At 40.3% G+C, this 67,998-nt stretch overlaps 1 pseudogene; it reads left to right on the top strand.

Moving 5' to 3' along the window:
• The first annotated feature begins 13,849 nt into the window (after positions 1-13,849).
• Positions 13,850-54,388, top strand: LOC128490402 (phospholipid-transporting ATPase IK-like; annotated as a pseudogene).
• Positions 54,389-67,998: the final 13,610 nt, after the last annotated feature.

Raw genomic sequence — 67,998 nt, 5'->3', positions numbered from 1 at the left:
TATCAAGAACGTGACATTCCCACCATATATGAGAATGTGTCCCTCTGGTTTTTAAAAAGCGCCAGAATATATCATTTTGGTTTCTAGATGGAACAAGATGGAACAAGATACCAAGATACAAGATACCAACGATGTGCCAGTTTGTCATATTGCTCCTGAAAGTTTATGCAATGCACCACTCTCCTTGTATCATGCCACGCTTTGTACCAGGTTTGTAACTGTGCCTCAAACTGGAAATCTATTTCCCAGTTTTGGATAGTTTTTGATTTTTTGGGGGGCTGAACAGCTGGTGAGGAGTTTTTTCACTTTAGATATTATGTTAAATTGAGGAATAGCTATAAAAGCTTATACCATATGTCTAATGTCCTTATTGGATTTGCTAATAAAAATGTTTTATCCGTAAATATGACAACAAGTCCTGTGTTAAGTTGAACCGTGTAAGGATATCAGCAAATGGGACGATTTGTTCTTCTTCAATTTAGTCTGTGAGAGTATTAATCCCAGAAGCTATGTAAAAGCTATCCCAGAAGCCAGTGTAAAATATTCAGATCTTGTATATAAAAAGGAAGTACTTCAATTGGTGTCAGTTTGGGTAAGTATGTTAAAGGTCCCTGAGTTTCCAAATTCAATGCACCGATTTTTTTCTTGAAGCCTATGCAACTGCATGTGTCACTTGGCAAGCATCATATAGTTTATAAAGATCGGGATAGCCTATTCCATCCTGTGAGATGTCCTTCAAATTAGGTCTTCCATTTGGGATATTCGTTTAAAAAGTGCTTCGCCCAAGCATTTATAATGATCTTTTTACTTTTAAAAAGTTTTAATCTCCTTTAAATTAACAATCAAATTATCTATATTTCATAGCCCATTTTTAGTTTTAGACTGAGTGACAGTTAAATACATAGTTTTTAAAGGTTTATTGTCTGTGAATAAGTTATCCTCTAAAATACCCATCATGAAGATTAAAAACAGTTGAGGAGAACATAAAATTAATGGAGGGCTCCACTGGCCATTAGCCAGGATAAAAGTTTTGAACTGCGTTCATACATCCTTTTAAAATGAGTGGCATGAATAAACTTGGGGTACTTTGACATAGTGATGAGAGGACCTATCTGCTTTCTAGTTCCCATCTTCTCCTTTTCTACCTTTGCCAAGCACCACAAAATTAGACCCTCATGCCAGGCTCAGCCCAGTTACCCAATAAAAAAAACACCTACACACAATATGTGTTTGAAAAGTCCAGAACCATTTTTATTTAACAGAGTCATTGTCTCGTGAAATAATAAACATAGATATGTTAACATAAGACAATGAGACAATGGCTTCACCAAAAACCAATCTAGATTGTCAAGTTATCCAGGTCCAATACCACACACCAATTTTGGGAAGGGACATACCTGGAATGCCCCATCCAAAACCTAAGGTTAAAAGCACCACTTCTGCAAGGAAGTTCTCAACAGTTATGCTGACTAATAATCGTACCACCAAAAACTCAACAACAAAAGGGAAGAGAGAGTAAACAAACAACAACAGGTAAGGTTAAACAAAATTGCTCCTTATCCATGTGACCACAAACCTTAAATATCCTCCTACCAAAAACTCCTCCACTATATTCCAATTTCTGCCCTAGCCTTGCTCACCACGCTGTCAGGGCCCACTCTAGTCCATTCTAGCCACTGTGTGCTTAAATCACCTCCTACTATTACAACGATTTTTTGGGGGAAAAAGAGATACTTTTAAAAAATTCCACTCTTCTGTCTAGTGAAGAATAAATATTCATGAAAAGAACATTAAAACCTGTAACCCTTTCAGGACCAAGGGTTTTTCATACCCTAATGACAGAAGTTGGTTAGGAGCCCCATAACAGAGCACAGCTTAAGTGGAGGGGCACATGACAGGGGAAGTGTTTTGGAATTAGATTTCCATAAAAAGGGGTTAGGCTTATGTGCATATAAGCCGGTAAAGGAATGGCTGATATGTAGCATAGTAGCATGGCGAGGAGTGGATCCGGACGGATAGGCGGCTAGTTTCATTTGCCCTGCTATCGGATATATTTTCTGCTTTGCATTCCGATTGTTCCTCCCCTTACGAGATTCTACTGTTTCAATTAACTTTTGCTCTGGCTTTTTATGGGCCAATGCGTATTGGGGAACTAGTTTGCCCAAATAGGTTTACAGCGGGAGGTCTTTTTATGGTAGATATTAACCTACAGAGGCATTCACTGTATTTCATTATCCACATGTCAAAAACTGATCAATCTGGTAAGGGTTTCCCCGTTACTCTTTACGCCATGCCCTGGCCTTAGGGGTGTGCGACCTGTGCGGCCACACAGGGCGCCATGGCATGCCTGACCGGGACTTAAATTAAAACATCGGGGTTTTTTTGTTTGTTTGTTTTTTTAACTTTATTTAACATCCTCCATGTTAAATAAAGTTTTTTTAACTTTATTTAAAGTCCCGGGCAGGAGCGTCGATCGGTCGCTCGTAAAGTTTTCAGCAATCACTCCGCGCCCCTCACTCTTCGTGACTCCGTTGCAGTGCAGCGTTTCATGCTGAGCGCCGCGGCAGAGCGGGAAGACGGATGCCTCCCGCTCCCACCGCAGGTAAGGATAATGAGAAGTAGGGAGAGGGGGTAGATAGTGAGAAGGGGCAGAGGGGGTAGATAGTGAGAAGGGGCAGAGGGGGGAAGGCAGTGAGAAGGGGCAGAGGTGATAGTGAGAAGGGGCAGAGGGGGTAGATAGTGAGAAGAGGCAGAGGGGGAAAGGCAGTGAGAAGGGGCAGAGGTGATAGACAGTGAGAAGGGGCAGAGGGGGGAGATTTTTTCCTTTCTATTTTTTGGGATGGGGCGCCAGAGGAGTAGTCCGCACAGGTCACCACAACGGCCGGCTCTGGCCATGCCCAGTGTGGTTACCTGCCGTGTGGCATTCTATCGTAATTTTCTGAATTCCCATGCCAATTCGTTTGTGTCTCCGTTGCTAATACATAGTGATTCTATGATTTTGGGTTTGCCTTTCCATTCCTATGGCACTCATTCATTCAGAATCAGTGCCGCAACTGAAGCTTCCTGCTGCGGTATATCGATCGAAACGCATTGGCCGCTGTGAATCTTGTCGTTACAAGCCTTACGTTCGCCCTGTCTGGTATTGTAAGTCTTGTCCTTAGGTGGGATACTGACAGAAGTGTTGTCAAAAACAAACAGGAAAAAAAACAAAAAATACATTGTTACATAGTTATATAGGCTGAAAAAAGTCCATCAAGTTCAGCCTTTCCCATATCTGTTAATTTCTTGCTGTTGATCCAAAAATAATAACAACAAAAAAATATACTATAACTAACGTTCTGTTCTATTTTCCACTGTTTTCATGACTCTGTTCTCGTTTTCATAGTAATGATTACTGGCATGTATTTTCTTCTAGGTGCTACGAAATGTGTGGTTTTCATTATGGGACACTCCTATGTGCACTGGGCGGCTAATAGAGCAAGCACCCTCCCCTATGGACACAGCCTGGTTATGTTATTTCTCTAAGGACATGGTTCTTGGGAAATGTGTTTGATGTTTTAACAGGTATCCCCAACGCACTCCTCGAGTCGGGTTGGTTTTTAAGTGTCTGAGGTGGATGCGGGTCCTGTTGGTATATACAATGGCAGTCACTGTCATTGTGTATATACAATTTGTGTTATTTATATAATAAAGCTGTGCTTCCCCCCCAGACTTTCCAAATAGAAATAGGTGGGGTGTTTATATCATCGTACCAAATACACTATCCTAAGGTCATGTCTTTTTTTCCCCATATGTTTCTTACACCATCCTGTTTTTCATAGAGGGGGTAGATAGTGAGAAGGGGGAAGAAGGGGTAAGATAGTGAGAAGGGAAGGAGAGGGGGTAGATAGTGAGAAGGGAGGGAGAGGGGGCAGATAGTGAGAAGGGAGGGAGAGGGGGCAGATAGTGAGAAGGGAGGGGGTAGATAGTGAGAAGGGGGTAGTAAGAATATTGAAATAAAGAATGAGAATGAATGAATGTGTGGATGAATTGTCTGAATGAGTGAGAGTATGAATTAATGTGTGGATGTATTGTGTATATGAGTGAGAGAATTAATGAATTTGTGAGAATGCATTAATGAATATGTGTAAATGATTTGTGTGAATGAGTGAGACAATAAATGATTGTGTGAATGAATTACTGTATTTGCTTGATTATAAGAAGACCCTGATATAAGACGACCCCCCCCAAATTTAATTTTAATTTAGGAAAAAAAGAAAAAGCCGGAATATAAGACTACCCTATAGGAAAAAGGTTTTACTAGTAAATATTAATTCACCAGTAAACTATTTTTTCATATTTAATAAAAACTATGAGTGAGAAAAATGAAGTTATGCACATCTGAGTGCAAAGGAAGTGTATATGTGTGTAAGGGCAGTGTATGTGTATATGTGTGTGTGTAAGGGCAGGTGTGTGTGTGTAAGGGCAGGTGTGTGTAAGGGCAGTATATGTGTGTGTAAGGGCAGTGTACATGTATATATGAGTGTGTAAGGACAGTGTATGTGTATATGTATGTGTGTAAGGGCAGTGTATATGTGTGTGTATAAGGGCAGTGTACGTGTATATATGTGTGTGTAAGGGCAGTGCACGTGCATATGTGTAAGGGCAGTGCACGTGCATATGTGTAAGGGCAGTGCACGTACATATGTGTAAGGGCAGTGTATGTGTATGTGTGTTTATGGGCAGGTGTGTGTAAAGGCAGTGTGTAAGGGTCCTGTTGACTACTCTTCCAACGATACTCAGCCAGCATTATGGTGGACACCTGGCTGGCTGAGCATCATGGAAATTGTAATTCACAGCTAACATCTGCAGCTTTATCTACTGTTAAATGCACTTCCCATGATGCTCAGCCAGCATCATAGAAGTAGTATGTCTGGCTGAGCCTCATAGGAATTCAATTCAATGTGTTGGTTATTTTTAATATGCATGACTGTGCTGACAAAAATGAAGCGTGTTTTAAGTGGCAATGCAAGTGCCACATTGTAAAGTGCAATTGCTTGTTTGTCTCTTCAACCCTATTTTTCATTTTATCTTCAAATATTAACTTTAACAAAAGAGATCTAGAAAACAAATATACAGTGCAGCTGTTTGTTTCCCATAGGATGCAAAAGGTACGTTTGAATTACAAAGTAAAACACAAATAATGTCCTTTTTGACTTTTTGAGACTAAGGAACTGTAGCAATAGCAGTTCCTATTAGCCATATTGTCTTTGTAAAAGTCTGTATATAAAAGTTTGTAAAAGACTTTGTTAAAGTCTGTAAGTATGTCATCTCAAAATACAGGCCCAGTACTAGTTTAAATTTATTTGAAATGGACTATACTAATCATTAGGTTGGACTAATGTACAAAGTCCCTGTAATAAATATGTTTGCTAATGCCTCCTATACTATAATAAACAAATAAGGAAAATATGGCCAACAGAGGCATTTATGGTGCACCAAATGGCAAAGGATGCCCTCACTAGGAACCTGGGCTGGACAGAGCATGAATTCCAGAAGGCACGAGAGTAGGGGTAGTGGAGTTGCAGTGAATGGGTATTAGTTTGGAGGCATGGTAGTTGTTTAGTTTGTTTGAGAATATGCCAGGGTGGGAGCAGGTAAGAACACCAGGGTTGCGTACAGTGTTGCTACAAGACTGCAACTCATCATTCAAATCAGCATTATAGACACATTCAAAAACACAAATAAAAAATGTTTTTTTTTGTACTGACACCATCCCTAAAAAAAAATACAGAGCCACCTGGTGGACAAATGGTAAATTAAAACACAAAGAACCAATGTTTACAAAAAGTCCTTATCTGATATCAAGAGATATACAGAGATATATAACGAATAATGGATAAAGAGAACTCATTTTAATTGAGGAAACCATTGTATAGGTATCGTTTGCTAACCTAGCCTGATTGTATGAACCCACCACATGTGCTGTATACTTCTAACTAAAAAAAAATTAATTCTCTAGGAAGAGTAAAATTTAAGATTGTTGTTCCCTTCATGCTTACAAAGAATGACTAACATTTTTTTTTGTTAGTACATCTTTGCCGAAGGACTAGGTAAGCTCACCAAGAAGAACCTCCCGCAAGGATGACCAACAAACCTGTGAAACACCAGTGTGCTAATAAAAAAAAGTGTGAACTTACTTGGGTATGAAAATATATACCTTAAGGCAGATCCAAAAAATAATAAAACGATCTGCAAAGCAAAATAAAAGACAATAGTGGAGTGGGTACTAATCAGTAGTCCTAATAAAGTGAGATAAGATTGCATTCACGAAATCAGCTTTGCCGTGCCAGAACCGGCAATTGTCATTACGGGGTTAATAACAGCAGGTAATCCCGTATTTGCTCTATAATAAGACGACCCTGATTATGAGACAACCCCCCAAAATCTGAATATTAATTTAGGAAAAAAAGAAAGCCTGAATATACCCTATAGCAGTGATGGCGAATGTTTTTGGGCCTGAGTGCCCATTTTTGTGCATCAAAACAAGTTGCAGACCTCAAAGTGCCAACACTGCATATTAAACATGGAGAGGATGTTTTTTCAGTACAAAACAACTATACACAACAGTATGTATCAATATAACATATTAATAGAAAGAGATTATTTTAGGAAAGGCAGTGGGACCCAGGGGACATTTCGGAGGACTGTGGGAAACAAGAGATGCAAACTATTGAGCTTAAATAATAACAACAGAGAATTAAGCATTAGCTCTTTCCAATATCTGCGGTGGGAGCGGGAGGCGTCCGTCTTCCCGTGGTGCGCGCTTCACAGCTGAGCGCCGGAACAGCAATCACATTCCTATCATGCCCAGGCATATCCAGATTCCAGGATGTACTCACAGACTTGGCATGATAGGAGTATGATTGCCCTATCTACCCCTTCTCACTCCCTTCTGCCCTATCTACCCCTTCTCCCTCCCTTCTCCCCTATCTACCCCTTCTCACTCCCTTCTCCCTATCTACCCCCTTTCCCCTGTCTCTCTCCCTTCTCCCTATCTACCCCCTCCTAACTATCTACCCTCTCCCTCTTTGAAGTTCACTTACCTTTCAGGAGTCCTGCGGTGGGGGTGCAAGGCCTCTGCCTCCCAGATCTGCCACTGTATGGAACAGTATAGAGTGATGGGAGTTATGATGTACTTTTAGAGCATAATTAGATCATGAAAAAGACATTGGAAATTGTACAGCATAACACCCATCACTCTCACACACTTACCAATCCACACACATACTCATCCACATACATACTCATCCACACACATACTCATCTACACACATACTCATCCACACACATACTCATCCACACATATACACCAATCCACACATATATACTAATCCACACATATATACCAATCCACACATATATACCAATCCACACATATATACCAAACCACACATATATACTAATCCACACATATATACCAATCCACACATATATACTAATCCACACATATACACCAATCCACACATATACACCAATCCACACATATATACTAATACACACATATATACTAATCCACACATATATACCAAACCACACATATATACCAAACCACACATATATACCAATCCACACATATATACTAATCCACACATATACACCAATCCACACATATACACCAATCCACACTTATATACTAATCCACACATATACACCAAACCACACCTATATACCAATCCACACATATACACCAAACCACACATATATACTAATCCACACATATACCAATCCACACATATATACTAATCCACACATATACCCATCCACACATATATACTAATCCACACACATACCAATCCACTCTCACTTAATGCTTTCCTACCTTTCCTTTCTTCTTTCAGCTTCTTTTCCTCCTCTTCGCTCCTCTTCTTCAGTTCTTCTGTCTTCTTCCGGGTCAGAGGGCACGGACAGCGGTGGGCGCGGCTTCAGTGCTGTGCGCCGGGTTCTGACAACAAACCCCGGCGCACAGCAGCTGTGGGATCACAAGGGAGCGGTATCGGAGGTCTTTAACAGGTCTTTAAAATCACTCAAGGGAGCCGGAGATCTGTTAAAGACCTTCGATACCGCTCCCTTGCGAGCCTGCTCCTCCAGCGGCGGACATTACTGTCCGTCTCTGGAGGGGTGCCGGGTGCCGCAAGTTGGCACCCCCCTGATGAGCGGCGGCGTCGGACCCCGCAGCGGCGCCCCCTGGAGTGTGGTGCCCTGTGCGGTCGCACAGGTCGCACACCCCAAAGGCCGGCCCTGCGCAGGAGCCGACTGTACACTGTAGTCACGGCGTGCCCACAGAGGCGGCACGCGTGCCACACGTTCGCCATCACTGCCCTATAGGAAATTTTTTTTTACTAGTAAATATTAATTCATGTAAACTATTTTTTCATATTTAATAAAAGCTATGAATAAGAAAAATATTTTTTGTTTTTATTTCATTTTATTTGCCAACCTGCCCCCCCCCCGTTATGCACATCTGCCCCCAGGCTTGCCACTTTGCCCTCCTGTACTTTTTGATACTTTAAAGCTGAAGCTGCCCTTCATTGGTTTCAGCATCAGGAGTTAAAGGTCCACATCAGCTACTCTATTGGTCACCAGCACTGAGCTCCTCTGGGATCAACCACTGAAGGGAAGCTGCCCTTCATTGGTTGATGCCAGTGGAGGCCCCTTTCGGCCTTTGTCCTTTGTACAGACCTTTTTAACTGCTGATGCGAAACTTAGCCTGGGGATCAGCTCCTGGAACATCCCCAGGCCAAGTTTCTGCATCAGGAGTTAAAGGTCTGTAAGGTCAGATCAGTCTGATTCAAACTAATATTTTTCTTTAATCTTAATCTTTAATCATTTCTTCTTTGCAGGAGGATTTAGACAGAGTTGGGGACTGGGCGTGCAAGTGGCAGTTGAGATTCAACACAGATAAATGCAAAGTAATAAGTTATGGTAAAAATAATAGAAATGCAACCTATACTATGAATGGAATATCCTTGGGGAAAACTTCCAGTGAGAACAATGGTAGACAACAGACTTGACAACAGTGTGGAATTCCAGCAAGCAGCTGCGAGGGCCAATAAGGTTTTGGCAAGAATAAAACTAGGTATTGATTCAAGGGAGGAGGATATTATTTTGCCTCTTTACAGGTCAACTGTAAGACCTTACCTTGAATATGCGGTACAATTCTGGGCACCGGTCCTTAAAAAGGACATTATGGAACTAGAAAAAGTGCAAAGAAGGGCTACAAAATTAATAAGGGGATTGGAAGATACTAGTTATTAAAAATATATACACTGGAAAAACGGCGTCTTAGAGGGGATATGATAACATTATATAACTTTATGCAGGGCCAATATAAAGAGCTCTTCAGTGACCTGTTCATTAACAGAAATGTACAAAGAACAAGAGGTCACCCTCTGAGACTAGAAGAGCGGAGATTTCATAGACGTCAAAGGAAGGGATTCTTTATAGTAAGGACAATAAAGGTATGGGATTTACTGCCAACGGAGTTGGAGGAAGGTGTGACTCCATTGGTTGCTGACAGATAGCTCTTCTGGCATTAATCAGTGCCGGCGACCAACTGGGTCGTTCGCATGGACCTTAAACATCTGGAGCCAGGAGACCAATGGTCTCCCCAGGCCAAGTTGCTCAATGGTGTACCTTTTCCTGTTCTTTGCCACAGAGACATAAATCCCCGTTCCTCCCGAGCCAAGTTGCTCAAAGCGGTTGTTTGAGTCTAAGACTTGGCCTCGGAGGAATGGGGATTTGATTCCCCTGGCAAAGTGCAGGGCAAGGTACACCTTGGAGCAATTTGGCCTGGGTAGACTAATGGCTTTGGCGTCATTAGTTAAAGGTCCGTAAGAGCAACTGGCATCAACCAATGAAGAGTTGCTCTTACGGACCTTTAAAATCCTGGCGCTAAAGCTGCTGCGTACTGTTACTGCGTTAACCCCGTATTAACCCCTGCTAGAAAAAAAAAACAGAAAAAAGAAAAAAAAATGAACACTAAGAACATACACAAATATTTGCCCGAAAAGAACACGGTAATGGCGAATATTCATGTAATATAAAGGTTTTTTTCACAAAGACGAACACAAAGACTTGGCCGGGCCAAGTCACATGTAGAGCAGGGTTGGAGCACGAGAATACGCTGATTGCATAGTAAATGGTAGGTGCAGGTAGTGATCACATGCAAACTCAGCCTTGCAGGTATTGATCAAATTAATCATGAATGGAATCTATTACAGGCATAGACCACAGGTTGCGAGCCTTGGCACACAGATTGCACATATAGCACTTGGCCAGCACCCAGATTCCACACACATAACTTGCCCAGCACCCAGTTGCATTCACAGGACTTGCCCAGCAACCATTTCCTCTATTTAGTCACAGATGAGTGAATTAAAATTGGCAGAAGAGTTAATATTAACATTGTGACTGTTTCGCTTAAGAAAACAAAATGGCAGCTAATTTATATAATAATAACAATACATTTGAACTTAAGTCCACGGGTTGAGCTTTGGCAAAAGCATTATAGATTATGGTCATAAAAATAATGAACAGTCAGTGAACAGTTATTGCAACACAACTCATAAAAATTATATTTATGCAACACACACCTGAACCCGTTTTTCGAGTTTGCATATTGCTTGCCAGCCTAGAATATGATTAATATATAATAATAGTGTATATGCTTTTTTTATTCCAAAAAAGATTAACCATAGTAAGCAGGAAATTGAAGCTGATAATTGCTAGTGGACAGGATGAGAGCAAACAGGGCTACCATTAAATTAGACTTGGGCACCAGGGGGCTCTTCATGTTTGTCTTCGTGCTCGTCTTCGGGAAAAAAAAATCTTCATATTCCGCGAATATTTGCCTGTTCCTGTCTTCTCTTCTGCTGCAGAGGGATCTAGCTAGACTGGGGGACTGGGCACACAAATGGTAGATGAAATTCAATGTAGATAAATGTAAAGTTATGCACTTCGGGGTAGGGAGTGCACAAGCAACCTACACCCTAAACGGTAGTGAATTAGGGGTAACGACAAATGAGAAGGATTTGGGAATTGTTATAGACCGCAAACTAGGCAACAATGTGCAATGTCAGTCAGCAGTTGCTAAGGCCAGTAAGGTATTGTCGTGTATAAAAAGGTGCATCAATTCGCGGGATAAAAGTAATGGAGCACTATAGTTATGAAGAAAGGTTAACAAATTTCAATTTGTTTAGTTTAGAAAAACGGCGCGGGCGATATGATAACATTATATAAATATATTCGGGGCCAATACAAACCATTGTGTGGAAATCTGTTCATAAACAGGACTATGCATAGGACACGTGGTCAGGCGTTTGGACTGAAAGAAAGGAGATTTAGGATTTTTTTCCCTGGTTAGTGCAAAATTGGAAAGAGCCAAACTGGGGGTTTTTGCCTTCTTTTGGATCAACAGCAACAAATTAACAGATATAGGAAAGGCTGAACTTGATGGGCGCATGTCTTTTTTCAGCCTATATAACTATGTAACTAACAGACTATACAAATTGTCATCATCAGAATAAACCTTCAAAGGTATTGCTTAAGCGTCTGTCTGCTCAGTCTGCTCAGTCTGTCTATTAGATTGTGGCTGATAGGCTGAGGAGAAATGTAACTGCATCCCCATGGTCATTTATAATGATTTCCAAAAATGTGAGACAAGCTATGCTCCCCTATTCAACAGCAAATGATCTGGCATCCATGATGTCTCACAATCTCATTCATAAAAGACTGTAGCAAGACCTTGAGCAGTAGGTAATTTGGGCATACTTATGAAATGAGAGAGAAGTACCAATATTGGCAGTGCAGCCCCACTGAGCACCGGGCACAGGTCTCTCAACCTGTCTGTTAAACGGAGAACCACGCTAGAAATCAGCCAGTGGATCAGCCGTAGTGTAGCTGATCCACTGGTAAACAGTAGACCAAGGCCAGGCACCTGTAACTTATGCCGTTATCTAGATGCTAATTCCTCATTTAAAGCTGCCATATCCTTATGCAGCGGCCTTAGAGTGTAACAGTGATTGTAAGGCTTTTATTTCTTGAGATAAAGTATTTATCCCCAATTGGCAAGTTATTAGCCTAAAAAGGTTATGAAGTACTGAATGTCTATACCAAAAACAGAGATCGTATTGAAAGACTCAGAGAGGGGGGTATCACGCGATTCTCTTCTGGGAGACGTCACTGCTGAAGTCAGCCAGAAGGTCATCGGATGACAGGATATCCCCTGCAGGGTATGTCTAGGGTCTGTCTACAGTCTCAGGGGAATAGTGCTAGTCATGCTGTCAAGGGGATGCAGCGCCCCTAGAACTGCCATCCTTGGCGAGAATACACCATTGGCTCGATCCCATAGGTGTTCGATGGTGTTGAGGTCAGGGCTCTATGCAGGCTAGTCAAGTTCTACACCAAACTCATCCAACCATGTCTTTATGGACCTTGCTTTGTGCACTGGACACAGTTATGCTGGAACAGAAAAGGGCCTTCCCTAAACTGTCCCCACAAAGTTGGAAGTATGGCATCGTTCAAAATGTCTTGGACGATGCATACCAAGAAATTTTGGACAATCCTATGCTAAGCTTTAGAAATTGCATTAATATTAAAAACTGACCTTTTGTATCTATTATGTTGTACTCGCTTTAGTGTAATCATTCATTTTATTTTATGGAAGGGATCAGCATTATATTTTCTCACTTCTATACCAGTTAGAAAAACCACAAGTAAGGAAATCCAGATGAAATAAAATGATTATAGATGATAACATAGTCAGTACTAGACTTTGTGACCCTAAGAATCTGCCTATTCACCGTGAGACACTGAGACTGTACTAAAAACCCCCAAACACTGAGTAAAAGTCCAAAGGTTCCTAGGCATGAATATACTGAGATATAATAAAAATAATATGGAAAACTGTAGTATGTTTTCACTCTTTTTATAATTTTGATTAGTTACATAAAAGTAGTAGGAAACCTCACTCAATACATCTTAATTATTATTATTATTATTAATTCCAGTATTGTTAGTATTATTACAACTTGCTTTCCTTTTTCTACCTGTACTTGTTTCATTCTTAATTCTGTCTCTTACTCTTCTCTTGTCAATACAGAAATCTGGCTCAAGACATTCTATTGGAATTTAGGGAGGAGATTCACAGGACTATCCTTTTTGTAACACACTCAAATCCAAAACCTTCTTCTCTGGGATAGACTCAAGAGAAAGCGAGCTTCCAGGCAAAAAGGTAATAACTTGCTTGCACACGCCAAGAAGATATACTTTGTATGCCCTAATTATTGGGATTTAAAAACAGAAGGAGTGTAGTAAATATTTGATGCCTAGTGACTATTCTGTGTTATTATTTGTATTTAACTCTAAAGTAAAGGACTCAATATTTCTTAGCATGAAAGACGTCATAAATTGAGGTATGTTTACAAAGTGGTTAAAGATTCAGCAGACCAATAACCAGCTAATACGATGCAACATAAGCAACCTGATAAGCAACACTGTCAAAGTCAAATATTAGTGCTTGTTTTGCAGGTTAAATATGATCCAAGAAAAAAAGGGAAAGGCATTGCAACAGTAAAATACATGGTTGTTAGACTAAAATCGTTTATGTTTCAAAAAATCTGGATTATGTATTTTTACAGAAAAAGGTATATAAGAAACTTTACTCCCATTCATTATGTTCAAAATTCTCAGAAATTGTAGAACTTTATGCATAGATTCACTATAACACACATTACTCTATAGTTTATCTGTGCTACCTTCATGAACATCTAGACATGAGACTAAATAGTAATGTTATATCTTTGCTAGGATGAGTACAAAAGGAAAAACATCAGGTGATTCGGTAAATTGTTTAGGTAAGTTTTTGTCATTTCTATGACACTATATTTTCCCTTTGGACATCAGATATGTGTCAGTAATATTAAAAAAGAAATATAGACTCTCAATATTCCTGGTATTTTAATGCAAGCTTCAAAATCTAAACAATATTGAATATTAGTATAAAATGTTTTGGAAGTATTTAATTAAAAGGTCTGCTTTTTAGAATACAATTGGAAGGTGCAGGCTAATAACAAAGGTTTCAATGACTTGCTCAATAAGAAAGGGATCCCTTGTTGGCGGAGGAAAGGGCATGAGGTAAGATGCCAAAATATTCATTTCTTCATTTGTTTTCACATCTTTCATTTTTAATCCAAAAAGTAATCTTTCAGAATAATTCTGCATACACTTGATAAAGGTTGATATGTTGAATGCATATTAAAAAGTTACCCCCCTTCATAAGCACTCTTAGTTGCAGCCACCAAAAAAAGAGTACTTTTATGTAAACCAAAAGGAAACATTATTTTTAGTAATAAAAAATATTGAGTAATTCTACGGCTATCTGTTTCTTATTATCTATAAGAATGTTTTTTTTATTTCCCAAGGCAAACAACTTGCCATGTTTCCCAGCATTTATTTTCTGTATATATTTTGTGCATATCTTCCCGTAATACACATTATTCATTTGTTTCTCATATAAGTAACTGTAGCTATAATAGCTTTGTCTGCTTTATCCATTTAGTTTAACTTCATTTAGTCTATAACTACAGTACATTATTGTCACTATCTTTTCTGTTCACTCTATTTTAAGCTCATATTCATTTTTTATTTTATGGCTCTATGTTGTGCAACATTATTCTTTTGCATTTGATATTTCAACCCAAATATACTGTATTTTTCCCTTAAACGCTTCCCAAACATTCTGTTTTTGACATCAAACTGTCTTTTTAAGAGGGTCTTAATTGTGACCAATTACTTTATTTAGGTTGACATCTCGGATTTAGCAGTGAATAATATTTTTGTTCATGTTCTTTTCATTCATTCTCCTCTTTAGGATAATATAATTAAAACTTCAAGGTACAGCATACTGACTTTCTTACCCATGAACCTGTATGAGCAGTTCCAAAGGGGTGAAGTGATTTACTTTGCAGTAATATTCATTTTGCAGGTAAGCTTAACATCTGGTCAGATCAATCACAGAAACAGCTTTGTTATAAAATGATGACAAATTTATTTTATATACTAGACATGTGCACAAGGTTTGTTGCAAAGTCTCTCACAGTCCTCACCTGATACATTCATCAGCAGCTCTAGAAAGAACCAAGCACTTTCCCTAATGTTTGCATTCACTATTAAAAACCTGGCTGCATCACAATCCTCTCCAAAGTCCCCAACACGCGGAACTCTTCTCCACCAATCTCACATCTACTTTCAAACATTTCAGCTCCCACATCTCCCACACCTCAACTAGGGCAAGGATTGGCATCCATAGCAATTCCCCACCAACGACTAGTCCACCAGAACTACCAAGTATGTCACACCAATAACACACATGGGGAGTGGCACACACAACCTCACATGGGACATACCCTCTACCTTCCTTTCATTTTGCCGCCCCATGTTTCCTATATTGATTTTTTATACGGTGCTTCTTTGCAATCTCTGCCACGCAACCATTCCCAGTCAATTAACATGGTACTCTCCGCCTCACAGTTTTTGACGCCAGATAAGCTCAAATTTTTTTCTACACGTCTCTATCCAATACTCTTCATCATCACAATTGCACCACACTTTACAGAGTTAACATACAACAAACAACACATTTCAAGAGAATATTCCCATTTTTTCCATTCTGATTTGTTTTGTTTGGGTTCCCTCATTTTTTGGGACATTCGCATGAATTACACAAAATGTGTTAAAATTCATACAATAAAGGATTTTATTTTATTGTTCAGTGTTAGTGGTATAACCCACTGTCAGTTAATGGGATTGTGTTTTACTTAACTAATTACAAGATGTATAATAGTTTGCTTAATATTTTGAAGTAGGTATATTAGTTCTATACCTAGGAAAGAGACACACGTTATTCTTTGTGTACCATGGCTATTTTGCAGTAAACTCAACAACATTACTGGCTGAATTAAATGACCCTGAATTTAAATTGGTGTCAACTCTGGTTTATGTCACATGCCTACCAATTATTGAAGATTAGTTTACAGCCAACTGCAGAGAGCTGCAGTTCTGCAATGGCCACTGCTAAGGGTGAGATCCAAATATCACGGATGTGGTGGTATCCGGTATCTTGATATACAAGCAGTTTTGTGAGTATTTTGTAAACGATCATCTCCAAGAACACTACCATCCAGACAGGAAATTCCTGTGATTGTAGGTTCACTAAACTCCCCCTTGGTAGAACCAGAACCTTGGACCTGGTGCTGTTTCACTGCTGCCTTTATGTCCTCTGCCGTATGGGATCCTGTTTTCATTATCAGTTCATGCATGATCTGCCTCTTGGAATTCCTACTTTTATACTGACAACCTGGTGGCCTCACCTGCAGGCTAGCTTGCATTACAGCTAATTACAAACCCTATTTAAACTGGCATATGTAGTCTTGCTATGCCCATTGAAACAGTTTGGTTCTTCCACTCTGCATGTGTACCAACATATGGCTTTGCCTAATGTTGAGTCTTAAAGAAAAAAAGAAGAGGTAGAAAGATTAGAGATGGGGAGAAAGCGGCAGATGATAGAGAAAAGGGGAAGAGATAAAGAGAAATGAGAGAAAAATTGAGGAGGAGAGATAAAGAGAAAGGGGAGAGACAATGAGAGAGGGAAAAGATAACGAGAAAGAAGAGAGATGAAGAGAAAGAGTGAGATAATGAGAAAGAAGAGCGATAATGAAAAATAAGAGAGATAGGGATGAATAAAGAATAGGAGAGATAAGGAGAAAGAAGAGAGATAAACAAAAAGGGGAGGAGTAATGTGAAAGTGTGTATATGCTAGGGCAAGTGTGTCTAAGGGCAAGTAAGTGTGTGGCTGCAAGGCCAAGTGTGAGCCAGTATGTTTGTGTGTAAGGGCAAGCATGAATAGGCATGTATGTGTGTATGGGCAAGCATTTGTAAGGGGTAGCGTATATGTATACGTATATGTATATGTGTATTTTGACATTCATCTATTCATTCATACTATTTTGAGCCAAAAGGGCCACTTTTAACAAATGCAATGACTGAAGGATAATATACATTCTATCAAGAAAGTTATCTGAATCAATGTAATCCCTACCTTTGATTGTCAATATTTTGTTTATAGGTATTCATATGTATTCATTTATATATTCTGAGCTCGGCATTAGCTAATTTTTATTTTACCTTTTGTTTTCCTTTGATCTATATACACATTGTGGGATGTGTGTTATATGCCTGGTAGCTCTTTACTTTTAGTTATATTGCTTTATCACATTATATAATAATTGATGTGTGCTTCACATCATCTCTATTATTTCTCTATGGTAAGACTGTGGTTAGATATGAGAAAGACAGTATGCTTCACCTATTGTAGTAGTAAGAAAAAAGAAAGGGACCGTTAGGCTAGGTGTTGACTATTAAAAATGAATAAAGAGGGTTGTTCCTGACCATTTTACACTGCCGATGATAGAAGATCTACTGAATGCCGGGGCAGATACAAGGCAAAGGGAGAGGGCAAAAGCACAGACAGAGAAAGGATGGTAGAAAATACTTTGGGGAAGGGGAAGAGAAAGGACTAGAGGGAAAAGGGCAGGGGGCACAGAGAGAGACATAGGGGATGTTGGGGGCACAGATAGGACCGTGGAGAGGGCAAGGTACACACAGGGAGAGACTTATTTTCTGAACTTTCTCCAAAACTAAATGAATAAGCCAAAATCGAAATGGCCTTGTGCAGAATTCTAGTTATTTGTGGGGAAAAGTAACAATGTAATGCGGTTGAATGCAAATAAGGTACTCGCATATCTCAGTAAGACATCCTAAGGTTAGAAATATTACTTATATAAAATGACATAATAATAATTGATGAAAAGCCCTAAATATCCTAGGTGAGAAGGAAACTGAACTAACACCAATCCACATAAATGTAATAAATGGTAGCACATAAAGGATCGATAACCACAGACCTGACGTGTGTTTCACAGTTTCATCAGGGGCAACCAGAACCGCAGGGAAAAAAGGAGAGAACACTACAACTTCCAACACATTACCACATAAAATTACCATACACTGTGTGGTAACGCAGCAAGTATATCTTTATGGGCTATTCTTATAGGATGTCAATGACCCTTTGTAGGCTAGCGAAACATATGTGGTGGCTAGTTGCATATGGAATTCTTGGAGTTAATTTCAAATCTACGCAGCGATGCATCAGGATGGATGTTTATCCTGCACTTACCCTATGCTATAACTCCATTATAACAATGATTTATAAACTCACGAGAACCTTTACTCATGACATAACAGGTAAATGACACATTTAGTGTAAAAAGTATGTTATGGCGTTGCAAATAAGCAATAACCCTGCTCTAAGTAATAATGAAGTTCTCTTTATGTTTCTGTTATAGTGCATCCCTGGGGTCTCAACAGCACCATTCTACGCGATGCTAGTGCCACTGTTATGCATCTTGGTACCAAGATGCATCAGAGACTTGATAAACGATATTGTGAGTATCTAAATTCATCCCTTTCTATCGAACGTAAGGTGCATTTCCCAGTGTGCTTCTTGACATAATTAGTTGAACTCCTCTTCTGCATAATGGGAGCTGAGCAGCTAGTGTCTTGCTAGCATTAATGCAAATGGCTGCTGCTTTAGTGACTTTAATATGCAAGATGAAGTGCTTCCTGTTTTCAGTAGGCAGCCAGTGAAGCAAGAAAATGCAACATTGTTAAAGAATGCATGGATTCCAACAAGCAGGGGGGAAAAAATTAGGAACTAGACTATTCCTTCAAATGATTACTGGCAGCAAAACAATTTTCCATGTTTGCTCTATAAGTAAATATCCAAGGGATTTTGGTACCTTAAGTGCCAAAGCAATTTGTTTGACATATGTTGGTTCAGCCATTATTCTCTTTTCCTATGAATAGTGCACCCATGTAAACTATATAATGTTTTTCTTTTGATACCATAGTTTTATGATTAGCTGAAAAATTAGGAGAAATTTTGCAAAAACGATATAAAAATAGAGAAAAACACTTTTTTTCATATATACATTCTCACAAAATTTATTAAATTGACAGAAAATATCCTCAAAATGTATCAAGTAAGGTCTCTTGATTTCAGAAATAACTGATTTATATAGAATTTCCAGCAGTTATAGGGCACATATTATAAGGTGTACATTATGGTTTCAAAACTGTTGAATTTTTACATTTGGTATGCAATTAAGAAAGAAGCCAAAAAATACCCCAAGTATATATTCCCTTACGAAAAATTACTGCAGTTTTTTCATGAAAAAACTGCAATACTGCACTTTTACTGCAGTATTACTGCACATTTACTGCACTTTAACTGCACTTGTTTTTTATACTGCAAACCTACAGTTGTACTTCAAAGTACTGTAGCTTTATTGCATTTGTACTTCCGTACAAAAATAACTGCAGTACAACTGCAGTACAGTGAAGTACAAATGCAGTAAAACTGCAGTAAATCTGCAGTAATACTGCAGTAAAAGTGCAGTATTGCAGTTTTTTCATGTCCAAAAAACTGCAGTATTACTTCAGAAAAACTGCAGTATTTTTTTTGTAAGGGTTTCTTTAAAGCAGACAACCCAGAGTATCTTATCAGGAGCATTGGGACAATTTTCATGCAGTTATTTGGCCACTGCCTAGGTAATTTTGTGCACTTCTTTCACCAGATTACAGAAATACCCGACGTGCATTTTTATGGTTTTCTTAAAAAGTTGGAGTGTGTATTTTACAAATTCCAAATACGAAATATTAACATTTTGCTTTAGTGGCCATATGTCGCATTTGGACCTGTTTACCACTCCCTGTGATTCAAAATAACCCCATAAAATTATATATTTATTTGGTTTTGAAGTCTTATCTGCTACTGTTATGTTTGACGCTGGCTATATCGAATTATGCTACATTCTACCGCTACCTAAACTGTGTTTCTGTACCACCTGTCTGTGTAACAGTTACAGTCACAGTGTCAGGTGCCACCCTACTCAGCCTGAAGTATTCAATACTTTCTTATGCTCATGTTGTTCTACAACCACTAGTGGCCTCCCTTCTCTCTCTGGAGCACCCAGACCTCATTATTGCAAACAGCTGAACCTTGTTACCTAGATTACCCTGCCTATATAAACCTGCTCTGCCCATCAGGCAGAGCCTTTGCATTGATGTTATGGGGTCTTTGCATTCTGTCACGAACAGGTCGGTTAGGAACCCAGGGTACACAGGACCAAATAGGACTAGCCTAGGACTATAAGATAACAATTGGAGATTCCGTCACATCATATGAACACAGTATGCTACGCCAAAGTAATCCAATATACAGTGGGTCCTAACGCTAAACCCTGCCTACAGAAGTACTAGACAAACTAAACATTGAATCTAAACACATATCAGAGAGACATACCTGTAGACTGCAGACTGAGACAAACATAATGGGTGGGGCACAACTTATAAAGGAAACAGAAGCTGAAACAAAGAGCAGGACTAGAATCAAAGAATCAGAAGATCAGTACTCCGCAGCCTTGATGGGGCATGACAGATATGCATCTTGGGGTATAGACAGAACCCCTTGTATCCCCTGCGTCTGGGCTCCTACTCGACCTGTTTACCCTCAAACTTATGTAGCTTGTTTGTGGAAGCAGTGTTTGTCAAAACTGTCTGATTCATCGTTCCATAATAAAGTGCACCCGGTAATGAGTGAACTTTTGTTAAAAAACGAAGAATATTTATATAGGAAGAGAGTGTGCAGCTTACATAGCAGTAATATGCAAGCTCTACAGTTAAACATCTTCTCAAACCTTTCATACCTTTATCTGAAAAGGGTTGGGCTTTATTTGTACAAGCTGGCTGTTTCAAGCACCTTGGGGCTATTTTCATACATTTAAAGAATATGAAGGTTTGTTACATTTCTGTAACAAACAACATCCTTATCTCTCTTCATACAAGACAGAGCCTTAGACAAGGTCTCCTTTTAATTTGGTATCTGCTGAAAGACCCTATTTCTACTACAGCAGCAAAGTCCCAGAGGTAAGTGACTGCCAGGAGGCTCAGCCAAAGGGGAAAGGTGGCTGTTGTAGGTGAATACCTTACCATTAACAGAGACTCAGTCCAAGGGCCCTCTTCTCTCCTGGATAATTCAGGCTCTTTTTCATCATCCAAGTGTTTTACATCACAGGTCAGCTGAAGCTTTGTTGTTGGAGCTGAGACAAGCGAACCGTATAGCTGACCAGTACGCCTTAGACTTTTGCATTCTTGCCTACAAGACTAATTGGAATCAGAAGGCTCTTGGAAGAGACTTCAGGACTACATCAAAGATGCCTTAACATTTCATAAACTCCCAAGGAAAATGGAATAATTTATTGCATCGCAAAGTAGATTCCATGAACATCAAGCAGCAAGAGAGAGATCAAGATACTTTCGTTCCTGGGAGCCACCAACTTCTACAGGTCCTATATTTAATCCTACCCCTTCTTAACAAGGAACCCATGGAGATGGGAAGATCACTGGGTCTCTGTATGTATTGTGACCAAAAGGGACACTTGTTTAAACAGTGCCCCTTGTTAATTAAAATGCAGAGAAACTACAGCACTTAGGAGAAGTCTGTCACAGCTTGGCCAGGTCTGGGGCACCTCCTGTGTCCCAGCTGACCGTGGCAGGGGGTCGGCATACTCTTCCTGACATGCACATTAAGCGGGAACCAGGAGGCCACGCCATAGATCCAGATCACACTGCTGGGGCTGGTGAGAAGCCTCCTTTGTTAATCTGGCAACAGGGGCAAGGCCCCAGAGCACCTACAGCTCAGTGCCAGATTATTTTGCAGTCCAGCTTTTGCTTCTGCTATCCTGTTTCATGTCCCTGTATTCCTGTTTCATGTCCCTGTATTCCTGTACCCCCTTTTGGACTCCAGGCTTATTGACCCTTAGCTTGTTGTCTGATCCATTGCTACTCTGCTGCCTGCCCCGAATTCGGACTGTCTGACTACGGCTTTTATTGTTCCCTTTGGATTTGACACTCTTGGACTTTTTCGTTTGTCGCTCCTTTTAATTGGGTTCCAGACCAGCCTTTCGGGATGTACCGTTACAAAGCCAGAGAAGTTTCTCTAAGTGTATTTATACCTATGCCTTTTTCCTCTTTGTCTCCAGAGGAATAACAAGACATATCATACCAAGGCGAGTGTGGACTCTGGTGCTGCCAGTCTCTTCACCAATGAAAATTGGACGCGAGAGAGGACGCCCCCTCCTAAAATAATCTGTTCCTTTTCATAATGCTTCAGTGGATAGCTTCTCGCTTGGGTGCTGGGTTAGAGGTTTATATAAAGAAAGGACTACAACTACATTCAACATAATCAAATCAGTCTTGTATCCTATTACCTTGTTGCTTGTATGTTTGAGATTCCTTCTGTAGATCCTCACAAACTGATACCCTCTCATTAATGGGAATGTTTGGATTTCGTTTTTTTGTTTTTAAATGTCAAACCTTTACCCCCTCGCACACCATCATGGACTTTATACCCAGTACCTTGCCCCCCTCCCCAAGGTGTTTGTTCATCCCTTGTAGGTTCCTGAAGACCAGACCTTGGAGTAATATATCCAGGAAAGACTAGGAAGAGGTTTTATTTGTTCATCCCTTGTAGGTTCCTGAAGACCAGACCTTGGAGTAATATATCCAAGGAAGTCTAGGAAGGGGTTTTATTCTTCATCTCTGGCTGGTGTTGACATCTTCTTTGTCAGTAAGAAGGAGGGCTCCCTTTTTCCCTGCAATGATTATAGGTGGTTAAACAAGACTACTTTGAATAATATATATACTCTACATATAATCACCAAACTGTGTGATCAACTAAATGGAGCTACAGTCTTTACTAAATTACACTTGAATTACAATTTCAAATAAAAAATGCAACAAATGGAAAAAGCATTTAACATCTGATCATACCATTTAGTGTATGCTTTGCCCTGGCTGTCTTCATGAGTTATGTTTTCAGGGATATGTTAATGTCACCATGGTCTACCTGGATGACATAACTTATTTAAGATCCATGGAGAAGCATCCTTATTTCTCATCTTCAATAGTTTACATGAGAATGGCTTAGTTGCAAAGGTAGACAATTGTGGGTTTGAAAAGGAGGACAGATCAATCGTCCTGTTTGTTTGTTTATACACTGTATATACATTTTATATATATATATATATATATATATATATATATATATATATATATCTTTAGTAGATATGTGTAATTGGGCCAAAAACAATTCATAAGAATGATATGGTTCATTTTTTACCCATTCCTTTTCTGGCAACAAATTGCGTTTCCTGCCCATTTGGTAGGGCCAAAAATTCACAGGCATTTTTAATATGGGAATGAAATTTGTTGCCCAGTGCCAACATACACTCTCACCCACCCTCTCACATTCTTGTCCACTTCCCGCTTCCGCATCATCTTCGTCATCTTCTAATGTTTATCTTCTGTGTTCAATCTTCTATCTTTGTCAAGATCTCCGCAGACATAATGCCATGGGAACTTCTGCCAAAATGACAGCGCTTCCGGTGACGTCCTATCAGTAGTCCTCCAGTCTGGGTAGAGGGCATCACCGTAAGCGCTGTTATTTTGCCGTAAGGTGAACTTAGGGCAATATGGTGACACTTGCAGTGACGTCCTCTCCCTGATCCTCCAATCCTCCTCCAACGATAGAAGATAAAAGATAGAATATAAAGAAGAAGGTGTGAAAGTGATAGGCAGAAGTGGTGAGCAGAGAAGGGAGGTAAACATTTAGAGAGCGTGTGAGAATGAGAATGAGGGAGTTAGCATAAATGTGAGTGAGCTCCACGTATTTCGGACGAAAAATTTGAGCTTTTTGCTTTATTTCCATCGTATTAGTGGGGGTCTGGCCTCATTTTCGTGGTTTCGTACAAATCACTGAATTTACCAAAATTGTACATACAATTTATACAAACTACAAGTATATACACTCACTGGTCACTTATATATTAGGAACACCTTGCTAGTACCGGGTTGGACCCTTTTTTGCCTTAAGAACTGCCTCTATTCTTTGTGGCATATTTTCTACAAGGTGCTGGAAACATTTCTCAGAGATTTTGGTCCATAAAGGGATGGACATAATAAGCAACAATACTCAGTCAGGCTGTCAATTGGTACTAAGGGGCCTAAAGTGTGCCAAGAAAATGTCCCCCACACCACTAAACTACCACCACTAGCCACTAGTCAGGAACCACAGGGATTCAAACCTGCAACCTTGTGGAACCCAGGTGAATCATTTATCCACTACTCCACCATGTGTATCTTTTCTCTCTCTTTGGCCATGGTATTCCTGTTCTCTCTTGACACACCTGCCCCTTGTTCCATGAATTAAGGCCCAATGTAAACCGGGCATTACCCTAACCTCAGGGCTAGAGCATTGTGTTACTGGCCTTGTATACCAAGCTGTGCTCCTGCCGTGTGCCCTGCCATGTGCCCTCCCAGTGGGCTTCCTGCCGTGTGCCCTGCCAGAGGGCTCCCAACTGTGCTCCTACCTTTTCCCTGGGCGGTGCGCTTCCAGTTTCCTACCTGTACTGAGCTTGTCACCCCAAGGTTATATCCTGCTCGTGCTCAGAACACCTAGAGATGGTGCCGAAGAGAAAGCCTAGGGCTAAAGTGGAGCAAAGCCCTGCACTTGGTACAGCAGCCTGCCTACAACCCCTGCACCAAGACTCCTACCTGATTCAGCACCCGGTACCCTGACAACCGTTGATACAAGGCAGCATTAATCCATGCTTTCTTGTTGGTAACGCCAAAGTCTGACCCTGTCATCTGAATTTCACAGCTGGAATTGAGCCTTATCAAACCAGGCACTATTCTTCCAGTCTTCCATTGTCCAATTTTGGTGAGCCTGTGTGAATGGTAGCCACATTTCCTATTCTTAGCTGAAAGGAGTGGTACCCGGTGTGGTCTTCTGCTGCTGTAGTCCATCTGCTTCAAGGTTCGACGTGTTGTGCATTCAGAGATGGTATTCTGCATTGGTGTAACAAGTGGTTTTTTTGAGTTACTGTTGCCTCTCTGTCATCTCGAACCAGTCTGCCCATTCTCCACTGACCTCTGACATCAACAAGGCATTTTCATCCACACAACTGCCACTCACCAGATATCTTCTCTTTTGCGTACCATTTTGTGTAAACCCTAAAGATGGTTGTGTGTGAAAGGAGTTTAGAGTGTTTCCATGGGAATGTTTGCCCATTCACCCAGTAGAGCATTTGTGTAGTCAGGAACTGATGTTGGACAAGAAGGTTTAGCTCACAATCCCTGTTCCAGATCATTCCAAAGGTGTTCAACAGGGTTGAGGTCAAGGCTCTGTGCGAGCCAGACAAGTTCTTCCACACCCAACTCATCCAACCATGTCAGTATGTACCTTTGCGCACTGGGGCACAGTCATACTGGAATAGAAAAATGCCTTCCCCAAATTGTTCCCACAAAGTTGGAAGCATGGCATTGTCCAAAATATCCTGGTATGTCCCCTATTTGGATTCATATATATGAATTATATTAATTTATTAATTTCATAAAGAAACAAACAGTCGGATGAAAGCAGACAGCGACGTCAAAGGAGACAGAGAGGGTCCAAAAATTATGAGCTCTGTGTAGCTTAAAAATGTATTACTCGTTCCCTGCCTTTGCTGTCTCCTCCCTCGTGGTGTTGTGGCTTTAAGCAATTAATATAGTTATTCGCAGTACCCTCGTTGTGGGTCTTTGTGGTCTTTTATATTTATTCTTGTGGGGCAGATCTAAACTGCCTGTGTGTTAAGTGATTGGCAGGGTAATGCTAATAAATATAATTCTGAGTGATGGTGGTGGAATGAAAAAGCATTAGAAACCCATTAGAAAGCATCAAATGCCCAACCCCTTCCCAGAAATAATTCCTTCATTAGGTAAATATTTTCCCCATACAGAATTTGTGGCAGGAAAACTTAAATGTCGTACGACATAAAGGCACTGAAAATGCTTCTCAAAATATCTGTGTTGATTGTATGAAATTTGTTCATTTGATGTTAGAGAGGGAAGTTGATCCTTTGCAAAGAATGGAATGGCAACTTTAAGTCTCCATTGTCTTCATCAGATGCTGGGTACTTTAAACTTTATTTGGAAATTGTGAGCAATGTTCCTGAATTAGTGTCTGTGTTTCTATATAGAAGAAAGCCTTTACTATTTTACCATTATTTTACAGGCTCATTATCGAAATGATAGCTTGATTAACAATAAGCCTTGCATGGTACTAAAGGGACAGAGGTAAGCTTCTATAGAGGATTTAAGGCTTTGCACTAGATCCATTGAAAATGTTAGTCATTTTTCAAGTATAACAAGTTTGCTTTTACATTTTTGAAATCCATTTTAGTATCCTTTTAAATATTATGTTCTACTATTGTTATAAGATGATGTAGTTAAAATGATGCATACTTTATTTTTGCACGTGTGCAGGGCTGTCTACTTAAACTTCCTAGATACAGTCTCCATGAAGCCAGACATTACCCATAACCAGGAAAAACATGTCAAGAAACCCCTTTCCACAGTTTTATACGTACAAGTAGACTCCTGCATACTGTATAATTAAAAATCCAATCTCCCGATGATTATAATTGCTTCAATAATTTATTATTTTATACGTATCAGCATTTAATCAAAAACAATTATTATTGTTGGGAGTTTGGATTTTTAATTTAACGCTTTTATGTTTTGTTCTTTGCTGTTTACCGTGAGAATCTGTGGCATGTACCGTGAAATAGGTGAAGGCTTGCCTGGCGTGGTCCTCGTTGTTTTAGACTTCTGCATATCCCTACGACTTTCATTTCTCAGCTTACTAACAGCAACTTTGGACCCTGCCATTTACCCACCTGGGAGGATCAACAGCTGGACTAAAGAACATCATGACCCCAATGTACAGTGCTGCAAAATAGAATGTAGTGATATAAAGCAATACATACTAACAGACCCGGACTGGGACAAAAAATAGGCCCGGGCATTTAAGACTGAGCAGCCCATTTTTATTTATTTATTTATTTTTTTGTTAAACCAAATGCTGACAAATTTAATATACCATTTCTTGTTGTCTATTAGTTATATTTCAGCATGCTTTTGTCACTGTAATCAATTAGCATTACATAAATAGGACAGGCTCTGCCACAACCAGAGCCGGCCTTAGGCGTTGTGGCGCCCTGTGCGGACTACTCCTCTGGCGCCCTTCCTCACTACCCCCCTCTCTGCCCCTTCAAACTACCCCCCCTCTGCCCCTTCAAACTACCCCCCCTCAAACTACCCCTCCCCTCTGCCCCTTCAAACTACCCCCCCTCTGCCCCTTCAAACTACACCCCCCCTCTGCCCCTTCTCTGCCGCGGTGCTGGCATTTCATGTTGAGCGCCGGAATAGTCCGGCGCTCAACATGAGATGGCGGCACCGCGACGGAGTCACGGAGAGTAAGGGGCGCCGAGCGGTTGCTGAGAACTTCACGAGCAACCGCTCGCCGCCCCTGCCCGGGACTTAGATTAAAGCATCATTTTAAAAGAAAAAAAAACTTTATTTAACATGAATGATGTTAAATAAAGTTTAAAAAACAAACAAAAAAAAACGATGTTTTAAGTTAAGTCCCGGGCAGGCGCCCCTGCAACCTTGGCGCCCTGTGCGGTTGCACAGGTCGCACACCCCTAAGGCCGGCCCTGGCCACACCGACACCCAAACACACACACCAGGACAGGCTCTGCCACACCGACATTTCCTTGGGCCCTGCTCCACTCTCCCTACCATGTAATCACTCCCTCCGCTACCACACCAAAAAAAAATTGCCACACTGACTGCAGATTAGGGGAAGACTGTGAGAGTCAGTGCAGTCTTCCCCCCCTTCTCACCCTGACCATGACTTTGAGAGGTCCTCTCCCCTGAAACATTCCCAGTCCCTTTGTCCTTCATTCACTAAGCCATACCTCTCCTTTCCTTCCTCCCTGTGAACTATAGATCAAACACATATAAACAGCACTTGCATGTAGAGATCACATACAAACCCTATATTTGCAGGTATAGATCAATTGAAAATCACATGTTAACTCAGCGTTGAAGGTATAGATCAAATAAACAGAATGAGACATACAAACCCTCTATTTGTAAGTATACAATAATAATGTATGGAAACAGAGCGTACCAAATACAGATCAACAGAATATTACACACCCAGCTTTGCATGTATAAATCAATTGGAATTCACTAATAAACTCAGCATTAAAAGGTATAGATAACCCCCTAAATTACAGCATAGATCACAGGTTGCACACCCCAAAGCCAGCCCTGGCGTCCACATCGCCCACATAGAACCTGATTAGCACCCAAATTACACACATATTACAGCCCAGCCTGAGCCAACTTTGTCCCCTAACAGCCCAGTGTAAGACATCTTTGTCGGCAAACAGCTCACCCTTCATGTACCATCTTTGCATTTTCCCAAATCATTCAAGCAATTCATCCACACATTAATTAATTCTCGTACGCATTCACACAATTCATCCACACATTAATTCATTCATTCTCAAACGCATTCACACTACCCCCTCTCCCCATCTACCCTTCTTATCTGCCCCTTCTCACTATGTTCCCCCTTATCACCATGTACCCCCTCCTCACTGCCTTCCCCCTTTCTCACTATGTACCCACTTCTCAATATGTACCCTCTCTCACTATCTATCCCCTCTCCCCCATTTTCACTGTCTAACCCCTCTCCCCCTTTCTCACTATCTAACCCCTCCCCCCCTCACTATCTACCACCTCTGCCACTTTTCACTGCACCCCCCTCACCCTACTTACCTTGTTGCCGGAGTCCTGCGGTGGGGGCGCGAGGCGTCCATCTTCCCGCTCTGCCGCGGTGCGCACTTCACAGCTGAGCGCCGGGATATATTCCGGCGCTCAGCATGAAATGCCGGCACCGCAACGGAGTCACAGAGAGTGAGGGGCTGAAAACTTCACGAGCGACCGCTCGGCGCCCCTGCCCGGGACTTAAATTAAAACATTGGGGGTTTTTTCACTTTATTTAACATCCTCCGTGTTAAATAAAGTTAAAAAACTTTATTTAACATGGAGGATGTTAAATAAAGTTGAAACAACTTTATTTAACATGGAGGATGTTAAATAAAGTTGAAAAAAACAAACAAAAAAAATCCCGATGTTTTAATTTAAGCCCTGTGCGGTCGCACACCCCTAAGGCCGTATAAGGCCCAGTCAGTCCGGTCCTGATTGAGCCTATTTTAAGGTAGGGGCCTGGAGCTGCAGCTCCATCAGCCCCTACGTCAATCCGGCCCTGGGCAGCCCGGCCCACCGGGAAAATGCCCGGTGTGCCTGATGGTCAGTCCGGGCCTGCATACTAATCATTCTGTTGAGACAACGTGGTATTTTTAACTTATATTTAAAACAGCTAATTTGGTACTGAATTATTACAATTTCTTCCTTTAATTCAGCAATATGAACCTCAGCATTTGTTGAAAAGCCTTTACCAATCATGCTTCGTGGTTATATAACACATGTATCCTTGTGTTGGTGTCAGCATATGATACTAAAAATATAAAGGGTATAGAAGAAGCTATAGAAGATAGCTATGATTTTTCTTACAGGTGGAGACTTGTTTGATGTGATGTTTGGATGTTCATGTGTAATAGAGGGATTCTGAATATATATATATATATTGATCTGATGTTTTATATAATAAAACCTGACAAGCAGAGTAACAGCCACACCTTGCTCTTAAGAGAACAGTCACGTAATTTATTTTCAATTATTCAATTTATTAAATCCTCAGTAATTTGTTAGAAGTCTGTTAAAGTGTGTGTTTGTAAAGAACATACATATTGTTTGTGTAAAATTTCATAATAAGATTATTTCACTAAACAGTTCAGGTTATGTTATTTGAGGTCAGATGTAATGGTTTAACTCCGCATTAAGCATGGCCAGTTTGCCCCTTCTTGCATTAGGAACTTCATAAGGCATATTTATATCAGTAGAGTGAAACAATTACATTGATGAAAAAAGCCAGTTCAAGCTATTTGTAGATGCAAATCAATGAATTTAAAGTACACAACTTTCTTTCCTCCTCAGTTTAAAGAACAAGAAGTGGAAAGATATTCGGTTGGGTGAAATAGTATGCTTGCAGAAAGATGACTTTGTGCCAGTAAGTACTGGATACCAGTGATATTCAATTCTTTCATTTACATGGCTGCATATCATTCAGAAGAATATATGAAGAGTCTGGATAGAGTTAATTGGTGTACAAATCTTGAATTCATGAAATTTCCATGTAGCAATCTGACCAGGTAAAAGCCTTTAATGTTAATTGAGTCACTGACCTTTACCTTGCATTCTCAAAATTCAGGGAGGTGTGGGGTCGTAATAATTAAGTGTCTGCCTTTTTTAACAGGCAGACATGGTCCTTTTATCCAGTACAGAGCCAAACAGCTATTGTTATGTGGAAACCACAGGCATTGATGGGTAAGGTTTATTGATAACATGGGTTATGGTTAAGTCTACTGTTTTATAGGGTGGCCACTGAAGCCAATTTTTCAAGGACACATACAGGGCCGTAGGAAGGGTGAGGCGAGAGAGGCATGTGTGTGTTTGTGGGGAGTCGTGTGTAAGGGCAGTGTATGTGTATATGCGTATTAATGGGCAGGTGTGTGTAAGGGCAGTGTATGTGTATATGTGTGTGTTTGTGGGCAGTCGTGTGTAAGGGCAGTGTATGCATATATATATATGCGTGTTAATGGGCAAGTGTGTGTAAGGGCAGTGTAAATAAAATAACCTCTGTAAAAATAGCTGGGGGGGCACAGTTTTCCATTCTTGCCTTGGACGCAAAAGGAGCTAGCTACTGCTCTGGACACATATACTTTACATTTCACATGCTTTTGAGTGGGAAACATTTAAAATGCAGTATGTGGGATGTATGAACCCATAGAAAGGACTTGGTTACTGAGTTATACATCTCATGTAAAGCAAAGCAGCACATTACCTCTTTGGGTCCGCAATATGTGAAATATGGTATGTATCTTGAAATAAAAAGATGATGTGTTCATTCAATTGTCTTTGCAAGCTACTCTTTGCAGTTATGTTGTTTTTGCCTGCAATGCTCTTCCTCATCTAAATTATTAACAATCTTCTCATCATTAAACCTTTCAGTGCCAAGCATGTACTGTATGTAATGCATGGCTGGAAACATGGCCCACATGAGCCAACCATGTATGCAGTTGCACTTTCCCCCTTCCTGCCCCCACAAGAATTGATTAAATCCATTAAAATCGTGCCCTGCGTGTAGGGAAGGGTTTTCACCACACTTCTAACTTGTTTTTTTTATAACTTGCCTTACTGTTTTTCTGGAATCATGTCATGGCAAGACTGAGCTTCTGGTAATTCATCCATCGTCCACAATTCTTGATATGTCAAGCAATCTTCGGAATTCCTCAATTAACTCAACAGATCAAGTTTGTTGCCTTGGTGGTACACTTGATTCTCTCTCTGTCATGAGATATACTGATAAAGAAGGGGAAGAAAGATGTTATAGTCTAATGGGAGATTGAGAGGGATTGTAACAGAAAGGGTATCAATGGCAGATTATCCATTTGGCACATGCCTAGGGGCCCTTGAATTCTGAGGTGGCTCAGCTCACAAATTGATAATCTGCACTGCCAGAAGCTGTGTAGCAGTAGCTACATTGTACAGGCTACTATAGCTGGGATGCAGGAGCACACTCCTAAAGCGCCCTGGGGGTCCTAATCTGGCACCAGTGACTGCTGAGGATGGTTTGATTGTTGCCAAGTCACTTACAGGTGTCTGTGAAATAGAGAACACAAAGGTGGAAGTGCAGGCGTATTGCTGTTTTCCAAAATGTTCTGGGGCCCTAGGGTCTATTAATTACCAGGATTTTGTCTCATTGTGACAGCTGTGGGGATACAAAACAATTCACTAAAACTAGAAAAAAATAATACTTGGTATTTAAATTTTAACTCTTATTTAATTCCAAAATGTAAAACATTCCAGTCTACAGTTTTCATGTCAAACTATTTTTGAATGTTAATCAATTATTGTTCATATATATGATTTCAAACACAAAATATCTCCATATCAATAAAACAAAAAAAAACATGAAATCTTAATTTAAAGATCTATATAAATCAAAACTACGCAGCATAGTAATTGATTATTATTTTAATGTGTCACATGCATTATATAAAACAATACATTGCTTAGAGGGTGTTGGACCTGAGAAACTCATATTCCTTATGTGTGCTATTTGGGGGCAAAGATAAGGCACCAGATGAGTTGGATAGGCAAGGGAAAGGCATTCCAGAGGTTGAGGGTAACCCTTGAGAAACCTTTTAGGCATGCATCGGAGATCATTGCAGATAAGCAGAGAGACCAAGTAGGAGTACATTTCAAGATTAGTGAGGAGTTGTAAGTGGGGGAACTGCTATGAAGGGCTATGAAAGTGAGAGTGAGTAGTTTAACTTGAATCTTGAAGTGTATGGGCAAACAGTGTAGAGATTGATAGAGGGGAGAGGTTTTAGTAAAGCGAAGGGTAAGAAAGATACGTCTGCTGGCCGCATTCATGATGGACTCTAAGGGGGCAAGATGTGTATTGAGAGACCAGCTAAGATAGTGACAGTAGTAAAGTTGTGAGATAAAGAGGGTATGAACAAGTACAAATACTGAGCCTTGGGGTACATTAGCTGGGAGGAGAAGCTGAAAGGAAGAGTTACTAGAAAGGCAGACAGTGAAGGTTTCATCAGAAAGATAGGATGTGAACTAGTATAGAGCAGTTTCACAGAAGCCAAGGTTGTGAGGGGTTTGAGGAGAAGAGGTTGGGTAGAAGTCTGACAGATTGCTGGGGTTCAGGGAGGGCGTTTTGAAGCTATGGTAGCATGCTTGAGACAGGATGGGAAGGATTCAGTAGAGAGGTAAAGATTGAAGATGTGAGTTAGCCTTGGGACAAGATAGGATGGGTTAGAGGGGATAGCATAAAGGATAACTAGAAATTGTGGTAAATTCAGCGATTCGTACAAAGCCACGGAAAACGAGGCCAGACCCCCCATGAATCGGGTGAAAATGAAGTAAAAAGCTCTGAATTGTTGTCTGAGTTACGTGGGCCCACTTTTACTCCCACTCTTTTTCACATCTTCTAGCTTATCTTTTCTCATCCATCTTCAATTTGCTATCTTTGTCCGGGCTTACTTTTGAATTCGCGTTTGCTTCTTTAATCTAATAATTATGTATCAACCCATTTCTTTTGTGTGTTTTGGAACATCCCGCTAGTTACAAAATCCTTTCCTCTGAAACCCATAAGTTGGCCAAGAGTTGTTAATGTGCCCAATCTATATATCCACTTCATTTTTGTTTGACTTCAAACCCCATAAAACCTAACACTGCTGGATTATTATTATTATTAGAAACATGTTGTGAAACTATGTGTTTTGGTACCCTTACATTGATTGTTTTTTACTTTATTTTTTAACATTACAAAAATCTCACAACATTCACTTTATATTTTATTAGAGAAACTAACCTTAAACTCAGGCAGTCCTTGATGGTTACACACTGTGCCCTACAGACAGAAACAGCATTGTCCGAGTTTGATGGTGAGTAACATTTCTGGCCATGTGTGATTGAGATCGTTACCAGTGTGTATTAGGTTTTATATATCTGATAAATTGCATTGCAGGTTTGGTCACATGCGAGGCACCAAATATTCGGCTGCATCAGTTTGTTGGTAACCTGGAATGGAAAGGCCAAGTTTACCCCCTTACTAATGAAAACATACTTCTACGAGACTACAGAATCCGTAACACAGAAAAATGCTATGGCCTTGTAATTTATGCAGGTGATTAAAAGTAGACTAGTTATAAATTATTTATAGATCTATTGGATATATCAGATCAGTAAAGATTTACTATTTCTATTATTATTTCTTCTTGCTAAATGTTTGTCACAAACTTGAGATTGATATACCCAGACCAACTGTCTGTTAAATTACATTTTCCTACAATATACTACTGGTTCTTTTTAACCCAGGGCCAAGCTGAGGATGACTAAATGGCTCAAATGACATATTTAAGCTTTCATGTATCCAGCCAGCTGCCGCACACTGTAACTTTTTTGTCGCTGCTCATCCTGTTTTACTCTAAATTTTCATGAGATGAAGTGCAAGGCAGTGGTGTAACTGTAGGGTGCGACCCCTGTGACCCCTTGTTCCTGTCTCATACCGATTCAAAATAGTTCTAAACTATTTTGAACCGAGACAGGAGCATCTCAGGGTCACGTGATGTCACGTGACCCTGCAGTGAAACAGAGGCTGTCTGCACAGTGTGTAAGCAGTTGGAGAGCAAGCTGCAGGAGCGGTGGCAGGTTGAGCGATGAAAAGTAAGTTTGTTTGTATTTATGTATGTATGTGAGCATGAATGTGTCATTGTGTGTGTGTGAGCATGGATCTGTAATTTTGTGTGCATGTATTTGTAAGTGGGGAGAGAGATGGAGTGTGGGTGAGTAATTATGACAAACAGGCTGTTCGGTTAGGATGGCACTGATAAGCTACTTGGAGGCAAAATCAGTCACAAGCTGTTTGGGGCAAATGTGGTGCTCACAAGTTGTTTAGGGCAAAGTTGGCCCTGTGGGACATGTTGCTTGGTGAAGTTGGGGGGATGGGGAAATTTTCACACCAGGGCCCTGTGGTTTCTAGTTACACCCCTGGTGCAAGAGACCTTTAATTAGTAATTAGGGTTGATAAAATACATAAATTACAATCTATAATGACTTTTTTCTGCAAAACATTAACGTCAGATTTATTGTTTGATCAAACATATACCTGCAGTCACCGTATTTGCCAGAATATTTGCCTTTTTTCCCCCACTTTGAGTCTTTAAAGTGGGGATGCGGCCTATAATCCAGGTTTAGCTCAAGGATGTGCAATTCTTATCGCCCGGCACCCGGGACATGCAGTTTCCTGTTCATTAGATAAAATACTGTTTTACCTTTCCACAAATGTGTATTTTTTGTTTAAAAAGCAATTTTTCTTTAAAATAGCACTAAACTTTTAGGGTGCAGCCTATAATTGGGTGTGGCCTATAATCGAGCCAATACGGTATATCATTTTATAATATTGCATATTTATCTTAGCTAACAAATATTTAGCCCTATTTTTCAAGCTTATCCCCAACTGGTTTACATTTTCATCTACGTATGTTAACTTCTAAATACAAAGGCAGTTTTGCCCTTATGGATGACATCATTTTCATTATTTCTGCTATGTTCTTGTTCATCCATAATTTCCCTGTTTCTCATTGAACAAATCCACACAAATTATTTATTTATTTTTTCAGGACGAGTAGAGCTTCCTTTTTAAACCATATTCATCTATATAATCCACAATTTAGTATGAAAAAATATTAAAAACATGACTTTTTTTATATTTTATCTCATAAATTGTGGTGCAAATGAGAAATAAATCCATACATATAAGGAATTCTTTCCCCATTGAAAGCACAATTCAAAATTGCTGACAGCGGTAAACAAGGAATAGGAAAAAGGCTGAGCTTGATGGACGCAAGACTTTTCTCAACCTAAACATACTGCAAGCTCTGGAAGGTTTTCTCTATCTAGTATTTGGATTCAGGTCTCACTCCTTCTGAGGCAATTTTTAAAAAAATTGGATTTTCCACAGAATTGTTTTGACTGGGACTATATTTATTGAAGGTTATGTTGGTAGCCCTTGATGTGTTCAAATATGCAAGACTAGCCCTGTATCATCCATTAGTTGCTTTCTGCAAGCTTCTTTTCAGCTAAAGCCTAGCTCGTCTCCCAGTACCTAAACTTGGTCTTGAACAACCTGATGGACATCCCCTTGGAGCCTTTTTAAGAGATGATTGGAGTGTCTGACACCAAAGACGTGTTTTTAATGGCAACCATCGTGGTAAGGCAAACTTGTAAAATGTGTGCTTAGAGTGACGGTGCGTTGGTGTGGGAATGATTGTTCTAGTGCATATGTAAGTTACAGGGGGGTCCAGCTTCACTTGCCCCCTTACACCTCTGGCCAAAACGTGTGAGCCCTCTCCTGTGCTGGACCTAAGAATATTGACACAACCAGAAAATCTTATTGAGTAGCTCACAAGGTACCTAAATCTGAATCGGAGATTCATTCAACCTGATCTTCAGCCATATATTGGGCAAAGTCTATAAATCAGGGTATATTTAGTATAAACCCTGATCTTATGGATGCCTACCTAATAACCTTTTTTGAGTTTAAATTGTCAAATGAGCATACATGTTTGCTATAAGACATGTTCTGATTCCAGGTGACTTTAATGTTAAGTTTTTTTTGTTCTACTTACCAATTATTTTTAAAAGATGATGACCAAGACTGTATTTAAGTGGTGATATAATATCGTGGTGACCATGATGTGACCATCATTTCTTCTCCAGGGTTTGATACCAAAATAATGAAGAATTCTGGCAAAGTGACATTAAAGAAGACCAAACTAGAATTCCTCATCAATAAAATTGTCTTCTGTGTAAGGACTCTTCATTTATTCTTATTGTATTTTGAATTTTGAGAGTTAATCATCATCACTCATTCCATTTCTATTTTGTTATGGTTTACAGACTGCTGTGACGGTGATCATTATGTCATCTGTTATGGGTATTCTGGCTGGAGTCTGGGATCACAAATATTTAGAGAAGCACAATTATATTCCTGGTCATCCTCAGATATCATCAATTTTCTTTGGGTTCTTATTATTTTGGGGCTATATGGTTTTGACAAGCACCTTGGTACCTTTTATCCTTTACATCTCGTGAGTGCATGTTTTTGAAAACATTTACATATATATTACATCTTTACATGTATATATATTTATGTACGTTTCTAAAATGTATAAGGTGTGAAGTACTAAATTAAGATATGTTCATGTTGTAGGCTGGAAATTATTCATACTGTCCACAATAATTTCATCAACAATGACATAGGAATGTACTATGCCATGACTGATGTCCCTGCTCATGCAAGAGCTGCTCGTCTTAATGACCTGCTGGGGCAGGTAGAGTATATCTTCACTGACAAAACTGGAACTCTCACTCAGAACGTCATGACCTTCAAGAAATGCTGCATTGCAAAGAAAATATTTGGTAAATTATGTGAATAAAATGTGTGCTTTCTTTACAAGTTTTGATGTAACAGCACATACATATGCACTGTTATTATTATTCATGATAATAATATTAATAATATTTTTTTTTCTACTTGGATTATAGAAACAGTTTGGGTCTTTCCAAAATTACTGAGATTTTGGAGTTTACTTCTGTTGACAAGTACTTAATACTCATTTGGTCTCTACCAAGTTCTCTATTTCCTATTTGTTTATATAAGTAGTAGGTCTCACACCCCAGGTTGGCCTAGGCGTATTTCAGGTTGATCGAGACATATATTACCTATAATGAGCTTTGCTTTTGATGATTATGTTTTAATCCGTTTATGCAGAACATGATGATGCTACGTAAATCAATAAATGATAATACATTCATACCATATAGGTGTTACACAACAGGATTTGTGTTTCCATATATTTTCCATACCAGGGGCCGGTTGTTTAATGCACTGCACAGCTATATTTATCACCGTCTATTTAACTTGGAGATTATTGTTTCATCATGACTCTATTTTAGTATTTACTACATGGTGTGTTGCGTAGCTTCATCGGCACATTGTATTTAATTAAGAATATTTATGATTAAGAACTCCCATTCTCTGCCAAAAAGCTCTGAAAAGCTACATTTTTCATGGAGTGAATTAAAACATATTTAGGTTTTGTTATTGTTTACATTTTAGGCACAACATCAGATACAGAGGGAAACTATAAGGTATGGTACAAGTAGCTGAATACACTTCAGCATCAAACTGTTTGCAAAGCACTATCCAGAACAAGCCAACAAATTTCCCAAGATATGACCAAAAACTTCGAATGTCATACTCTGTGAAGCTGACCCCTTATGCTGCCATTTTTCATGTGTCTGTATTTCTACTTTGTTAAAAGTTAAAATGCAACTTTCAGCCCAGGGGGCAAGCCTAGCCTATTGGCATGGTAATTGAGTGGGAAAAAGAACATTTGAAATACAACACACAATGAACAATATGTCATCCTGGTAACATACATTAACTATCTAGAACTGCATAGGAGGACAAAAATAACCCAGTTATGGTGTAAATGCTGAATATATTTGGTGGTTACCTTTGGTAGATGAAAATGGACTTAAATCCTAAATTTGGGTGGTTGCTGAGGGGCAATTGCAGACCTCTTGCAAACCCTTCCTGCCAATAAGCTTTCTGGATGAGCGTCATATGTATGCCAATGTATTGCAATGCCACCTAGAGAACCGTATACATCTCTAGACACAAGGAGAGGTGTCCTGCCCTGTCCACTGCTTGCAAATATAATCGCATACATACCTTTTAAACCTATAATTTGAAAGGTAAATACAGATACTAACAACTTGGCATTAAATGACACGCTTGCAAGAGGCCATAAGAAACCACTGGTGCGTGTATTTTAATACTTTGTGTTTATGATAACCCTGGAGAAATTATAGTTACATCAAATCTACACATTCTTCACTTTTGTAACAGGCGGTGAGTTTTGCTTGGAATAAATATGCAGATACGAAATTCCGATTCTATGATCAGTCTCTAGTAGATGAAGTGTGTAAAGATGAAGATCCTTTTATACGGGAATTCTTCAGGCTCATAGCCATTTGCCATACTGTTATGGTGGATGAGAAGGAAGGTAAGTAGTTATTTTAGAAGTTAGATAACATCTACATTTTCTTCCGTCATAATGTGCTCTCATGTCTGATGTCAATGTTGTGATCTTATTGATTAATATTGCGCACTTCATATATTTTAATGTTTATTTTTAGGAAACATGACTTATATGGCTGCTTCCCCTGATGAGGAGGCCCTTGTAACGGCTGCTAGGAATTTTGGATATGTATTCCTCTCACGCAGTCAAAATACAATTACGATCAGTGAACTAGGAATAATAAGAACTTATGATCTTTTAGCAGTCATGGACTTTAACAGTGTGCGCAAGAGGATGTCCATTTTAGGTAGGTGCATACTGGATCAAAGGAGTAGTAAATAGAGAGAGCTGTTTTTTATTTAAAATAATTTAACAAAATATAGTTATTAAATTGTATTTACCAATAGTTAGAAAACAATATAGGTGATCCATAAAATGCTAAAGCATTTAAAGTGATTGTTAAAATACATTGATAATAGTTCATTTGGTGCTAATGATACTAATTTGCCAGTTGCATTAAGGTTATGTTTTTTTAACAGTCCGTGATCAAGAAGGCAGGATAAAACTATATACTAAGGGTGCAGACAATGTTGTTCTACAGCGATTGCATACCAATTGTTCATCTGATAGCCTTGTGGATGCCCTGAATGTAAGTAGTAATATACTAATATCAGGTAAAGTAGTGTAGACCCTTTACTACTGGAATCATTAAACTTGTGCCCCCTAAATACCAGAGAAATAGGACACAAACAAGAATGTAATCAGACTGACACGTGTTTAGCAATTAGTTCTGCATTATATACATTTTATAGTTCATATTCATAAGTTTCACTCTTTCTTCTACAACTTCCGACAATTTCTTTTTCACAGAAAATAAACTTTTAGTTTAGTTTTTAGTTTATTTGACTGCTGTGTCAAATAATTCAGGAACTCTAGCCTTACTAAACTGTGGAGAAGTGTTAAATTTGCAGCACAACCAAAAAAAAAACTGTATTGTATCACTTAATCTCAGGGGCGTACCTAGAGTATTTTGCACCTGAGGCGGATCCTGTATGTGGCACCCCCCCACACACACTTTAAAACTGCATAGCTTCTATCGTTATATACTGGCGCAGACATTGAAGGTGGTACAGCATTACTGTTATCATTATATACTGAGGCAGACATTGACTGTGGTAGAGCATAACACCTATCACTATATACTGAGGTAGACATTGACGGTAGTACAGCGTAATCCCTATCACTATACATTGAGCCAGACACTGATAATAGTGCAGCATAACCCCTATGCACCGAAACGAAAATTCTGGACTGAAACCGAAAATCCAGCATTTACCTGTCTGAAACCAAATATGACCCCCCACCATAAAAAATCTCACACTTTTATTTAGTAACATAGCAAAATAGGACAAAAAAATGCAATAACAATATTAATATATTATATATATATATATATATATATATATATATATATATATAAATATATATATATATATGATTGTTAATAGCAATCACACTCCTGTCATACCCAGATCCCAGGCATACCCAGATTCCAGCATGTACTAGCTGACTTGGCATGATAGGAGTGTGATTGCTGTTAGCAATCATATATATATACATATTGTTATTATTATTGTTCACATGTGAACTCAGCACTAGAGGCATAGAATCAGACATACAAATCCCGTATTTGCAGGTATACAATAATAATGTATGGAAACATAGCAAGAGATAAAACTACAGGCATAGATGATAGGTTGCACAACCCAAAGCCAGCTCTGGCGTCCACACTGCCCACATAGAACCTGACCAGCACCCAGATTACACACATAGGATTTACCATCTTTGTCCCCAAACAGCCCAGCATGAGTCAACTTTGTCTCCAAACAGCCCAGTCTGTGCCACCTTTGTCCCATAAACACCCTGCCTGTGTCATCTTGGTCCCCAAGGCTCAAACATCCTGCTCTACATCAATTATACATCTATCATACACACAAACACTTTAACAGTCACTCACTAATTCACACTTTCATTCACATAATTCACACAATCATTTATTCTGTCTCTCATTCACACAAATTTACACATTCATTAATGCATTCTCACAAACTCATTAATTATCTCCCTTATTCAGACAATTCATCCACACATTCATTAATTCTCTCACTCATTCCCACTATCTACCTATCTTCCCCGTCTCACTATCTACCCCCTCTCCCTTCCTCCTCACTATCTACCCCCCTCCCTCCTCACTATCTACCCCTCTCCCTCCTTCCTCACTATCTACCCCCCCACTATCTACCCCCTCTCCCCCCCTCCCTATCCACTATCTACCCCCCTCCCCACTATCTACCCTCTCCCCCTTTGTAGTTAAAGGTTTTGGACTTACCATTCAGAAGTCCTGCGGTGGGAGCACGACGCCTCCGTCTTCCTGCTCTGCCGCTGCTTCACTGCTGAGCGCCGAAATATGAAGTCATATTTCGGCGCTCAGCATGACATGCCGGCACCGTGATGCAGTTAGCGGGGGGCGTTGCCACGGGCTAGGGTGACCACATGTCCCCTATCCCCAGCAGCATCGGCGCCCCTCTCTCTCCTCTGTGTAAACAAAAAAGTGACAATGCTGCCTGGGATCCGGACATGTGGTCACCCTAGCCCGTGGCACCCCCCTGACGAGCGGCACCCGGGGCGGACCGCCACCCCCCGCTCGGTACGCTACTGCTTAATCTTGCATGGTTTGATATAATATGTTACGTAAGAACTATTTCACATTCCTCCTTTAGATTTTTTCAGAAGATACATTGAGAACACTATGCCTGGCTTACAAGGAGGTAGAAGAGCCTGTCTACGAACAGTGGAAGTTAAAGCACCAAGAAGCTTCTATCACACTGCAAGATAGGGAGGCATGTCTGGAAGAAGTGTACAATATTATGGAAAATAACCTGGAGGTAACATCAGCTATTGTTTTGTGTTGTGGGTGTCCTTCTCCTACCCTGGGCACTTTATTGGAGCAGATCCCCACAATATGGTATTATATCCTGCATTGAACCGTATGTAGTGCAGAAAATATATGAGAGCTCTACAAAGATTACATAAATAAGTTGGATTCAAGGCAGATTTCCCAACCAGCCCATGAGAGATTTGAAGCATACAAGGGAAGCCCATTATTAAAAAAAAAAATCAATTTGCTGTTCTTTATATTATGTAACTTCATTTGCATGGTTTCCTGCCATATTTTACACAAAATTGCAGACTATATAGTAGACTTGTGCATTCCTATTCATACAAATTGCAGATTTACTGAATTTTGGTAAATTCAGCGAACCAAAAGAAAAAAAAAGCAAAGAGCTCAGAATTTTTTAACAAAATTTGTGGGCTCTCATTAACTCTCACACTTTCATTCACTCTCTCTAAATGTGTGCCTACCTTCTCTGCCGACCACTTCCGCATCTTTATCTGCTATTTTGTATCTCCACGGACATAACCCGACAGGAGGATCGCCATATCACCCACAGTTCACGTTAGGGCAAAAAGACGCAACTTTCATTGACATCCTCTCCCCCATTTGGAGGATCGGGGATGAGATGTCACCGGAAGTGCCACCATATTGGAGGAATTTCCTTCTGGGTTATGTCCACGAAGATGTGCATGAAGATAAAAGATAGACGATAAAGATCAAGAAAAAGCGACAGAAGCAGAAGTGGTCGCCAGAGGAGGTAGGGAAACATTTAGAGCGTGTGAGAGAGAGAGAGAGAGAGAGAGAGAATGAACAAGAATGAGAGTGTGAACTTTGTAGGAATTTGCATACCTTTAATTTTCATGGACTCTGCCGGGGTTAAACTTCTATGGAAAGAGATATAATTTAATAGTAGTTGTTTAAAATAATTTAGACTTGTGCCAAAATGGAGGTGCTTCTGGTGACATCCTCTCCCCGTATTGGAGGTTCGAGGGGGACAGGACGTCACCAGAAGCTCTGCCATTTTGGCGGAAGTTCCCCAGGAGGTTATGCCCACGGAGAGGCAGATGAAGAGAGAAAAGAGAAGACAGAAGAGAGGAGAACAATAAAATGCAAGACATGGAAGCAGAGCTGTGAGACACATAAGTGGTCGGCAGAGAAGGCAGGAAGAGAGAGAGTGAAAGAAATGAGAGTGTGAAAGTAAATATGGTCATTGGACAAATTCCTGAAATTAAAATGGCCCCCAATTTTCATCCGGAAACAGGCAGCCAACGGAATTTATTGTACAAAAATGAATGGGCCAAAAATTTATTTTTGACCCATTTGCAAATGTCTAATATCCAGATAACTCTGGATTTTACTATTTATATGATTGGTATTATTCATTTGAACAAACCTTTGTTCTGCAGCTACTGGGTGCTACAGGCATAGAAGACAAGCTACAAGAGGGCGTACCAGAGACAATTAAGTGTCTGAGAGAGGGCAATATGAAGGTTTGGATGCTGACTGGTGATAAGCAGGGTAAAGTTAAATTTATTGACTAAAAATGCTGTAGACGGCAAACAAACCTTTTATCTTTTTTAGCCTACTTTTTCAAATGTGAATTTATCTACGCGCAAATTAAGTATTTACATTACCATCCCATCTTAATCCATATCCCTCCCCGGAAAATAAAAACTTCTTGGTATGTATTTTCAAATGTACCTTTATTTTATCTAATAGCTACGTGCATGATACAGATGAATTGTAACCTAAAACACTGATCATAATTTCTTACAGAAACAGCGGTGAATATAGGATATTCCTGTAACCTCTTCAGCAATGATATGGAGATAATGGATGAAAGTGAGATACGGTATAGAGATTTTGTTCCATTTATCTTTCATGTTAGTGCTAGATATTTGAATATATTAGCAATATAACATTATTAAAATAGCATGTATATAAATGAAGACTAATCCCAGAAAACTAAAAATATTGTGGTATAGGCGAGGTAACTGTAAGCCTATTACTTCTTCCTTATCTGTCTTGCCATTATGTTACATGCATTCTTTATATAGAACCCATAGCACTTTTACAATAGGGGGATTGACAATTAAAAATAACATTAAAATTGGCAAGACATGAACACCTGTTATCAAGGATCATGTAAAGAAGTTAAAGAAGGTAATTCTCCAGTCGGTGTACAATCTATTAAATTGTTTGAGGAATAGTGACAAAAGGGAATTGACCGTTTGGGCATGAGTTGGTTTGAATGTGCCAAGGGTCATGTAGAGAAGTCAGTGGTGTGGAGGTCACAAAAGTCAGGAGAACAGATGGTTTATTTCTGGAATGCAGGTATACATACTAGGAAAATACATGTTTAATTTCTGTTACTGCGTTAACCACTACCACTTCTGTTGGTAAGCTGTCCCACTTACACATCCACCCACTCAGTAAGGTTAAAACAATGCTTCATGATTTTCCATGTCATCCTTGCACAGTTATCAATGCTATTCTTCATTCCAATTTCAGCCCCCCCCCAAAAGCATATTCTAGTTATATATTGTGACAAACCCTGTAACATGAGGGTCATAAATGTCACTTTTAGAGATCTTAAGCACAGCCCTCTAGGGCAACAAGGCCCAGAAAAACTGATTTGCAGTGAACTGTGATTTACTTGTGCTGGTGCACAAAACAAAGTACCCCCCCCCAAAAAAAATAGAACCCCATCAGAACCCTTTTTGGCTATATTTTGCTGTCCCAGACTGACCAATCTAAACACACACTAACTATGTTTATCTGTCAGACCCAGCTAAGCCAGGCTCTGGGAGAACAGGGAAACTTCTCAAACTCTCCCTTCCACAGTCTCTCTGATTTTGCCCCCTGCATCTGTGTCTGATGTAGGCTTCATCAGTGCTGTGCACGTGTTTTAGGCAGATGTGAAAAAAATGCTTTCAAAAATAGATATGTTAATAATGTATAATTATAATATAATAATGTTTGGTGTGACCTCCCTTTGCCTTCAAAACATAATTAATTATTCTAGGTACACGTTTTCTGTAGACTTATATAATTAGGTGTGATTAAACAATTATACCAAACAGGTACTATGATCAGCAATTTAGTATGTAGGTTGAAACACAATCATTACCTTGAACAGAAACAGCTCTGTAGGAGGAATAAAACTGGGTGAGGAACAGCCAAACTCACTACCAAAGTTAGGTTGCTGAAGACAATTTAACCTCAAAAGTCACACACCATGGCAAGACTGACCACAGCAACAAGACACAATATAGTTATACTGCGTTAACAAGGTCTCTCCCAGGCATACATTTCAAGGCAGACATGGGTTTCCAAATGTTCTCTTTTGTTCCTATGTGAAGTTCAGGTATAGATCAAATAAACAACATAATGTAAACAGCACTTGCATGTATAGCTCAATTGAATAAGACATACAAACCCTATATTTGCAGGTATACATAAATAATGTATGGAAACATAGCATAGCAGGTATAGATCAACACATTAACACACAAACCCAGCTAGATCATTTGAAATTCACATGTGAACTCAGGATTGAAGATATAGATCAAATAAACAGAATCCAACATACAAATCTTGGATTTGCAGGTATAAAATAACAATGTATGGAAACATAGCATAGCAGATATAGATCAACAGAATAACACACATTTGCAGGTATAGATCAACTGGAAGTCTCATGTAAGCTCAGCACTGAGGGTATAGATCCAATAAACAAAACATGGAAACAGCACTGCAAGTATAACTCAACTGAATAAGACATACAAACCCTGTATTTGCAGGTATACATAAATAATGTATGGAAACATAGCATAACAGATACAGATCAACAGAATAACACACGAATTCAGCTTTGCTTGCATAAATAAACTAGAAATCACATGTAAACTCTGCATTAAAGGTATAGCTAAAACCCCCTAAATTACAGGCAAAGATCATAGCTTGCACACCCCAAAGGCTAGCCCTGGCATCCACATTCCCCACATAGAACCTGACCAGCACCCAGATTATCATTCAAGCAATTCATCCTCACATTAATTCATTCTCTCACTCATTCATACAATTCATCCACACATTAATTCATTCATTCTCTTACTGATTCACACAATTCTTTCATTCTCTCTCCTTACTTCTCACTATGTCTCACTCCTTCTCACTATCTACTCCATCTCACTATCTACTCCCGTTCTGCCCCTTTGTAGTTCACTTACCTTGCTGAAGTCTTGTGGTGGGAGCGCAAGGCCTCCTCCTCGCTGCTCTGCTGCCGTGTGCATGGCTTCACTGCTGAGCCCCAGAGTATAACATCATATTCCGGCGCTTAGCATGAAACACAGGCACCGAGATAGACACCTTGCGCTCCCACAACTGCAGTCAGGGCAGTGCGAAGGCGGGTGGCATGTGGAGCAGAGGAGACAGTGGGGCGTCGAGAGGTTGCTGAAAACTCTTTCATGAGCAACCGCTCGCCGCCGCTCTCTCTCCTCTGCCTGTATGCCGTTGAGATTAAGGGGGCAGGCTGGAGCTGCTGATCCCCTGGGGGGATTTCTTCATTATCGGATCCCTGCTCATGATTTTCTGGGGGATCTGTCCCCGCATCCCGCCTGGTTCCTATGCCCATGTGTGCAGTTTTTTTTAATAGTTGTCAGTGGCGTCGGCAGGGGGGGGCAGAGGGGGCCATGGCCCCCTACATCATGCTGTGCCCCCCCGTGTGCCCCCCCCAATTGAAACCACATTTGGTTTTTTGGTGCTGCCGAAGGAGAGAGAGAGACGCCTCTCCTCTGCGAGGCTTCTGGCTTGGTCTCGGCATTTCATGTTGAGTGCCTGAATATGACATCAAGAAAATGCTCGGGTAGGATCCAATTTTTTTTTCTAATATTTATATATATTGGCAGCAGGGGCAAATATTTATCTAATATTTATATATATTGGCAGCAGGGGATAATATTAATATATATCGGCAGCAGGGTCTAATATTAATATATATATAGGCAGCAGGGTCTAATATTAAAGAATGAAAAATAACTGCCAGTTCAGCTGTTATTTTGAAATCATATTTCAATCAAGGACTTTCCTTCAAAGAGATAAGTACATATTATGTATGTCTAACGCATATAGATAGAAAGATAGATAGATAGATAGTGTATATGTGGCGTTTTATAATTGCTCCCTCTTCTTTGGTCCCTGTCCCCCCATGTGCCCCCCCTAAATATGAAAGCTGGAGACACCACTCATAGTTGTCAATGAGGCCCCAAAACTTTGCAGCTGGTATATCTGTCCATTTGTCATGGCAAAATGCCTCCAGGTCATGCAAAGTCTTTGGGCGTCTTGCATGAACCGCACGTTTGAGATCTTCCCACAGTCGCTCGATGATATTAAGGTCAGGAGATGACCGCTCCAGAGCGTGCACCTCTTTCTGCTTTAACCACTGGAGGGTCAACTTGGCCTTCTGATTAGGGTAATTATTGTGCTGGAAAGTCCAAGAGCGTCCCATGCACAGCTTTTTCTTTGTATCTTGAACAATGCTTCTGGCAGTTACGGCGGAAATCTCTTTGGATACACTTTTATATCCTTTTCCTTCTTCATAAAGTTCCATTACCTTGTTATGCAGGTCTTTTGTCAGTATCTAGCCTGTTCAGTGCATACACAGAAGAGCTGACACTGACTATTTATACACAGACACTATTTGCAATTTAAAAAGCCACAGGTGTCACCTTGTGTGTCTGTAACAAGGCCAAACATTCAAGGGTATGTAAACTTTCGATCAAGGCCATTTGGGTGATATCTGTTAACCCCTTAAGGACAATGGGCGGTCCCTAAACCCATTGAAAACAATGCATTTTGAGCCCGTACATGTACGGGCTTTGTCATTAAGGGGTTAAAAAGAATAAATGTCTTCACTAGCCTTTAATAAAAGACATTTTATGCAAACTTTTGAGCTCTGTCTTGCTATGAAACAATCTATAACAAGATATGAAATGTATACAACACCTGCATCTAGCGTATGTCTATTTCTTTTATTTAAGTAACTCCTTTATTCCAACTGCCAGTCTGTTTGCCGTTCTCACAATCCACTTCAGAGGGCCATTTCTCTGAATCTCTGCCATCCACAGACTTAAACTTCACCTTCATCCACCCTAATACTAAATGTTTGTCATGGCTTCACCCCCCGAACTTTTACTTGAAAAATATGTAAGTCATCTATAAAACCTAATGGAAAAAATCTACTAAATAGAGTCTAATATTTGTCCTGAGTTTAGAAATACCCAATGTTTTTATGTTTTTTGGTTCTGTTTGCAAGTTATGGAGCAATTAAAAAAAAAAAATCTGGTCCCCGTGTCCTATTTGGGACATCTTTTAAACTGGCCCCATAAAATCATATATTTTTTTAAAACTAGATACCACAAGGTATTTTAAATGCTGGTAGTTAAAAACTTTCCATGCACTAATTTTACTACCAGTCTTTCACAAAGTGTCAAACTTTGTGGTAGTAATTTATTTTGTACAGCTCTTGGTATACCTCACTTCAAAACAACACCATAATATATGTTCAGCAACATCTTCTGAGTACAGTGATACCCCCATGCATGGGTTTTTCAGGTTATGTTTGGGCTAAAAGGCCATATGGTTCATTGTGACATCAGTATGAGCCCATGTCCTCTTTGGGACATCTTTGAGCCCAGCAAATTCAATTTACCCCATCAAACCATATTGACACCAGATGGGTAGTATTTAAACTTTTTCCATGCCAGGAGTTTTGGGAAGATACAGTGCTAATTTCAGGACTTGCTCATAAAAAGACACCTTTGTTTGTGTATGTTCTAAGGGGGGCAAGTGGCAATGTTGTTTGAGGGCAATGATGGAACTGAGAAACTGGGGCAAAGATGTTTGGGGGTTAGGATGACACTGATAAGCTGCTTGGGGCAAAGACACTCAAAAGTTGTTTGGGGCAAAGGTGGTGCTCACAAGCTGTTTAGGTCAAAGGTGTCACTGTGGGAAATGTTGGTGAAGTCGGGAGCCCCAGGGCCATTTTTGCACTAGGGCCCTGTGGTTTCTAGTTACTCCCCTGCAAGCAGCATTAAGGGATTTTATGAATGGGTGGGAGGAACATGTAAAAAGATACTATTTTTATCCCAAAAACACACCTAATTCGCATTTTATTAGGGTTTTCCCAGTGAAAAATCTTTATAAATCTGTGAAATTCATAAATGTATTTCTCTTTGTATGTCTTTCCTCCATTGATAACAAAATCAGTAAGTGGGAGATCCACGGTAAAGTCTTGCCTAAAGCAGAGCTAAAATAGAATACAATGAAGATTAGAGATGGAAAAAGCAATTCACTATGAACTTGCTTCCACACTTATGAATGCAGCACTCAAATATGCACTAGCTACATTTATCAATAAGAAGTGCCCATTGCATTAGTATTTCTGCTATAGAAAGATAAAAATCACTTATTGTTTTGTGTAAGGTCTCATATGGACAACTTGCTGGAGATTGGAGAAGATGGCCAGATGAGGTGGAGAGGAATAGATTTTCTGAACACTGGAAGTTCTTGGGACAAAAAAGCACTCCTCCTTACTGGAGACCACTTGGTAAATAAAATAATAAGCAGAGTTTAATATAAAGGTCAGCTGTGAAAATGTTAAGAATGTATCAAAGCTGGAAAGACAACGGATAAAGTACGTTATACGTTATACTATATAGTTTAACACAGGGCTTGACAAATCCCAGGCGCCAGGTCGCCATGGCGACAGAGAATTTTGTCCTGGCGCCTAGGTTTTGTCAGCCTCTTACATCCAGAAAAAATTGTGGATGTAAGAGGCTGAGTCACCACACGGGGCGCTGCTGCTGCTATTGGCCCAGGAGTCTGGGCAGACACCACAGCCACTCCGAGCCCGCCCCCGAGCCTGAGATCACTCCCACGGAGTGAGCCTGTAGGCTGAAAACGCGGTTGCTGCAAAACCAGCAATCGCGTTTTCAGCTGCCACAGGCAGCATCAGGGAAGGGAGTTGTGTGTTGATTGGGTCCCCACACAAGTGTGGTTTCCTGACACAACACCCCCCAGCTGCCTGATCGCTCCATGAGAGCGACAGTGCAGCGTTAACCCCTTCAATGCCGCGATCGCGGCATTTAGGGGTTAATTCCTGTTTTGTAAGGGGCTCTGCTGCTGGTGGTCTGCCTGGAAGCCCAGGCAGACCAGCAACAGCAAAAACGAGCCCCCACAAGCCCTTTGATGATTCCTGTAGACATGGAAGCCTACAGTAGTCATCAGAGAGACTCCCCCTGCAATGGCTGGTCTATAGACCAGCAATTTGAGTCCCAGGTGCCAGAGGCAGCTTCAGGGACAGGGGAGAGGGTTCTTTGGTCTCCCCATGAGTGTGGAGAGCAGCCCCAACACTGCCCTGCTGCCTGATCGCTCCCTGAGAGCGACAGTGCAGTGTTAACCCCTTCAATGCCACAATTGTGTATGACACATTCGTGGCATTGCAGGGGTTAACATTTGTCCCCACAAGCTTGTGGGGACTAAATATCAGTCAATGCTGTGCTCCAGTGGAACATCAGCATTGAAAAGGTTAAAAAAAAAATATTAAAAAAAAAAAAACAGCACTGACCTGAAAGTCCAGGGTGCTTCCAGGTCAAATGCTGTGAGTTTAGTAAGTGGCCTGATGATGATCAGATCACTCCTGACCAACTGTTAGTTTAAAAAAATCCTGGCTCCTAACTTTTTTACCTGGCGCCTAGATTCACAATAAATTTGTCAAGCCCTGGTTTAACATCTAGATATGTTACTAGACATAAAATTATTTTGCAGAATTACATTCATCCCTTATTGCTACCTATCCTCTAAATGTATGTTTAAACTAGACTTGTACATTCATATTTGGGCGAACATGAAAACAAACTCGAAGGGTGCGTTTTCGTTGTTCAACCCGAATACCAAATAAACTAACATGGCGGCGGCAAAACGTAGACGAAGACACGCAACACAAAGAATCTTCGTATTCGTCTTCATCTTCGTTTACTAATCTCCCTGGTCCCTTCTCCATCTAGCCTACCTTATCTACGCAGTACCGTGGGGGTTAACGGGAGCAGAAATCCATAGGTTCGCCAGGAGTTAAAGGGCCGTGCAAACAACTCTATTGGTCGCCTGCAGGGGCCTCCTCTGGCATCAACCAATTGTACTTTGTTAAATTGCCTTTATGTATTTAAATGATCAAATCTACTCTCTCCCTTCTCTATCCAAACTATACATATTAAGATCCTTTAAACTTTCCTACTTATTTTTATCCTGTAATCCATTCAACATTTTGTAGCCCTCCTCTGAACCTTACCCAGAATCTCAATATCCTTTTGGAAATAGGATCTCCAATACTGTACACAATACTCTAACAGGAGTTTGACCAGACATCTGTTATGTGCCATAACCACTTCCTCTTTCTTCTACCAATGCCTCAGCAATACAAATTGGCAGCCTGTTTGCTTTTTACAATGCTTTATTGCCTTGTCTGCTTACCTTTTAATTAGTTGATGTCACTGACAGGGCAGTACCCTCAATGCTATATTTTGTCATTGGCTGTTTAAGTTCCAAGTGCATTTTACATTTATCAGCATTATACTACAGCTGCCATGCCTTTCATCATTCTTCTAATTTGCTTAATGCATTGGCCATATGGCTTATTTCAGGAGGAATGTCTGCCCTGTTGCAGACCTTTCTATAATCTTCAAAAATACATAATCATGGGAAATGGGAGAATAATTTGCATGATGTGCTCCAGTTTTGCCAATGTACCTACGTAAATTAAAAGAAGACTTAAAGAAGTCCTGGCATGGTACTTTGTTTTATAACACAAACTTGTGATGACTCCTTCATGAGTCAACTTGGGGACTCCAACTGTTGCACAGCAAAAAACGTTGTTTTTAACATTTTCTTACTCAGAGTATCATAGTTTTTTGCTACATCCATTTTCCCAGTACCTTATATCACTGATTACAACAACAAAAATGTCTCTTTTACAGAGTAAACTGTTGGATTCTTGTGATGAGGAGCCTACAGTCACCTTGTGGAAGAAGCTGTGGTTGGCTCTAAAAAGGAAAGATATAAATGCAAATCGGAACCTTAAAGGGAGGGCCCTGGTGGAATTGGCAAGCCGGTGCCGATCTGTCATCTGTTGTAGAGTAACACCCAAACAGAAAGCTGGTATCGTTCAGCTGGTGAAACGTAATCTGAACGTCACCACTCTTAGCATAGGAGATGGTGGAAATGATGTTAACATGATTAAAAGTAAGAAACCACAAAAAATGTCTCTATATATACCGGTACTTATTGTTAGGTAGAATGGAAGAAGTGCTGTATATATCTAAAGAAGGTGAAGATCAGTATAACATTTGAATCGAATCTCTGTGGTTGGTGTTACACTGCGGGGGGTTGGAGGTAAAGTGCAAATGTATACATGGTTGGACTGGGTATGAATTGGTATGATATGGTATCACCAGGCCTGAATGTGCATGATGGTTTGCAGGAAGGAAACACATATCACCAGGAGTAGGTATTGGCCAGCTTTCTGGTGGATAGGTTACTAAGTATCCATACACACAGGCATTTTGATGCAACCTAATGTCCCTATAGAGGTGTACTGTAAGGCTTGCTAATGTTTAAGGTAAGTGTCTTTTAAACTGGCCACATCAAGGCATGGCAAAAATATAGGTGCCAGCCCCAAAGGCTACTTTAGCCTACATTATTACTTAAACTACTTCTAAGTACATTCCCAGAGGCTTCTTTAGACTGCATCTAAAAGTTCAAGGCAGCCCTGATGTCAAGGACAGGGGAAAAATTGTACTCAGAGTGGAATCATTTTAAAGATTTTTCACTATCACCTGAAGGTGTTTATAGTTGAAATTAAACACATAATTACTGTGGTGTTTACAGTAACAAACACTGTATGCTACATCTATACAACAACTGGGTCATGTGCCCTTTCTATAAATGTATTTTGCACAGACCGGATTAGAACATTCAGTGACATATCCTGGCCAAGACGTATGGTGGCAGGTCCAGGGGCCAGCAGCACCCTGTTGTAGAATCGGGGGGCAGATTTCAAGTTATCAGGTCCCCTGGTATGCTGCTGCTCAATGCGCCATTACAGGGGAGATATCTGATTCAGCACCCTGAAGTGAAGATGACAGCCACAGAGGAGATGGCTGGAATCACTGCCCTGGGTCAGGCCTAGGGTAGCATCAAAGAGAAAAACACAGCTGAGAACATCATCTTCTTTTGTTCACATTCATTTGTTCACAATTTCATTTTTTACTTAATCTACAATAATGAAAAGTATTTTAAATCAGTCAGTTTGACATTAAATGTTCTTTGTTTCAGCTGCTCACATCGGGGTGGGAATCTATGGAAATGAGGGTCCACAGGCTGCTCTTGCCAGTGACTATTCCTTGGCCCAATTCTCCTTTCTTCGGCGATTGCTCTTTGTGCATGGACGTTTGTCTTATTTTCGCCTGACAAAGTATTTAAGTTATTACATCTACAAGACATTTGCCAGCCTGATGTCCAATTTCTGGTTTGCGTTCTACAATGGATTTACTGCTCTGGTAGGTTTGATAGGAGTCCTATAGAACAATGAAATACACCAATAAATGGATTCACATAACTAAGAGTTCAGCCAAGTCAAAATTATCTATTTATTTACTAGCTATTGAAGAAGATGCACATGACCCAACTGGACAAGTGTATCTGACTCTATTGAATGGGAATGGCAAACTTTTTATGTAGCTGGGCATAATTCACTAATCAGACACTCCTTAATATTTTCAGGCTTAGCACAATATTAATGCAATTTCATTCTTCCAGTCAATGTGGGATACCTGGTTCCTGCTTTTCAACGCCATCTTCTATACTTTGGCTGGATCACTTTATATTGGATTAATGGATAAGGTATGTTCAAACTAAGAGTTCCCTGAGAACCCTGAGGGGATTGCCTTACCCTCTTCTGATCATCCATGTTAAGGTATGGAGGGAATGATATCTTCAGGTTACTTGATGTATTCAGGAAGGAAAATATAAATACAATTATATTCTTATACTTAGAAAATTAACTGGCCTGGGAATATAATACAAGTTACACATTTATTCAATTTAGCTTGGTTGTTTTGTATATCTGTGTATAGGATGTGGACATCAAGACTAGCCTTCTGCACCCAGAATTATACATTGAAGGTCAAAGAGACCGACGCCGTGGCAAGAGAATCCTGCTTTACGCCATCTATGGAATATATACCTCCTTGGTTATGTTCTTCATTCCCTATGGAGCCTTCATTGACTCTGCTGGCCCTAAGGGCATATTTGATTATCAGGTTTTTGTCTCTACTGTGAACACTATTGGAATATTTGCTGTTTTGGCTGAGGTAATGTTCTTGCGAACAAAAGTAGAATATTTATCTTGTATATTTTGTTTGATCCAAGAATCGTTAATTTCTAACGATAATTTGTTTTCCCTTAGTACTAACGGCAGCACAAGAGGGGTATTACTGCCCCTGTGAACAATTAATGATTTACACAATTAAATAAACAATTAACCCCCTTTACCCCCCCCATAAAGGGAACTCCACCCCTAACCACAGTGTGCTATAACAAGAATAATAAAAAATATAAGAGGGAGGGATATTAGTGTGCTGCCGTTAGGACTAAGGGAAAACAAATTATCGCTAGAAATTAACGATTCCCTTACGTCCTAACTGGCAGCACAAGAGGGGAAGTAGCTAGAAGATTACCTATGAGGGAGTGTCTTCCGAACTTAGCCTATGATGGCTTATAAAAGTGGAGTTAGAACTCCAGGAGGCTGCAGCACAAATATGTTCAAGAGGCATGAGGCACCTCTCAGCAGCCGAGGTAGCTACCGCTCTGGTAGAGTGAGCACGGACAAAGGTGGGAGGAGGCAAGCCTTGAGCTGAGAAGGATTCTCTGATGGCTTCCTTATCCACCTGCCCAGGGATGGTGTAGAAGCTTTAGATCCTTTGTTCCTGCCAAAAAACTGTAGAAAGAGATTTTCATCTTTCCTGAAGACACCGGATCTTTGTAGATAGATCTGCAGACATCTGGAGACGTAAGAGTATGTAGAAGAGATTCCTCTTCTGTTGAAGGATCTGGGTGAAAAACAGGTAGAGAAATGACCTGGTTAATGTTCTGAAACGAAGGAATCTTCGGTAAAAAAGCTGGCAGGAACCTTAGGAGAACCCTATTAGGCAGGAATAGGGTGTAAGGCTCAAAGGCACACAGAGCTTGCAACTCACCAATTCTCTTGGCAGAGGTGATCGCCACTAGGAAGGCGGCCTTCCAGGAAAGGTACTTCATGTCCACGCTTTCCAATGGCTCGAAGGGGGGAGAGCATAACCCCCTGAGCAAGACAGTAAGATCTCATTGAGGGACTGGTCTCAGGATCTTAGGTTTTAACCTTTCGGCTCCTTTAAGGAACCTCCTGATAAGGGGTTCTTGGGGCAGAGGTTTCCCTAAAAAAACCCGATATGGCTGAGGTGTGCACTCTGAGTGTAGAGGGAGCCAGGCCTTTATCTACTAAAATGGTTTATGGATTACAAAATAAACCTTACCAGGACAGGTTAAAGGATCTTAACCTATATAGCCTGGAAAAAAGACGGGACAGGGGGGATATGATAGAAACATTTAAATACTTAAAGGGAATCAACAAAGTAAAGGAAGAAAGTTTATTTAAAAGAAGAAATAAAACCGCAACAAGAGGACACAAGCATAAACTAGAGGGGCAAAGGTTTAATGGTAACATCAGAAAATATTACTTTACGGAAAGGGTAGTGGACGCATGGAATAGCCTCCCAGTGGAAGTGGTAGATGTTAATACAGTAAAGTCATTTAAGCAAGCATGGGATAGGCATAATGCCAAGCTAGATATAGGATAAGGGCAAGTACTAAAGGAGAGTACTCAGAGGTTGGGCAGACTGGATGGGCCTTCTGGCTCTTATCTGCCGTCACTTTCTATGTTTCTATGTTTCTATCTTGGAGGAACTGTAATATGGAGGATATAGGGGGATCTGAGAAACCCGCTTGTTCTTCGCACACCATAATGAAAAAGAGCGTCTAATCCGGTTGTAAGCTCTATTAGTAGACTCCGCTCTCGAATGAGACAAAGTCCTCAAGACCCCAGAAGAAAGTCCACTATCCTTCAATGGGGAGCTGTCAATCTCCAGGCTGTCAGATTGAGAATTCTCAGATCTAGGCGAGAACCTGTGCCCTGAAACACAGGGTTCTCTGATATTGGAAGCTTCCAGTACAGACCCTGACTCATCCCCATGAGCTGGGTGAACCAAGAGCTCTTAGGCCAGAATGGAATTATCGCAATAATCGAGGTCTGGTCCTGTCTGATGTTCATCAGTACCCTTGGTATCATGGAAATTGGAGGGAAGATGAAAGCCAGCCCGAACCTCCAAGGGATGGACAGAGCATCTATCGCCCAAGGATTGTTCTCCCTGTATAGGGAGCAGAAGATCTTCACCGTGGCGTTGAACCTCGTAGCCATTAAGTCGATTTCTGGCATTCCCCACCGAAGAGTAATTTGATGAAATACTTCCTGGTTTAGTGACCATACGCCTGGAACAGAGACCCTGACTCAGACGGTCCGCTACCACATTGAGAGATCCTTGAACGTGGACTGCAGAGAGGTGGGAGAGGTTCTGCTCTGCCCATGATAGGATCATTCCCACTTCCTTGAGAAGAGGTTGAGATCTCGTGCCACCCTGTTTGTTGATGTAATAAACCGCCGTCATGTTGTCTGAACAAACTCTCACCACTTTCCCGCGGATTTGAGGAGCAAAGTGAAGGAGCGCCAATCTGATTGCTCTGAGCTCTCTGAAGTTCAAAGCCATAAGGCTCTCTGGACGGGACCAAGTACCTCGTACTGGAATGTCCTCTAGATGGGCTCCCCAACCTAGAAGGGATGCGTCCGTGGTCAACAGAATCCAGGCTGGCTGAATCAAGGACCTCCCATCTTTCAGATGCTTTCACCAACTGACTTGAGGAGACAGGGTGCACATTTTGTTCAACCTTAATGGGTTGCGATTCCAAATGCCCAAAACTTCTGATCGGAGAGGGCGTAGGTTCCAAAGGGGCCAAGGGACTGCATCCGCAGTCGCTGATATGTGCCATAACATCTTCATAAGCGTTCTGATGGACACCGACTGAGTGGTCCTTAGAGAACTGGTGGCTTTGACAACCCGATTGTGTCTGTCGAGAGACAGAGAAAGAGTCATCCAGGTCGAGTCGATTATGAACCCCAGAAACTTCCTGGAAGTGGATGGAACCAACTTGGACTTTTGGTAGTTTACTATCCACCCTAAATGGTGGAGAAAAGCCAGAGCCTGCTGAAGATGAGAATACAGAATTTCTGTAGAAGTAACTTTTAGAAGCCAATCGTCTAAATATGGGACGATTTCTAGGCCTTCTAGTCTCAAGACTGCTACCACGGCAGCTACAACCTTGGTAAAGGTATGAGGAGCAGAGGAGATTCCGAAGGGAAGGGCAGCAAACTGAAGGCGTTTCACTTCGCCACAAAGGGATACAGTCACACGCAGATACTTCCTGTGGACTTGGCAAACAGAAACATGAAGGTAAGCGTCCTTCAAGTCTATAGAGACCATCCCGTCTCCCGGAGTAAGGTATTTATTACAGAGCGGATGGACTCCATGCGGAATTTCTTTCTTGTTATGAAATTGTTCAAATAGCGAAGATCTATGATCATCCGCCAGTCTCCTGTATATAGGCGTGGATAGAAGCCTCTAGGACTCTTAGCCTCTCGCGCGCGAGAATCCTTGTCAGAACAAAATTCAGAGGAGGTAGGGAAACAAAAGGTTCTGGTATGGACCTCTCCCAAGCCTCCGGAAAAAAAGATAGACGACCTCCCACCGGGGGGTCAAGCACTGGAGGAGGGGTTACCTCCGGACTCTCTGGCGCCAGACTCTCGGCGACAAAGGTCCTTTCTCTTCTCATAGGACCCGCGGGGGCGACCTGCTCCTCTCTTCTGAGTCCCCTGACGCCATTGGGATCTAGAAGGTCCCTGGGACCTGGATCCTTTGGACTGTCTGCCCCTCCCTCTAGAAGCCTGCTGGGGGAGGGATTTGCCTTTCTTGTCAGAAAGGCCCTCCATGATCCTTCCAGCTCACTGCCAAACAGCTTGCCAGGTTCGTAAGGCAACCCACGAAGCGAAAATTTGGAGGCGTTGGCCGCTTTCCAGGGTTTTAACCATAGGGATCTCCTTGCAGCAGCATATAGCGCCATAGATTTGGAGGCTAGCTTCAGATGTTGAGGCGCCACCTCCGAAAGGAATTCCACAGCCAGTTGAGCTGTTTTAAACTGCTTCAAGATATCGTCTCTTGGAACACCTGCATCAATATCCGACTGGATTTGAGACATTCTGGTGCGCAGAAAATTAGTAACCTCACTAGAGGCAATACCCACAGAAGCTGAGGCAGAAGCAGCCGCATAATTGCGGCGCAAGGAACACTCTGCGCGCCTATCCATGGCATCCTGTAAAGAAGATCCATCATCCGCCGGTACCACGGTTCTCTTGGACATCTTGGCGATGCAACAAGACAACCAAGGAGCGCATATACATGAGGAGAAAAACAAAAACAACACCAATAGTGTAATATGTATGTAAAAATAAAAAATAAAAAAAGGGTGTAAGATCCACTCACAAACTTGCTGAATAAGTCAGGCTCATCAGGGTTCAATAGTAGCAGAATTTTAATATCTTCTAAAACTCTATAAAAATAGAAAAAGACCACAAATGGTGCAGTATCTAAAACAAATCCACAGAGAGGAAGGTCTGGATACACTTACAATTATTGCAGGCACAGCTATATCATAGTGTGCAAAAACGCATATAGAATGAAGTCCCAGATCCTCTGTATAAAATGCTCTCTCGGGGTTATGTCAGCTCTCTCTCGACGCGTTTCGCCAGTGCTATACTGGCTTCCTCAGGAGAAAAGTTCGAAAGTTCAAAAATCCGCATAAATCTGATTTATTTGACCATTTGTGGTCTTTTTCTATTTTTATAGAGTTTTAGAAGATATTAAAATTCTGCTACTATTGAACCCTGATGAGCCTGACTTATTCAGCAAGTTTGTGAGTGGATCTTACACCCTTTTTTATTTTTTATTTTTACATACATATTACACTATTGGTGTTGTTTTTGTTTTTCTCCTCATGTATATGCGCTCCTTGGTTGTCTTGTTGTATCGTTGAACACCTTGAGGAAGAGTGTTTTTTGGAAGCTGCTATCTTGGGGAGTATTCATTTAATTATTGTTATTTACACTTCACACGTGGAATTTGGATCTCTGTTTTTGTGGTTTACATCTTGGCGATGGCCATATCGACTTTAGGGGGAGGACCCCATGGGCGCTGCTGGTCTACATTAAGCGGAAACATAGATTTGAACCGCTTGGTGATAACCAGACCTTTTTCCGTGAATTTCCATTCAGTCTCCATTAACTTAATGAGAGACTCATCCACTTTGAAGGCCCTTTGCCCTCTAGAGGTGATTTCTGGAGCTTCCGTAGGGTCAACATCCTGGTCCCCTGACCGGATGGACTTTGGTAACCGTTGGGTTTTCTCAATGGGAAACCAGAACGATGAAGCAGGTTCTTCTTCTTCAGAAGAGTCAAGCTCATCTACAAACGTCTTCAGACATAGGGACCACCCTAGGAGGGGACTGGGCCCTAGGTCTCTTTATCTGGAGTGTATCCTCAAATCTCTTGATAGAGGATCCAACAAAATCTTTAACCCAAATCATCATATCACGTATATTGGGTTCTGCCTCAGGGGGATCTCTGCAACTTGAGCAGCGACTATTAGGGTAAGCATCCTCTAGAGGTGTATCACACCCGTGGCAGGTAAAATGCCTGCGCTTGGCAGTGGACTTGCGCCCCTCAGGAGCAGGATCCTCTGGAGTACGGGATGACATCTGCAAAAGAGATGACCAAAATAATATAAAGAGTTTTATTAAACATAAAAATCTTCTTAGTTATACCTACCCTGAGACTGAAATGCAAGGGAAGGATAACACACAAAGCCAAAGATAGACAGGAGACTCTAGGAAGGCTAACTTAATAGCTGTACCAAGGACACTAACAGGTTAATATACACTGGCAGAGAGCCAAAATGGGAGGCCACGCCCCCGGAAGTGACGTCAGACGCCACAAAACCAAATCAGGAATCCAAGTAAGCGATTACTACTGCTGCTGAGGGGAAAAAAATGGATTCCTCCCCCTCAGCAGCTAAAACGAGTACAGGGGAGGCATAGAGAAACTCCAGAACATCACAGACTAGATCAGCAGACATGAAGATCAGCAGCTGGGAGGAGACATCCAAACCAGTCAGGTATAGATCCAGCAAAAACACACAGATAATGCTGGGTGAAATGAGGCCGTCCTGCAGCACAGCAGGGCAGCAGATAAAAGTAGGATACACAATCCAAACAGGAGGGCACCTGAAAAAAAGTAAAATAAAGGTTAGCAAGCTAACACAAGGTCTCACACAGAGACCACCACCTGTCCCAATATGTCCAAAGTACAGAAAAAAGCACACTGTGGTTAGGGGTGGAGTTCCCTTTATAGGGGGGTAAAGGAGAATTAGTAGGAGACGTGTGTTTTGGTCCCCTCACTTAACTATGCATTGTAGAGGCTAAACCTTGCAAGTTTCAGTTATGAAAGAGCAGAGCTGACTCTGTATCTATTAACATAGTTCAATTAGTGAAGTGACTTTTAAGAACACTTACTTATCTATAAACTATAAATTATAGATGCCCAATGGAAGATCTTCATGCTGATGAAGCTCAATGTGAATGGCCCTTTTTAATGCATCAGGAAGATAAAATGTTCAACTCTCCTACAAACTCCTGTTTTAGTAAATAAAACCCGTTATACTAAAGGTGACATTTAAAGTCTAGGGGTATGGAAGGGCCATATGTTTGGTCTATTATTACATAAGATACACATTGCAGAGAAGGGACCAATGGTAATGGGTGCTTCACAATGTACAGAGTAATGGGTATATGTGTCTGGTTATGGGAATCAAGAGAATTGTACCCATTGGCTCTCTTCTGGTTAATTGGAGGTCATGCAAACCACATAATTTGTATATATATATATATATATATATATATATATATATATATATATATATATATTTCTGTAGGATGATGGGAATAAGTAGTCTGCTTAAGGAGTCCATGAAGGCATAATAGATCACACATTCATCATGCAAGAGCAACACTAAGAGTATCTAACCTTATGAGGAAGGAATGCTTTACCTAATAAAAATAAGAAGTCATAAAGAAAACTTTTGCAAATTATGCATTTCTGTTTATTTAAGTCTATTATAATATCATTAACAGGGATTAGTAGGACAATGCAACCCCGTCTAGTGCATTTTGCATTTTAGCTAGCACTTAGTTATGGCATGTTAATACTTGTTTTACTTGTTGCAGTTAAATTAAGCTTGTTAGTATTTGATATTATTCAAATTTTTTATGGAACAATTAGGCAAGTGTTTACAAAAATCTACATAAAGTTAAGCAAAAGTATTGCTTGATTTGAGCATTTTTATTTTCTCCACAGGCTGCTATCCAGTTTTCCTCATGGTCTGTGTTTGCAGTTCTTTCTCTTGCAACAGGCCTTGGCTGGTACTTTCTCATTTCATATTTGACTGGGACACCATCTGCATATTTTACCTCCATATTTGATTTCAACTTTCTTGGTAATATAATTTTCTGTAGTGACTATGTTAAGAAGTTACAGAATATGTTCTAGTGCTCTTTAATGTGTATATCACTGGATGCCCTGTAAATGCTCATTCAAATTACAGGCTGGCACAATATCCTGAAACTTCATCTTGTGAGTTTGAAAGAATATTCTAAAACACAAGTTTGGGCAGAGATGGTATTATGCTCTAAACTGGCAAGTGCTGCGATAACAGGCAACAACTTGTTTTCCATATTTAAAAGAATGTTTTTTTGGTCTTCATATTGTACAAAAAAAATCTCTATTATATGTTTGTATAATGGTTTATAAAGTATTGTCACCTCCTATTTCTCAGAATTTAAAGGCCACTTAGATGAGGTTTACATAATATGCATGGAATATAAATCTTTTGAGTGACTGAACACTATATAAGAATATAAATGTAAGGCATAGTAGCTTGTCACTCCTCTATAACTTACATATTTATATTCTTATATTGTGTTTCAATAAGAAAATGGTTATCTTTTGCAAATCTGAACTTTGTATACAAAAATGTATTGCCCTTGCAGCACAATGTGTGTAATTATACAGATTGTTGACTATGACATGCTCTATTCCATTGTCTGGTTTACATTATGGCAGTACAACCATATAATACAACATAAAAATGAAGAAAGGAAAGAAGACACTAGCAAGTATAAACAATGCAGTTTCCAGGGTTGTGCTGTGATCAATATTTACATACCTTAAAGCAAGAAATCATCCAGTACCTGGATCTCAGGAAGTCATATCTACCGTATTTGCTCGATTATAAGACAAGGTTTTTTTCAGAGCAAATGCTCTGAAAAATACCCCTCGTCTTCTAATCGGGGTCGTCTTCTAATCAGACCTCAAATAGAGGTCTGATTAGGAGACTAAGATCCAGATCCCCCGCACCGCTGCAGGGGACCTGGATCCTCCTGTCTCACCCCCCCCCCATCATACACACACTTACCGGTGCTTCCTGCTGTATTGGCGGGGCAGCGGGTTGACGTCTACGCGATCCGCGTAGACAACGTCCGCTGCAGCCGGAAGGAGGTGTGGCTAGCAGCGGGGGTTGTCTGCGTCCTTCGCGTAGACCTTCCCCGACTGTCAGAGACCAGAGTTCCCCGCACCGGTGCGAGGAACTCTGATCTCTGACCTCTGACAGCCGGGGAAAGTATACGCGACGGACGCAGACAAACCCCCGCTGCCAACTCCACCTCCTTGCGGCTGCAGCGGAAGGCGACGTCAACCCGCTGCCCCGGCTGGAAGCACCGGTGAGAGAGGGGGGAGAGAGGGGTGAGAGGGGGGTGAGAGAGGGGGAAGGGGGGTGAGAGAGGGGGAAGGGGGGGAGAGAGAGAGAGACTGTGTGTGTGTGTGTGTGTGTGTTAGTTAAATGGGGGTATAGGGTGTGTGTGTGTGTGTTAAATGGGGGCATAGGGAATTTCTGGAGTGGCGTTAAGGGGGCATTTAATAGAGCACTCTGCCTCCTGAAATGCCTTATACCTCCCTATATGCCATTCTGCCCCATAATATGCCTTTTAACCCCCTAAATGCCAGAGTGGCATATAGGGGTATAAGGCATTTCTGGAGGCAGAGTGGCACATAGGGGGTCAAAAGGCATACCATGGGGCATAGTGGCATATAGAGGGTTAAAAGGCATATCATGGGCCACAGTGCCATATTGGGGTGGCAAGCCTGGGGGCAGATGTGCGTAACTGGGGGACAGGTTGGAAAATACAAGAAATAAAAACAAAAAAAATATTTTTCTCAATCATAGCTTTTATTAAAAAAAATAGTTTACATGAATTAACATTTACTGGTAAAACTTTTTTCCTTTGGGGTCGTCTTATATTCAGGCTTTTTCTTTTTTTCCTAAGTTAATATTCAGATTTTGGGGTGTCTTATAATCAGGGTCGTCTTATAATCGAGCAAATACGGTATTTCTAACTTGGCTGCATTGCTTAACATGGAGTAACTGCATTACTTTAAACCGACTGAGATTCTTTTGCATTAGTAAACCTTCTTTGTACTGCAGAATTCTGGTCAAGACCTGGAGCTCGGCAAATAAAATAGAAAGAGGGAAGCACATCCTAACAAGTATTTAGATATCAATTTTGCTCCTGAAATGACCAATATGTGCATACAACAAAGCAAGGAGTCTTTATTTTGCTTTCTCTTACATTAATGTATTCATTTTTTTATTTTTACCCTCTTTTGCTTTTGCCTTTCTTATTTTATTATTTTACAAAGTATATTTCTCACTTTTTCTGTCAAAAGTGTATTATTATTAGTAGTATTATTATCTTTTAAGTCTATTACGCCAACAATGTACGCAGCACTTCTTACAATATGTATTCAATGTATATGACAAAACTAGAACTGACAGACTAAGAAAAACAGATAGGTAAAGTGTTTTAACTGATTCTAGTACATACAAGTACCTGTAACTTGTTATTTGTGAAACTTGATACAATGATTAAGGTATATATCCCTAGAAACATTATAGTGGAAGAAGTGTCCAGTAGTCCATGACCCTAAAGATGCTTTCGGCTTGAGAAACAAAAATGCTACACACAATAACATAGGAATATCAGAGATGTAGTCTTGCGAAAGATACTTTTAATAGAATACTCCATGAATTGAAAAAGCAACTCCAGTAGATTCTTGCTTTGTTTCATAGTCTGACTTTTTCCAATGTACACAATAAAGCTTGTGTACACAAAAAAAGCGTGTTAATATGAGCAGTTAGTGGTTTTTTCTTTTCATTTTTTCCTTATACATTCAGTATATGATCAGTGATATATTTGCATTAACATATATTCTATGTATCACAGGTGCATTTGCCAACACAATCAGCAGTGGATACATGTGGCTATTATTACTCTTGGCTGTAATTGTGAACTGCATTCCTTCTCTGTTCTTTCGGCCCTGGTACACATTTGCAAGTCACAGTCTGATTAAATCAGGGAGTGAGTTTAAGGTAAATCTGGTAAAGTGAAAAAAGTGATTTAGTAGTTGCCAAGATTGTGAAAGGGATTACACAGATCTGCAGAATTCCAACCCAATACCTCAGAAGGCATGAAATCATAGCAATAAGGATGCTGTTTTAAGGTGCCACCCATGGAGGATTGAGTGGCAACACAAATATTATGCACCCAGGGCACCTAGTAGACAGCAACTATATAGTGAAAACATATGTAGAGATAAAGATAATTATATCCCGAAAATTAGGATAATTTCCTCTGTAAACCTAAGTACAGTTTTAAATGAGTTCATACCCTTATACCCTTCCTCAAGCATTTTCTAGGTTGGCTAGTGATGGCCTGGCAACTTTTGACTTGGATTGTGAAGATAAAAAAATGTTTAAAAGTAACTAAATATTTATGTAAAACATAAAAAAATAGAAAGCTCAAAATGTTTTATAAATATCATATATTTTTAAATATTGTTGCTAGAGTGCTAAATCTCTCTTACCGTGTTAATAAATAAGGGGAGGTGAATACACTTAAATGCAAATTACCGAGGTGTATTATAACTCACAAAAGGGCAAACATTACACACTAGTTTACGATATTAACATACAAAAACACAAATGATATAAACAAATATGGGCAAAACCATTTTGTGAGGTACCACAGATGAAATATTTTAAAATCAGTCACTGAAGTAGCAAACATCCATTGCTGGATTCAATTTCGATGAAATATCCAAAAAAGTTTTCTTTTCACCTTGCCACACTCCCTCTTTTAATTACCATGACAACAATAAACTGCTTCCCCAGTTTCTCTTGTGCCATTTCCAATCACCCTCCTCACCATAACTCTAATTAGTCTGACAATGAGCGGTAACAATTACCTTTCTCCACATTGGCAAGTGTAGAGAGGTAATATTTGTGTTTTGCAGTACAGTTCTCTGGGAATGCTCTTTTGCTTTGCTTGCCAGATGACATACAGTAGAACATGCAGTTATATAATGGAATATGCCATACATACTCTACTCTTAGGCCTTGTTTGTGTGGTTAGAATGCAAACACATGTGCAGTAGATCTCTCAGTGCTGCCAGCTCAGGAGACTGACAGCAACTTCCAGGAAGGTAAACAAGGCCTGACTAGGAATGAAAAGCAGCAGCAAGCTGCGAGCACCCGTTAGGTGGCCGCCGGCCCACATACACGTCAGCGTGACCCTAGTGCTGCTCGTCTGGCTCCTAGACAGGCAGCCCACCAGGAAACCTCCAGTCCAGCCCTGAAGTTAAACCAGTGGCATCTTTTTAGTGAAACAATGTTTTTGTTCACCAGAAGAAAATTGTGGTTTCTTGCTTCACTCATGCCATGCAAAAAAGTGCTTAGCTGTAATACATTAGACGTCTCTTATAGAAAGACAAACTGAGGCTTTATACAAGAACTAGTGTAAATGTAGAACTATACTTGTGATAAATATGTGACGTATTTTTTTTCAATTGCAGGTTCATAAAACAAGCAACAATGTGCTGCTTCAATCTGCAATAAGAAGGGGGTCTTCTAGAAGACGGTCCAGTTATGCTTTCTCTCATATGGAGGGATATGGGAAAATTATCTCCACGACATGAAGACAACAAAGAGGACCCTAGCTACAGGAAATCTGTAATAAACAGACAAAACTATCACATTATATACACTATAAGGTACAAATAAAAAAAAAACTGATAAAACTGTTTACTAGGGCTGAGGATTTCTTAGAAAAGGAACATCCACAAATTTAACATTTTTGTGTCCTGGAGTTTTCTAGCAACTTAAAGCAACTTGTATCTATCTATTTGAAGTGTAAAATAATAAAAAAGTGAAATTTTAACACCAACTGCATGTTAAAGTATTTCTTACACAAGTCTAGCATGTATAGTAAGCACAAAAGGAAAGACTTGTTTTACCTGCTTCTTAATCATTTAGTGTAATCTGCCTAAATATGTTCTGTAGGGTATATTCACACGAGGGTACGCACCAATTCTCCAACATCAATATTCACGATAAAAGCCCAACTTCTGTGTGCTTTTCATGCAAGATAGGCTGAGCTGACCTTTCATTATAACCCTCTTTTACAGTGATGTCATTTATGCCGCTCAACCATGTATTTAATGTCACATTATTACACAGTAATTGAGGCTGAAAAAAGAGACAATTCTATCTAGCCCAAAATTATAATGCAAACCTTTGGCTGCATTAATTATTCAGTTCAATTCAACCTCACCTCATAATGGAATGTTTGCTAATTGCTAAGTCAATACATTTCTATCTTCAATTAAACACTCATGTCATTTGTTCAAGATTTGGTTGAAATCCCATGGGAAAACAAAAACTGATGTCAACAGATTAATTGAGAAATAACAAAACAAAATTTTATCTATGCAATCTGACTATGAGTCTTGGTAAGTCTTGGTAAGCCTTGGAGTCTTGAAGGGGCAGAGGGGGGGTAGTGAGGGGGGGCGCCAGAGGAGTAGTTTGCACAGGGCGCCGGAACACCTAAGGCCGGCTCTGGGTAGTAATCTAAAAGATAGGGTTAATGCATCACTGCCAATGATTAGGGCCAATTTTTCACTAGTCGCGTGTCTTTGTTTTCAGTCACCAGATTGGTACTTTCAGTACAAGATGCCTGCAGTTACTTATTTTTATTTTGATAATAAAACTTACAAAAAGTGTAATGCTTTCAGACTCAGGTGACAACTTTAATGTATCTGTTTCTAATTGATGTGAAAATAAGAAAAAATAAAGAAAGGGAATCAAATGTAGAAAGGCACCATACAATAAGCGGCCTCATGTGTTTCGTGCTGCGAGGCACTTAACCATATCATATATATATAATTTGTAATTAGTTATTTTGGCACAACATGCTTTTAACTAAATATGAAATATATATATATGACAGATGCTAGATCACATAGTTATGTATCCCTTTAACACAAAGCACATACTCCAAAAAAAAAGAAATAAAACAACACAGCGCTAAACCAACTCACCAGCTGCAATGTGAACCTATGTAACCCCTCGTTACACCTTCAAATATATACCAAAAAAAAACAAAAAAGTGATTCATGCGCTTATAGTGAAGGCCCTTTCACGGGTAGAAGCCGGTGAAAGGGCGAAACTGCACTGATTCTGATGAGACTTTTTATATAAATTTTTTTACTTAGATATTTTCTTTCAACTCTATTTGTGACCCGGATGAATGATATAGCAGTGTCTGCTTTCTTTTGGGCAAATGTGAGTGCATTTGATGCAAAATTACCCCTAATAAGGATTTCTGGAATACTACACTATGTTTTTTTCTTGTTTTATTTTTTCTCCTTTTTATGAGCCG

The sequence above is a fragment of the Spea bombifrons genome, chromosome 1 (assembly GCF_027358695.1).
Source record: "Spea bombifrons isolate aSpeBom1 chromosome 1, aSpeBom1.2.pri, whole genome shotgun sequence".
In the NCBI taxonomy this organism is placed as follows: Eukaryota; Metazoa; Chordata; class Amphibia; order Anura; family Pelobatidae; genus Spea; species Spea bombifrons.
The sequence above is the reverse complement of the archived record's forward strand: the minus strand, read 5'-3'. Positions and strand labels throughout refer to the sequence as shown.